The 72,089-nt window shown below is 31.8% G+C and overlaps 1 protein-coding gene and 1 long non-coding RNA gene across 5 annotated transcripts; both read left to right on the top strand.

Moving 5' to 3' along the window:
• Nucleotides 1-11,694: 11,694 nt before the first annotated feature.
• LOC134699490 (uncharacterized) lies at nt 11,695-17,798 on the top strand. The gene is made up of 4 exons (XR_010103614.1): nt 11,695-11,965; nt 12,420-12,891; nt 16,497-16,958; nt 17,566-17,798. It is a non-coding gene; the product is annotated as an uncharacterized LOC134699490 (long non-coding RNA).
• Nucleotides 17,799-38,238: 20,440 nt separating this feature from the next.
• Nucleotides 38,239-50,155, top strand: LOC134699489 (uncharacterized). 4 transcript variants are annotated; one of them, XM_063561095.1, is made up of 3 exons: nt 38,239-38,367; nt 43,004-43,473; nt 47,650-50,155. In XM_063561095.1, the coding sequence occupies exons 2-3, from the start codon at nt 43,020-43,022 to the stop codon at nt 47,847-47,849; spliced, it is 654 nt and encodes a 217-aa protein (XP_063417165.1). In that variant the 5' UTR covers nt 38,239-38,367; nt 43,004-43,019; the 3' UTR covers nt 47,850-50,155. The 4 variants fall into 4 exon arrangements, with proteins under 4 accessions (XP_063417165.1, XP_063417163.1, XP_063417164.1 ...); XM_063561093.1 differs by lacking the exon at nt 38,239-38,367 and adding an exon at nt 41,065-41,156; XM_063561094.1 differs by lacking the exon at nt 38,239-38,367 and adding an exon at nt 41,141-41,225.
• Nucleotides 50,156-72,089: the final 21,934 nt, after the last annotated feature.

The raw sequence follows: 72,089 nt of genomic DNA, 5'->3' as shown, positions 1-72,089 counted from the left end.
ATTTATCAAATGAGAAGTGATTTGAGAGGATTACATCGTGGTGTTTTATTAAAATCTGTTTTAATCTCAAATGATGTTGTCACGGACACAAAAACTCTCGTTTCTATTTCCGCACTTAACACTGTTTTATCTAGTATTTCAGAGACCCTTCTTTTCAGATCAATTTGAACATCGATTTACCTTGTGTCGAAAGGTAATCCGTACCTGATAAAGATGATTTATCAAATGAAAATTTATCAAATATATTTGAGCTATTTTGATACATATTAAGCATTTTTTGTTTACCAGTCGAATCTGGCTCTTTTTTCTGGATTTTTTTGCGTCTGTGTGTCGATATTAAGTACCTTGTTTATAGCTAGAACTATATTTCTCGATATATAAGTACTGTTTTATTGTTTCTACTACATTCTATTGTAGTTATGAATTTTACCTGCATTTGACGGCAGTTGGAAATAAAATTATTGATTTATTTGATTCAAAATGAATAAGTCGGGGTAAACTGGATATATAGGTGAAGAAAAGACAAACAATTAATTTCACAAAATACTGCATAAAAAAACTAAATACTGGGTAACAGCCACGAAACTTCTGGTGAACTCAAACACCGCCTAATTGTTATGGTGGAATGGTATCCTTGATACCTTATGGAAGCAACGTCTATTTTTTATGAGTTAGCAAACTTCCTAACTATATGGAGAAACCTGGTGCAGTTGTTAGCGCATTGGACTACTAACACAAAGGTTCCTGGTTCGTACCGAGGAGAACATTTCATGACTTGATATTTCGGCTCTCCTTGACATCATTTGCGACTATGGTCTTGAGATACGATGATAGTCCGTCGGAAGGGGATGATAAATGGCTGACCCGTGTTAAGAGAGAGTCATTATTTTAAATTACGTACTCAAATCAAGAGCTAGGATGTAGGCAATTACGATAATTTTCTACTCGAATCACATAAATTTGCATATTTCAAATTGTTTACAACAAAATTCATGTATCTTCATTGAATTCCCAACAGCGCAGACGACCATAAAATATTGTAATCATCAAAATTGTAAAATGAATTCAAATTCTTAAAACACGCGAGGTATGTCGTAATGTCGTTCAGACGTTCTAACTATTGTTCATGAAACTGTTAAGATCAGCAAATTATGTAAATTTTCCCTAGCCACCTCCAGGGGTTGGACATAAAATATGACATTTTCTGTAGATTCTTATGACGACATGTAATAATGACACAAAATAATATTAATAACGACCTAACACGACTATTTACAATCTACAGGAAATGTAAAATTCGTTTCGTCTTCCTTTCGTAGATAAAATTACCAAAAAAAATATTTGTATTGCTCGGGGTCGTTTAGTTTGTCTTTCGTCCTTGAGAGTATTACAGACCATTTTCAATGCTTATGAACGGGATGCGCTATTGATAGAATTCTATGAAATGTGTTCTATGTACAAAAAAACGTGCATGTTTATTGAAATACTCAGTTTATTTTTGAAAAATATGGTTTTATAACTTCCAGAAAAGATAATCGATATCCATAAATATAAGAAAAATTATGAAATTATAAATGATAAAAGGAAAAGGAAAAGGGAAGTAGCTAAACCTACCCTTACCAACCAAATCACAACTGATTAGATCTCCGCTAATGCTTAGGACTAGGGCATGTCTTAGGATGGTTCTAGGACACGTCTAAGTCCTTAGTCAGGTTAACGAAAGTCTCCTAAAATTAGATATGTCCTAAATTTGGTCCTAAAGTTAGGATATACAAATAGGTGTCTTAGGATAGTCCTAATGTTACAATGTCCTTAAACGTGATAAAAACAACAAATACGACATAAACTCATTACTAAAAATACTAATACAATAGTAAACTATTATACTGTTATTAAAATTGAATTAATAAATCATTTTTTTTCAATATTTGTTAAAGATTCAATTGTATTACATTAAATTTTTTCGTGCTGTTTATTTTGAAGTCTAAAAAAATCATTATAAGCAACTTTTTTTCGACTAACCAAAACGGTGCAATATTATGGGAAAAAGTTGACTTCTTTTTTTAACTAATCCCGATTTGATACATGTAATGAAATCGAGTGGACCTATGTACAAAACTAGTTTATGTACTAAAAGTGAAGCTCGAATATCGCCTTTAACAAAGTTTTGTGACTTTTGTTCTCGTATTAAATTAATCTATATGTTTTATCATATTTAATCGGCGTTTTGCATTTGCGCCGATCTGCATTTCATTTGCGCCGATTTTTTCTTTCATTTGCGCCGATTTTTTTTTTTTCGTTTGCGCCGATTTTTTAACAGGTAAATAACAGGTAAATAACAGGTGAAATGATATAAGAAGATGTGGTATGAGTGCCAATGAGACAACTCTCCATCCCAGTAATGTTATTTTATTATTCATTAAAGACCTCTTCCGTTAGCCAGTTGTACATATGATTTGAATTGTCAATCATAACATGTATATGTAACTGTTGTCTCCTGCTTTTAATCAAGAAGTAAAAACCTAAGATAAAAGCATTTTGTTTATACTAAAATGACGAATTAAAAATATATGTACAGCATTCAAATCCATAATATTTTTTTTAATATTTAATGATGTATTTATTGGTATTACGTTAAAACTTCAACTTTTATCTAGACATATCTTAGGACATATTCTAGGATACTTTCATTGACACGGCCCCCTGAATTTTAATCAGATTGTTACCGACCGACCCTTGTGTCTAACAAAAATATTGTATAAAAAAATAAACAAATGAACGTACACCTGTAGAAAGACAATCTTGAACATAATTTGCTTATGTATGTTATAATTTCTATGTCAAAAGTAAACTACGGGAAAATACTAAACATAAGCCAATATTTTCCTTTATGGTGTAATTATTATTTATATGGCCTTTGATATGGCAATTGAGAAGAAAATTGCAGCTTAAGAATAATAACGCCCCTCTTATCGTATTTCAAAACGGGATTAAACGGTTCATAATTTTATTTATGACTGTCTTTGAGGTTATAAAGGTTCTAATGAAATCGGGGCGACACAACAAGCCGTGCGTTTGTGATACGTTGATTGAATAATCTCAATATATGCTGGTATGTCTGCAGTAATAATTTTCGTTCCTTTCTCAAATAGAACTCAAATCCTTTCGTGATTAATGTTAAGCTTCTACGTGTATTTCCGAATCTGTTCTACAGTTTAGTTCTTTTCCCATCCGTTTCTACAGTGTAGTTTTTCCCATCCGTTTTACAGTTTAGTTCATTTTCCCATCAGTTCTTCGTGCAGTTAAGCATTTTCCACACCCGTTTTATTTAGTTCTTTTTCTTATCCGTTCTATATTCTAGTTCTTCTTCCTAATCGTCCTTCAGTTTATACTTTTCTTCACCCGGTCTACAGTTTTATCTAGTTCTTTTTCTTATCCGTTCTACAGCTTAGTCCTTTTTCCATCCGTTCTACAGCTGATTTGTTTACCATCCGTTCTAGTTTTAATCAAGGATTTGTCTAACTATACAAATCCTTGTTTTAATCGCTGAAAATAAGGCTTCTCTCGAGTAGAGCCCAATGATTGCATGCAAATGTCGGATCGGTCTCTGTTGTAAATATAAAAAGAAGATGCTATTGGTCACTGTTCGATCTTCAACACTGCGCAAAGCCCATACCACATAGTCAGCTATTAGAGGACCCGGAATGACAATGTAAAACAATGCAAACGAGAAATCTAACGGACTTATTTATGTACAAAAAATGAACGAAAAACAAATATGTAACACAAAACCACTGAATTACAGGCTCCTGACTTGGGGCAGGCACATACATACATAGTGTGGCGGGGTTAAACATGTAATCGGGATACCAACCCTCCCCCAACCCGGGACAGTGGTATAAAAGAAAAAGTATGTAAGAATACATATATGAATGATTATTACTATATGTGGGATCATTATGATTATTGTTCTTATTATAATTTGAATTATTAGAAATGGTACACATTGTAATAGAGAAGGAACTGTAATGAAATTATTGTCAACATGTTATTCAGTGCTGAGGGTCTACTATAACTGCAAAGTAATTAGAAAATGTACAAGTAGTGTTAACTTGTAAATGTTTATATCAAGGGCATTGTTTTAACAAATATGATATAATTTAGAGATTTTGTTGTATTAAAACATGCATACTACTTCTTCTTCCCGAATATCCGAAAAAAATATTTTCGGTTAAAAACGTCCTTAATTTCTCGTGTTAACAAATTCGGGGGGAAAAATATCCAATCACAGTTTTGAGCGCGTATTTAGAAACGTTGAATCCAATATATTTAGAAATACCCCATAAGTATCGTTAGAATCTTAGAATAAATACACAACCTTGATACAGTCAATTTTGAAGGCTTTTATTAATTAAAAATACATTTGAAGTAATCTTTTTCATTCCATTAACAGAATCAAATATTTTGGTAAGCGAGGATTACTACCAATAAAATCCATGTCACCGATTGCAATGTAAACACAATGAAATAAATATTTTAATCCAATAAAACTTTTATTAGATGGCCCGGATTAGACCATTACATAATTGGCACACAATGGTAATCCAGCCAAGCTTTTCAGACTATTTATTAACTTTTAATGAAACCAATTTTCTTAACAAAAGACTTATTTATTTATTACTTAAGTCACGTATTTACATATTAAGACACAAACATGTAAGATTTTCTCTGGAGCATATATTTGCCCCTTTACTTTTGTTAATGGGGCCTTTGATCTCATAAGTAAATTTATAGCAGGGGATTTTTATAAAAATGTGAACAAAGGGAATAAAGGCTTTTTTCCTTTCAATATTTATCGCGTTTCTTTGCAGGAATTTGTAACTTGTAACAGGTTTTTGGACCTTAAGGTCAGTTCCAATTTCTACTGTTGACGCTCTTATTTTCAAAATGGCTTTGAGTACTATTGTACACCGACATTTTTCAACATGTTATTATTTCATTGAAACTCAAAAAAATGTAAGCCATTTTTAATTACATTTTAAGGAAAACTTACAATAAATGTGGCCAACTGAAAAGGTGTTATCAGAGGAGGAGGATGACATGAGGTTTTCTCCCCATGAACATTTATTTTCATTCTTTCGCTTTTTCAAGAAATGGTTATTTTTGCTTTTAGAGAATGCATGCTGTGTAACTTCTATATTCATGTTTCAAGCATAAGCACATCGAGCTGTAGGCCAACCGAATTTGCAGTTTGTTGATCAGAGTGTTTTCTGAGAAAAGACTATATTTACAAGTTCCAATTACAGGTCATTTAATTTATTAAAGAACAAATCCCCACCATCATAAATCTCCCTACCCATCTCCAACAGTAAAAATGTTCGTCCTTTGAAAGAAGAAGTGTTGTAGGCACGCACACAAGTCGTAGTATTTGCATCGTTGCAGAGCTATAAGAAGCTATACCTTATATGATGTAATGTTGTTATAACTCGTTATATTCTGATTTTCAAATCGTCATCGAAATTTTCATGATTTATGTGGAAATAAAAAATACAAGTTGGGATTTGAAGAGTTATTCATGATATTTATGTATTTGCTTTTGAAATTCGATTTTCATTTTAAGAACTGAACTATGCACGCGATCAATGTTTTTATAATACTAAAAACAAAATGAAAATAAGCATTTAATTAATATAGTTTATCTTTATTCTTCCATGTTTTGTTTTAACGTTGGCATAAGTCCTTAATGCTCCTTTGAAGTATAAACTTTTTAAATATCACGGCCAGTGAGAATTAAGAAATCGCGGAATAAGACTTGTAATGTAATTCTAAAAATATACTTTTTTCTGCAAAGCTTTATATTAACTAAAACTCAAGAAATCAACATTTATTTTCCCTTTTTATGATTCATACTGAGGAATCCTTAGTTTAATCCTACCTATGACAACATAACACCTTTTCTCGCGAGATTACGAACAAGATAAACATAAAGACAAATGTAAATCTGTAATCCATGTATTACCCCAGGCAAGTATCAACATTTCATCCGGGTAATCTCCCTTTATCATTGAGTAAAGTTAATAAACTGGACACGACGTGATAATGGAAAGTTTGACAGTTTGATTGGCATTATTAACAGCCAGATGGTTTGTCAGTCATGCCAGAATCTTCACAGTAACCAGTGATGGACCCAGCCTGAATTTTCAAAAAGCGAGGGATGGGGAAATTAAAAAAATAAGGGGGAACGTGTACTCTCCATCACCAACCAATTCAGAACCACATACATTTTTACATCTAAATAAGATAGAGTCTACTGTCAGGTCGGCTCCCTTCTATTTGTTGTTGTCGTTAGTTGCCTTTTTATGTGGCTACATGGTTAAATGCATGAATTTTTTTAACATGTTAATTTGTTAAACTTCTAAAGGTGCATGATTTTTGGGGTCATCTTTTTTTCCAGATCCTGGATCCGCATCTCAAGACTGTTTAGACCCTTTTTTACGAGTGTGTATGGTAAATTGATTCTGAGGAATTTTAGAGATTAATTTCCTTGTCCGTCTTGTTCAGTTCATCTTAGAAATGATTGAACACTTCCGAAAATATGGAGTAATTCAGTATGTTGTCATTTGGATAACCATCTTATAATAGATTTATTTATTATGATATCTTGTGTCAAATGCATTACTCTTATGTATCTTGTTTTAATAATTATAATTGATTACTTCGTAGCAATGTCCTTGCCCTCGTTGGCCCATTGATCCGTAAAACATAAGAAGACACCGATTCGGGATTTTCCTTTTTGAATTATTCTCGGAACTCAGTATTTTGAGAGGCGGATTTAGAGGGGGCAGGGGGGCTGGGTCCCCCCTTTTTGGGAAAAAAATTGGTTGCTTATATAGAGAATCACTGAAGCGTGACTGGAGCGGGCCCCCTCTTAGGTCAGTCAGTGGGCCCCCACTTATGAAAAATTATAGATCCGCCATTGATTTTTGTGATTTAACTTTCATTGAGCCTCATGGCCACTGAAACCATACAAAGTTGGAAATATTTGTGATTTGATGTATAAATGTAATGTTTTGTACTTCCTTAGTTTGTCTTTGAAACAATATTTTTTTCTACAGAAACGTCAATTCGTTTGAAAGATTAAGGGAGCAAATTACGGCCTACAAATAATTGCATCAGTTTCTATTCTGGTAAGGACTTTCCATTTTAGTTTGTATTAATTTATTTTTTTATTTTATCTAAATTAAATGACAGTACAGTTATAATCATATGTTAACAAGAACGTAATTTTCCGTGTCGTATTGTCTAGCACCTGCAAAATAAAAACATTGACACTAACGTATCAGTATAATCTGTCATTTAAACCATCAAAATAATGACATATCACATCACTCCAATTACGTTAGGTGACTGTTCAATGAAAGCTAACTAGGGATGGATATATGTCTCATTAGCAATCACAATCGTTTTTTTGGCGGCAAAAATGATGCTGAAAAAGTTACATGACGAAAGGGCACTGAGTAATGAAAACGAAAGCATTAATTGCCAAAGATGGGGAGGTATTAATCTCGAAAACTATACAGAATAAGAATAAGAATATTTAGTATTCCAATTAAGGACCCTTGGTGGGCAGCATAACATGTATACATAAATCAAAACATCATGATTTGTAACAGAAAAACATTTTTTATAAACTAGAATGAAACATTAAACATGTTTGCTCATTTACTTGTACCTTTTTTTAATTTTCAGTAAACGAAATGAAAAAGTGTATGTATAATTCAATTTGTTTCTGATTCTAGCATAGCAAATATATTCCCTGAGATCTCCTATTACAAGGGGTGCAAGGAACAAAACAAACTTTAAGTTTAGTACAATATGATGTTGTTGTTGATGGTGTTTTTTTAATCAAGGAGGTTCTATTTTGGGCGGTTTGCAAGTCCTCGTAAGTCTTAAATGGTCTCTATGTTAGGATGTGAATTTTAATTTTTCTATTCTGGACTCTTTGTGCTATTCATTTTCCCTCGCCGAATATTATCTTATCTTTAATTTACTATCACAGTATGTCTTATGAAGTATTGTTTAGACCATTATTCTCAATAGCGTAAAGTGTCTTATTTTATTTACACCGAAATTGTGATATCTTATATGCCTATTATATAGGAAGAACGTCCTTGAATCAGGGATATTTAAATGTATTTCTATAAGATAATAGGTCTCTGTTTTCTTTGCACATCTTCATGATCTTAAGCAGGGGTTTATTATAAAGGCGGATGTAACGGAACAATTCAGGATTTCCGGGATTATGTGAAATTATTCCGAATTTCGATGCTTTGTTCATTGTCATAAGGACCGCTTTGTTTAGAATAAATAGATTAACACCAAAAGGATTTTCACTATTTCATTCTTAAGACAGTAAATGTATACATTTAAACAAAAACCATATTAATCTTATAGGATCTAAGGAACTAAATTTAGAGTTTCTCCTTTAATAATATAAATCATTTTCAATGTTTGTGAGTTTAATATTTGTGCATGCAAGACTTAGAGTAACTGAAATCCCCTTGTACTACGCTACACTCAAAGTCTATGAACAAAGTGTAGTAGTCAGCCTAGGAAGAGATGGAAAAGGAGTTATGGCCTATACCACATACTATTTTAAGTCAAGAAGCGTATTTGTGTATTTTAACGGTTTTATTTTTAGTTACTTGTTTATGTTATATGCACAGAATTCTTAATAACAGCAAGTTCACAATTAAAAAATGGTGTAACAGTTAACAGCAATCTATATCTATGATTGACGTGTCACAGCATCAATAGGGGGTCTCATTGGGGGGTTCCGATCCCGGATCCCGCTTACTGTTTTGTCAGATTCCCGTATCCCGCTTACACTATGTACGTGAGCAATTCTCATTTTTTTTTCATTTCCCGGGTCCCGCAAGACCTCATTTCCCATTTTCACGCCGCAATAATTTGACTTTCACGTGTCACGCGTCACGCTTACAAAAAATCGGCAATCCCGCGTCATGCTTAGACCCCAATGAGACCCACTCAATAATGACCCATCATAACCGTTGAAATTTGTCCCTCTTAAATATTTAGTTTTAAATTATGTAATGAGATTTTTTCTTTCCTTCCATTTCTTTTCATTTATCGATTGATTGATTGATTGATTGATTGATTGATTGATTGATTGATTGATTGATTGATTGATTGATTGATTGATGGATTTTTAACGTCCAGTGGAAAATAGTTCATGAATGTTAGAGACGAAAAACAATTAATTATTGATACAAAACTATAATAAAAATTGACTGGGACGATTGGCGGAAACTGCAGTTTGTCTTACGCCACCTAGGCGCTAAATCGCGGTGACTAATTTTCTATTGAGCATCATAAACATTTAAACTATTAATATAAAACTTTATATGATTTCCTTTCCAAATTTTATGATATGGGATCTCAATTACAGAGGTTTTCTAATTTGGAAACGGAACAAGATATGTCCCAGTTTCGCATAAAAAGTAAAAGTACGAATATTCATATAAGCTCTTGGTCTTAAAACTCGCTAAATAATAATATTCAACTTTTCAACACATTAAAAAAAATACATTTCTCTTCGCATTCAAGAATAGAGGTATGTGCATTTTCTGTCACTCTGTCAAACTTGCGCAAATGGAATTTGTGGAATGAATCAGTCCCCTGGATATAATTTTCTGTATGGTGGGAAAATTTCGTATTTATTACATGTGTTGTTCTAACAATAAAACTTCATAGACATCTCAAATAGTTTCTATAGATAAACAAATATCCTTACTGCCCCTCATATCAATGAAAATTAATCCTTTCTTTGTTTATTTTCTTACTTAAACGCTCAATTAATTGTCTATCATTGGCATTCTTCACCGTATCTCTAATTGACGCGACCCGTATTATGATTAATATTAATTAATGATAAAATTAATTAGGTTAGATTGAACGACACTATCAGGCGTCATGCTTATCAGTAATTAGTGGCTGGCATTTGACGGGACATGTTTTATGCAACAGATTAACGATCATCTGTTGGTAAATAATCAGAAATGAAAAGGAAAATATAAGAAATAATAAGTTGGCTTATTTGCTTTCTTTCTTAAAAACAAAGTGCGGTCTGTTCTGGTAAATTTTTTAAAGAATATTGAATATCTTTTTCTCGATTGTATTATTTAGAAAAGAAAAAAGGTATAGAATTTAAAATAGCACGTATCAACATATATCTAGACAAAAAAATACAGGTCCTTTCTAAAAGAATATGGAGATTCTTCATTTTAAGATGTATATATAGACACGTTCAAAATCGGATCCAAGGGGGAGTTGAGATGTTGGAACTCAATTTTTTTTACGATCAATGCTTTGTTGGAACATCATCCTTTTCATCCTGGGCTGGATCCACCCGGCCGACCGACGTAGCTGCGTCTTGTGGTAATACACGTGAGTTTGTTTGGTGACTCGTGCTTTTCAATGTACTTTTAGCATTTTAACCCGTCAGGGGTTCATGTTTTTGCAATAAAGTTAATTTTATATACAAGCAATACATTGTGTTCATATCAATAATTCCCTCTCACCTCCAAATTCTTGTTTTTATTATCCATGCATTTCATCTATAATTAAAAATGAGTTATCGGTCTTACACATTTGAAATGTTTGCCACTGGATGCTTGGCGTACTTCACGATTCATCTCACGTTATGCAATTTCAATGTGTGTTAAAAAAAAAAATTGTATTCGGTGATATTAAATCAGAGACTTATTTTCAGATGAAATTAAATATGTAGCTAAAAATCCGGGTGCTGCGAGTGTAACGACTTAGAATTACGTACGGCCTTTCAGGGACCTGGGTTTATCCCAGATATTGTGTAGGACTCGTGTTAATTACTCTTAATATATTTTAATGTAGTGTCTCGTGCAGTTGTATGATTTTAAGGTTTTTTTTATTCTGCCCATCGTGCTTAATTTTCGGCTTCATTACACTTTTATTAATGACTGTTTAACTGCGGTGGTTACTGAAGCCCCTTTTCTTAATTTACACAAAATAGTAAGGAATTTGTGTAATCATTGGCGGATCCAAGGGGGGGTCCGGGGGTTGGAACCCCCCTTTTTTTGGCCGATCAATCCATTTAAATCGGGACATATAGCTGGAACCCCCACCCCTTTTTTGTTCTAGGTTGGGACTCCACTTTTAAATTGCTGGATCCGCCCCTGGTAATACAGAATTCATTTGAATTATGATAAAATTTGTACATGCCATATCATTAAAATGCCATTATATCTATACTCCACTAACAAAAATTAATTTCAATTTATCTACATGTGTACACTATCAATTAAGTTCTTATCGGTACATCAGTCTGACAAAATTGTAAGCTACCTGATGAGACCTGACTTTGATGTTAAATAAATTGACACAACAAAAAATTTCCTTCTAGAGGCTACACTCAAAATTTTATCTCTCTCAAGTATCAAAAATCAACATTATTGAAGACTTGTTAGATAAACTTGTCATAACATGGTTGCCAGCTGTTCTATCTCGCACGTGAATATGTACCGTCTGCTTCAACCCGATGGCGAAATGAAATAACTTTTTAAATATTAATTTACTCGTCATTCGAGTCTAACAAGTAAAATCGAAGATTTTATTTTGATAACGTTTAATGCACCAGCGGATATATTTTCCTTTGTAGACTTTATCAATGAAAACAACCTGAGAAAAAACTTGAATGACAATCAATAACTAATTCTGATTGGTCGTTATTTTTAAAGAGGCGGGGTTTTACGGTACTTGTATCCAGGCAGTAAATAAGGATTTGAACAAGAATAAACTTGTCAGTTTGAACGTGAACAAATGTATAACATGTCCCAAGAAATATAATAAAAACGGAAAATTGGATCATTATTTCATCAGTTGATAGTTTGGATTATATCGAGCAACAGTAAGTTTTTAACATTTTTATACTTACCTGTGTCGTTAATTACTTATTTTTACCTTGAAACTGGGAACAGTATATCTAATATATATATGTTCCTTCTTGAATCATACAAAAAATGAATAATCTATAATTAGACATGATTTAATTTTCCGACAGTTTCGTTTGAAATACGTATTTTTTATAGAGAATATATCTTACAGCAAATGATTATATTCACTCTTTCTTTATATGTTTTGCAAAGATGAAAAATATCTTGCATGAAAATGCATTTGTTAAAGAGGGGGTAGTTAAAGTGTCGCAAGATTTTACGTAAAATAATCTTGATGACTTTTACATGCGATCTCTACTGATCCTGGCAGTTTATAATCAGCTGTCACCAAGACAGATGTAATTGAATTAGCGTTATTTGGTAATTAACCAATTAATTATTTTGACACCTGTTTTAATTACTTTTCAGGTAAACATAACATATAGACGGATATATTTCATTCATTTGGATAAATACAACATGAAGTTGAAAGCTATCTCTGCAATTGTGGTTACATTATTTGCATGTGCTTGTGCACGACCATCTTGCAGTTTCAACCAATATTACAGCGTCAATGAAGCACAGTGCAATAAATGTACGGCATGCCCGATTAACAATATAATACTTGAACCTTGTGGAAAATATACAGACACCCAATGCGGACGTTGGAAAGACTGGACATTCAACTTCAAACAGAAATCCAACATAGAACTAAAGTCTACCGAATCCAAAGTCGAAGAAAGCAACAAAAGTACGGAAAGCTTTGATAGCCACCACTGGTTTACCATAGCAATGGTTCTTTTAGGAATACTTTGTTTTCTGTGTGTCTGCTTTGCTGGTTACGTCATTGTTGCCTGTTTTGTTTGGAAAAGAAAAGACAAAGAAATAATATACAACCCAGGTATGAGAAAGTAACAATTATGAAAAATTAAAGTATGAAAAATTGACGGGCTAAAACAGCGCTAGCTGGGCAGATCAATTTGAAATGAATGTATGTTGTTAAAATAATAGAACGTCATCATTTTTTAACAAATTTAAAGAGCCGTTGACGGACTCATACCGTTTTAGAACTTTTTATGTCAAATATTAAAATTCACACATCTTTTGCTGTCTGATAATTTTTCTTTTATCTTTATTTGACGTCTTATACTCAATTCTCATGATTCTCAACATCACTTGCTTGTACAGTATAGTACTAAGGGAATGTATCAACATTTCAAAGATATTATGTTTGAAAAAAGATTGACTGTCATGCTACTATGTACATGTTCTAAACCCTTTGTGACTATCGAATTATCTAGTTATTTTCTGGATGAATTCTTCAACTATTTTCCTTTGTTTTACACCTAGACTGAGAAACCTTGTGTTTGAGACGATATATACAAATCAATTGTATTATCTTCCTTTTAAAACTACAATATGATATGCTTTCTTTGTCCGTTGTACTCAGTTTCCAAAACCTTCAATATGATATGCTATCTTTGTCCGTTTTTACTTTTCTTTCAACCATTTTATTTCAACCAAAACACAGTTATCCATTGTAGTTACATTGTGTCTTTTGTTTAAATTTTTATAATTGTCATATTTCTCACAAGTCTTTTTTGTTCTGCATAATAATGATCTTTATCATAAACGGTTCTCCTGTTTCAGGCATTCTTTTGTTTAAAACTTAAACTGAAGTTTGACTACACGTTACCGTAACGTATCTGTGGTGTGAAGTATTCTAAAGAATAAATGTGTAACATTCGCCACTGGACGTTAATCGTCCAATACTAAGTTGCAAGAACCGACAATCTTATAATGCACTATACCATTTTGCAGCATCTACGTGCTTTCGACGAACACTTGCCTCTTATATATATATATATAGTCCTCCTGCGTGGGTTATTACTTCTGAATTTGAGGATTTTTTTCACATTTTGTTTGATGTTTAACATTTGATGCTTTCTGCATTGCCCACCAAGATAGGAAGCGTGTTTTAAAGTTGTGCCTTAGGAAACATAGGAGGATATTTTGATGGAAGATTTTTTTTTATTTCTCTTATTTTCTATTTTGAAAATACTGGGACTGAGACTTGCCATATGTTTATAGATACCCTACAAAGATGTCAATTGAAATTTCATCGTGAATGTTTGAGACATGTCAGGACTAGGCAGGGAAACCCTTATCTTAGAATGTTAATTCATAAAGGCCTCATCTTATTTCTTTAAAGTTTCAAGTTTATGTATATTTTACCTACATTTTGTATATCCACCCAATGATTTTGCAAAATTAAACCATTACGTTTTCTACCTACATACTTACGTATATAGATAAAACTCTTATGTAAAGCTATACCTACAAAATAGATACATAATACTATAGAAATTTATTCATTCTTATGCAATTTGAATATCATTTTCAACTTAAGAGGTTTCATAAAAATTCATAAGGTATATATCACTTTGTAATTAAACGCTTGAAAAGTGCCGAATAATAATGTTGTTTTTCAGTATAATTTTCTTCGAAAAGCTATGTTTTACTTATAAGGAAGAATTAAAACTTTTTTACTATATACAAGTTCCTTGTTCAGATACAAAGTCAAATATTATATTTGTCTAATCAATGACCTAGAGAAGGTCATATACATTGTATATAAGAGTTCTGTATATATATATATGCGAACAATTGTCATCTTCATCTTTTAATTTTGAATTTAGAGAGAGTTGACTGGTATATACCCCCCTTTTCTATTGTCCTCTTAACCCCCGCCATTCAATTTGAAAATTGTAAATTCCCAGCAGCATTATTAAACATCCAATTCAATATTTATGACTGTGGAAAAACTCTTAAAAATATGACGGGATGCTCATTTGAAAAGTTATTTTTGTGAGGATCTGTTCTGGAGAGAAATTGGTTTTCTTTGACAGAAAAGGCAAAGCTTAATATTTTCTAAGGCGAATATCAAAGGAAACATTGTTGATCTTGTATCCAATCCGATTTCAATATTTTCTTAAATTTTTAACAATCAATGTTGAAATATGTGGAATTTCTTTATAAATATTTTTAAATGACTCTTTTATTTATAATTTTACAACTTTATGAATGTACCTTTTATTTCCATTCACAATAGTAAAACAAATCAATTTATATTCGGCATACCTTTGCAAGTTGTAACACAAAGGGGCTTTATATTGTCCCTGCTCATACTCACAAAAGATTAAAAACACTTATAGGTAAGAATTTAAAAAGAAGTTATCAAAATTATACATGCAATTAAACCTCCATAAGAAAATAACATATAGAAATTCTTTTCCTCAAACTATGCATGTGCATGACCAGTAAATTGTCAAAAGAAAAGGTAAATTGACACTTGAGAGCTTTGCATATATAATTCAAGATATATGTAAACCACGATATTATCAATGCACGAACGATATTTTCTCACGTTCGCTGTAAGTACATGCATGATTTAAGTGCACAATTTAAAAAAAATCTTTATTATTTTGTAAAAATGACAGTTTTTGCCTTTTTTAATTGAATGTTGTTTGAAACGAGGACGTGAGAATTTTCACACGAAAACTCATTTGTAAAGCAAATTTGTCCTACTAGATTTGTCAATATTGGTCAAACGTGCTAATTTTCCGTGTTAGACCAGTGTCGAGTTTTTGAAATAGCCACAAGGAATGGATGAAAGTTGACCTATGTTAAGTAGATATGGTGTGAACTCCAACAGATTTTGTGCCATTGTTAATTTTTTTTTTTAAGAAAATGACCAAAATTGATTACTGGTTTTAAATGTAAATTACCTTTCGAAGTATACAAATTTACATAAATTATCGACACTCTCGGACCGGCTGTTAGCGCTATTAGCGGGTTCTTCAAATTAGCCTTTGTCCAGCAAGCGTAAAATGAGAACGAGGCAGGTGACCACTTGAGTTTTTCATCTGAAGACATTAAACTCGCCCCTTCTATTTTTGTTTTGATGAGTGAGGTTTATTTTAGGTATTGAAGAATAAATTGTCACTTAAAATTTCCCTTTACGTTTACAATAAGACAGTCCCGACTGAATGAAACCATTTAAGATTGAAAGTAGATTGTCTGATTACCATTTAGCAGTGAAAATAAAAGTTGTTCTTTTCCCGTAAAACCAGATTAAAAATCAGATTAAGTCTTCAGCTGCTCTTGAATCGAGATCATACAACTAAAATAATCTATAAAAATGCACGTTCCTTTACAATTGGGTGAATGTTTATTTTCTTTTTATTGTTATTGTGGGTCAATTTTATATTTGTGGAGAAAAAAACTTGGCACAATTATATAGTTTGCAGACATTGAAAATACTTAAGTTCACAAGACCATTTTAGTTTTTAATCGTCTTTCATATGTACACCAAGTTTAAAGATACGATAGACAATTGAAATAAGGAGATGTATATTCCGACAAAAAAATGAAAATCTGTCCGCCCTATTCGCAACAGCTACTTTCAGACTCGTAAACTTAATCATCGCTCTCTTTATTTTTTAGTGTATGTAGACAGACCGCAACCAGAAGAACCACGATATGTAGAAATGGTGACATCTTCACGTGACAGACTAAAACAGCACGTTCCGTCCCGTATTGATACCGGAAGCTGGTCAACATTCCAAAGCACTTCCGCCTTGCCTCTTCTTCAGTCTCAAAACTCTGAAAATATATATGTGAACTGTATGGATTATCCTACGACTAAAAGTAAAGATACACATGATTATGTTTATTTGGAATCGAACTGAAAAATAGAATCAAACTCGTGCCTTATCTGTGATATAATAACTTAAACTATGGTACGTGCATTCGTGCACGTTCTAAGAAACTTTCTAGTCAGAAAAAAAATGGATTTTGGGAAAGAAAAAAGAATATACATTCCTTTAAAGCCAGTATAAAAAGGAAAAGAAGAAGAAAAACAGCAAACTGTACAGAACGTTTGACAACCTTTCTCTGCATGATAAGGTAAGGAGTTGAATAATTAGCCAATGTCACCTTTTTTCATAAGATGTGGTACGAGTGCCAATAAGATAACTCTTCATCCTAGTCACAATTTGTAAAACATGTAAAAGTAAACCATTATGTTTCATTTGCATGTTGGTATTTTATGAAATCAGCACCGATTTGTCAAATTCAATGAGGAACCATACAATTCAATTCTTTGCATCTACAAAACGGTATGAACATGTGTAACCCGAGTAATTCACCCTCCCCATAATCGATCTCTCCTTCTCAATGAAGTAATCGTATAGATCAGCGGAAAAAACGTGCGACTCAATATCATTCAAGTTGTAAACGAAGGTGAAACCAATTCTTTCACATTTGCATTTACAATTTATGAGAGTTTGCAGTTATTACAAGCATTGCAATCTATTTTTAACTTTTTACTAAAGGAACCTAAATTTTATGTTCAATACGCTAGAGGCCAAATTACTTAATATATCAAATATATGTTCATAAGATTAAAACAAGAAATGTAACTTAAAGGTGCATTTTATGCAAAACATCTATAATATAACAATGTCGGATTTTTTTTGCAATTTCTTATGATTTAATTATTTTATGATTTCAGGATTTTTGAAGTGGAGAAGGAAATGTGCATAACAAGAATATTTTGACTACGTAACCATGAAGTGCCGAATATATACTCAGGAAAAACACACATTGACATTATGGAAATTCTCTCTCATGTCAGATCTATTTCCTTATTTATTTAATATTGACATAATGATATTATTTTATAGTAATTTATTTGTATTTATTTGTTGTTTATTTTGTTGTAAATCAATAAAATTATGAAATGATGTTTTTATTTTCAAATAACTTCGACTATACCCACGTGACTATACCGGTTTGATGGGATGTCCTTCCTTTCTTCCTTTCTATTTTCTTAATTTTTTATGTCCTCTCTGCTACATTAAGTTAACCTTTGTCCGTCTGTCCGTACATATCAAAATTGGTTCCCGTTTTCTTGCCTCAACCAATTTTTATAACACCTATAGGCAATGTTTTTTACCACAAAAAACGGATCGAGTTTGAATTTGGACAGCGTCATTTTTACTGTTCTAGAGTTGCTGCAACACGCCCCTTTATAAATGGAAAACATGCTAAAGTTTTGTTTTCGTTTTCTAACCTAAGTTAGCGTCAACCAAATGTTATTAAACTTAAGTACAATGCTTATTACTAAAAACTCAGATCAATATTACTTACAAGTTCTTGAGTTATATCCCTGTAAAATGTTTTATCTAAGTGGGGGCATTATCTGTGTCCAATGGACACATTCACCATTTATAAGGGCATATATTTTCTCTATAGTCTATAAATGTTGCCTGATATTATCTCTATTTTAAAATGTTAGTACCATATTATTCTCTTTTATGAAATCTTGTATACCATGCCGTATATAGGAGGTGGCAATTAGATTTACTTTTGTCCGTCCGTACATTTTTACAAAAAAACATTGTGTCCGTCCGTACATTTTTACAACAAACATTGTGCCCGTCCGTACATTTTTACAACAGACACAGATCTAGTTTGAATTTTGGTGGCAGTGGCGGATCCAGGGGGAGGGTTCCGGGGGTTGGAACCCCCCTTTTTTTGGACGATCGATGCATTTGAATGGGGACATATAGTTGGACCCCCCCCTTTTGTCCTGGGTTGGACCCCCCTTTTTAAAAAACTGGATCCGCCCCTGTGTGGTGTTGCTGTTCTAGTGTTACGCACCTTTACAAATTAAAAAATGCTGAATTTTTCGTTCCCGCTTTTGCTTTAGGTAGCCTTCAATTAATGTCATGAAACTTAAAGACGACGCTTTTTACCACAAAATACAAAATAAGTTTGAATTTAGGTTAATGGTAGTGTCACTTCTACTGTTCTAAAGTTTATTATGTTCCTTTACAAATGGAAAAAATGCTGAATTTTTCGTTTCCGTGTTCTTGCTAAAGTTTGCCTCAACCATGCACAAATGTCATGACACTTATACACAATAGTTTTAACCACAAAACTGAGATCAAGTACACATTTGTGTGTTGCCACTGGTACTGTTCTTCAGATATTGCAATGTCTCTTTTTAACTTATATGATATGCAAGCCGCATCTGTGTCCCATGGGAACAGTCCCCATTTATTGTAAAGCTATATACAGCCGCAAATGAGACTGGTGTTACCTTTAAACAATGGAAATTGTATCAGAAGTACAGATAACAATACAGTAACTATAAACCAAAAATAGTCTCATTTTGTCGTAATATTTTACTTCTCTAAATAGAATTTGATATGCAACAGCTTTCGGTCACATATATTCAACAAACGTTAAGACGACCAAACCATGTGTGCACACAGGCACTGAATTAATCGTGGGTCTAAGAAGATTCACAGAAACGTTAGATATATAATACTTTACTACAAGAAAAGTTTACCAGCAAAAACTGAAATCCTAGTCGGGAAACGAGAAGGAAAAAAATCCCACAATGACGAATTACCCAAACCAAGAAATCATGAAATGTACATCGTTCATTATCGTACATACCTTGAGGCCATACCTGTAATAAATCCATTAGTAGTCGGCAGAAATCAAAAGTTTATCTTCGACACAACGATAATGGCCTCGTTTATGTTATTTACACCAGTTTCCGTCATTGTTGTGACAGTTAGTAAATATAACCACACAAGTTTATATTGACATTGTGTAATTTGGGGACAAAACAATTAGAAGGAAGGAGGGATTGTTAGTGAATTGTCATTAAATTGGAAAGTTTGACCAGTTATTGCTTTGTTTTTTGAAAATGTCATCTACAAATGTATCTTAAAAAATAGATATCTGTCATTATACACCCATATCTTATATCAATGTACTGTATACTTGTTTCATGGACTTTTGGTACAACACTGCGCCAAAGGTAGACGGTATACTCACTGTATTATGTAACTCATGTACAATTGACCGTCATTATGCTTTGGAATACAGTGAAATAGAAATCAAAACAACACCAATTGTTTTATTGAATATTCTCTATTGCCTGTTATTCACTTATATCAGAGAAATGGAACAGAAAAAAACTCAACACATCTGATTTAAGCTTATATTTTTATCCTTGGCATTGGAGGTGAGATGTATAAAAAAGTAAAATCACAAAAATACCGAACGCCGGAAAAATTTCGAAACGGAAAGTCTATTATCAAATTGCAAAATAAAAAGCTCAAACACATCTAACAAATGGATAACAACTGTCATATCCCTAACTTGGTACAGGCACTTTCTTTAATCTGTAGGAAATGGTAAATTAAAACAAAAAACAAATTAAAAATCTATGAATTTAAAAATCTAACACAAAATTTCAATGAGCAAAATGTTTTTTTTTTTGTTTTGTCCTAAAGGTTGAACAATGGTTAATAAAAATGTCAAAAAGGAAATGTTTAAAACACAAACATAAAAGTCATCTTTTTTAAAAAGCAAAATCACGTTCTTAAGTTTGCTAAATGATTTTAACACACCTGTCTATGTATAGAACTGTCTTCGAAAGAACTTCTTTTTAAACAGCTTTACACATTCGCAACTTTCTTTCAAAGTGTCATGCCCTGTCCGAAAATTAAATAAAAAGCAAAAAATTCTTTTGGGTAAAAGTTTTAAATAAAAATGTTATAATCAAAAGGACCATGGGAAATACAAACAAACGACAGCATTTTTGTTGTTATTAAAATGTCTATCTTTAACAAATTTCTGCCAAAAAGATTAATAGCAAAAGTAATTTAGTCACGCCAAATTTCAAAAAGTTTGTTTTCATAAATATTTGAACAATAAATTATCTTTTATATGCATTTGAATTGCTAAATATCCTGTCACACCGGTGAAATATTAACAAATAGCGTATAATTAATGACCGCATATGATTTAAGTAGCTTTTTATGCTTTCCACATTGAAGATTTGTTTGCTTAATTGGGAAGTCATTTCGACAGGTGCGCAAAAAGACGGTAATGAATATGGTTTAACAAGTAGTCAGACTTAATCTGTTTCTGGATAAAATACAGGGGCGGATCCAGCCATTTAAAAAAGGAGGGTTCCAAACACAGGATAAAAGGTGTGGGATCCAACTTTATGTCCCTTATTCGAATACATTGATCGGCCTAAAAAAGGGGAGTCCAACTATATGTCCCACTTCAAATGCATTGATCGGCCAAAAAAGAAGGGTTCACATCCTCGGGCCCCTCCCCTGGATCCGCTACTGAAATGTAAGATATTGAATCTGATCGATTACAGGGGCAACCATAAATACGGCACATGAAGAAAAAAATACATAACTACATACACATCCTACCCTTTCACAGACAGACAGTCGGACTTCAAATAGTGTACAACGTCCAGCGTTAATCATTTCGTGCATGTTCGATCATTTTGAAACGGGGAAAGGGGGGGGGGGGGGGGGGCTTTTTCGGGTAAATTACCTCAAAGCTTCAGATAAAACATTATAAAAGCTTAATATCTTAAAACATATAATGGCATCATGCACTTAGTGTTAATTGGGTGTCCGTGATTAAGATATTTCAACTCAAATAAATATTAGAATAATATATCACACGTTAGTTTTGTCCAAAAAAATAAATTAAGAAAGAAGTTTCAAGGTTAGAGAGAAAATGCTCTCATAATCTTGAATCATATTTTATCACTTTCAGACAAAATGCCAACGAGTTATCTTTTAACATCTTTATCAACCAAAACTTATCAAAGAATGTTATCTCCGATGAATATGACTGATTTCGACTGCTTCACATTTCCCATATTTCAAAAAGAACGTTGATGAAATCTCGATATAAAAACAGTTTATCCAAATGCTGCAGATATAAAATTGATTAAGATAAACAAACACCTGCCGCTGATAAGACTTATTAAGCTTGAGTGGAACTAGGGCAGAGTACTGCAAGTTATATTTTGGGTTATCAGACATATCTACACAAGCACGTGCTTTGGACGTCATTTTTGCTTGTTTTTCGCCTCCGTTACTAAAGATCGCAATGATAAGAACGCGCCTTGAAAATTAAATTTTGTTCACGTACTTGAAACACCATACTTTTGGGAAATTAGAAAGAGATGGGTTTCTATCTTCTCTGTTGGAGGCAACTCTTTTATGTAGCAAGGGTTTACTCGATTAGTAGAATTATCTTATCTCGTAAGAAGATCGTTTTACAAAAAAAAATGATAAATTTCTATCTTATCAGAAAGAAAAATATACAAAACCTAGCGCATTCATTTTTCTTATCACTGATCATAAATGCTTTAACGATCATGATGAATTAAGTGTTTTGATACACTTTGTGATTATTTGTTCAAAAGCATGCTCTCATCTTTCACACAAATAAACACTTACTGATATATAAAGTACTAAAGTTCCTAGCAAGTATTCTAATTGTGGGTTGTTTTTAGGGGGGTCTGTTTTTGTGTTGTGCTTCTTTCTTTTTCCTTGTGGGATATAAATTTGCAAACGAATTGGTTGAATTCTCGGTAATCTGAATCTATGATGGAGAGAGAACAAGGCTTTCAATTTAAGGTTATTTGTGGGGGAGGGGGCAAAAATAGAAAGTCCAAACACATTTGTTTATAGTAATGCACCGTTGGCGAGACGTTTTAGTGTAAATGGGAAGAAAATGCTAGTTTTCAAAGAAGACCTAACATCACATTTTTATTGAGTATATATACACTTGTTTACTATTGTTGTTGACCTATCAGATTATTTTGTTTGTTTGTTCTTTTTGGTTTGCTGTAGCATTGGTGTTAAAAAAAATCCGAATTGTGGTTCACATTCATTAGCTACAGTGGCGGATCCAGTCATTTTATAAGGGGTTGTGGTGTCCCAACCCAGAGTAAAAGGGGGGTCCAACTATATGCTCCCATTTAAATGCATTAATCTTCCAAACAAAAGGGGGGTTCCAACCCTCGGATCCCCCCTTGAGCTATATACTATACAGTTTACTACTCTTTTATTTTTCAAAATTGTCTTTCTAATGGATCTTCACTGCCATTGTTTTCAAATATACATGTATCCCCCCCCCCCCCCATTATGTATACTTAGTCACATAAATGAACTTCTCTGGTCAACATAAACCTTCAGCAAAGTACAATTCAGTTTTATAAACAAACAAGCATGTCAAGAAGGTCCACAGACAGGTCATGTCAGGTTTTTGAAGGAAAAAAAGGTCGAAAAAGATTTTTCATTAATTTATCTATTGACTAACAAGCACATGTTTCAACCTGTCAAAGATGAAATACATTTATCCTACAATCTATGTCTTAAACATGCAGAGTTAAACACCTCTCAATTGAAATTTGAATATCAAGTTGTGCTCAACTCTATAATTACAATTTTTAAAGTTTTATTTGCTGGGCGTTCTCAATGTTTAAAAAGATAACCCCTGCTTCGTGGACTATTGAACTATGTAGGTTTTAGTTTTAATTTTGAATTCACATAAGATCTGAAACGTTTATTTAAACTCTTTCTTTTTGTCTACAAACGTAGAAAAAGATGTTTCACAATAAAAAGGAAATACAGACCACCTAACTGTTACAAACTTGCTGATGAACAAGTGAGATAAAACAATTATCAGCCATGCACTTTTTCACACAATTTGACGTAATAATACTGGCGGAAGGCGATAAAATCAAACTACTTCATCCATGTAATGTCTTATTACAGTATAGGGGTGATCAGAAGACTTAGAGGATCAAAGCGAATACAAAAAGTTCTTACTAACAGCATTGTTTTTGTCTACACATTTTTAAAGTTAAAACGTCATCTTATTTTCCTGTACATGTTTCTTTTTGCATGGGGGATGTGGGGTAATGATTAATCAATATTTTTTCTACATAATGGGGAGGGGGCTCTTTGTCGGCCTTTAGGTCAAAATTGTCTTCACTATATATAGATGCATGTTCAAGTTTTGTAAAGAAAAAGCACCATTTCTTATTACCATATATCTATCTGTACAAATATATAATTGTTCCGGACCATATGAGTATTTGGACAATACAAGTATGCTTCTTCACGATATGCGTTCTACTGTATATACTGAAATAACCTCCTTGGTTATAGTGACTTGTGCCGATTTTAGTTCCTTCTATATTCGAGAAAAACTTTAGCAGTCAAACCTGGGTAAACTAGTCCCTGAATAAATCTTGTGTCGGTTTCACAAACAAAAAAACTTGCGACTAAGATTGGCCTTAAGTCATGAACAAATCAGAATACTTACGATCAATCTTAGTCGTAAGTTTTTTTTAGTGAAATCGACACCGAGTTCCTGTCCATTACAAAAATCTACCATAACAGGGGTGATCAAGCAATTTTGAAGGGGGTCCAACCTAGAATAAAGGTGTGGGGAGGGTCCAACCATATGTCCCCATTTAAAAGCATTGATCGTAAAAAAGGGGACAAAAGCAAAAGAGAAAAATGGTAGAAAATTGATAAATACAGAAATGAGGGATTTCATCCAGACGGCTATTGATTTTAATTTTAAAAAAATTGAAATTTTAAATTAAAAAAAGTAAACCAAGTCTTTAGAAAAATACTACCAGCTTGGTGTGTATACATAGATCCATTTAGGTGACCACAAATTGGCCGTTAAATCGAGAGAATAGGTGTTATTTAACACTTACAATCAAGAAAAGAAATACTTTGCGGACTATAGGCCTATGTCATGTTATATTTATTCTTTTAGCGTTTTTTTTGTTGATATCAATAATTTGCCACTCACATGTTTAAATGAGAATAATGATTCGGTTTGATAAACATATAAGAACTTTCTGCGTGTATGAGGCGATTTGTATTAGAGAACGACCAATCAACTTCAAGAGGGGGTAGGGGTATGGTTTTTTCCTTTAAAAATATTTTAATCCCCAATTTTTAGTTAAGCAGATAACAAAAAAATATTCTAAATGCATATGTTCTCTGTAGCTTGTAGTGTTAATTATTTTTTTTAATTATTTAATTGATTCAACGTCGAAAAACTAAAACAAAACGAAGTAATTATATAAATGAATATATGTGTGTATTTTTATAAAAGGGAAGAAAACGCACCGATAAATTACCTAAATGAAGTATTTTAAGTATTTTCCCGGATGAAACCTAAAATCCATTTCATAAATCTTCCACAAATATCAATTACTTTTATCCCTTTGTCCAATTTCAATAAAAGTTCTTTTTTTCAATACCGCTATTTCCATTGATCAGTATATTCTAATCTTTATCAACACTTAAAATTATCGACTGAGGGTCAATTCCGAATATTCAACGGGACTTTGTACGGTTCTTTGTTACGGTACTTCATTATCCACCACCTGTCTCTATTGTTTTGGTCAACAGATGTACCGTAATGCAGACGACAGCTGTCGCGTTTGCGGCGCGTGCTAACACCCAAAAGGTAAAAAGGCCGCGTGTTTACCTTTGTCCCGAATCAAAATAATTCCTTCACAAAGGAATTACCCTTTAACCCTACTATTATTCAAATGAGATGAATGCATCCATAAAGACGAAAATAAATTAATATACATGAGAGTTTCAATAAAGAACTGAATATTTTCTCGCGAGTGCGGGAATTTCTCTTTGATGTTTTTTCTTCGTGTCCTCACCTGCGCGCGTGGCTACATAGTTTTCACGTTCATCCCAGCTATAAACATCCGTCGCGTTGTCTCAGCGAGCCTCTTTCAACTTTTTTACAAATGTTGAAAAGATTTAATCGTGTGATAATCTAACAAATCGCTAAACGAAAATCCCTATTGAAAAGATAATAATGAAAAATGACCTAAATCATTTATATCAATATTTTGAACGAATGCCGTCTGCGTTACCGTTAGGGTTACGGGCAAGTTCATACTGAAATACGTTCTGATACTTCATTATTAAATAAAAGAAAAGGGGGCTTGCGGGCTGTATTTATTTTTTGTTAAAATATTGCATGATCAAAAAGTATTCACGTATAACATTATATTATATATTTTAATATTAATAATTAAGTTTTACTTTATGTGGATATTTTAAAGTGCATGTCAAGAAAGAATAAATAAGCACCAGCCCCTGGTTTCCAGCAAAGCAATCTCTAAGGTCGCATTGCAGCACATATCCCTATTCAAAATTATTATTCTTTATTATTAGAGGGGGACCTCTTCATTTCTATAAAAAAAATAATAACTTTCGACACTAGTTTTCTATAAAGCAGGGTTTTTTAATAACCATTCCTCTATTCTACATATTTTAATTTCTTTATTCTTTTTCCATAAATATTTTATCTAAAACATGCTTGTATCCAGAAACGATGACTATTTTTACTCAGTGTTGTATTTATTTTGCTCGTATTTTCAAATTGAACCAATCCATTTGTTAACTTCCATTCAGAAACATTTTTCTAACACGAAATTTAGAGGAAGAAAATATTTATTAGTAAGTTCTCCATCTCTCCGCCTCTCCGAAAAACGCATCGTCGGTAATTTATTGATAATAATTATTTGAAGGCATTTACCTAACTCTATGTAAAAACCTAACACCATATTCATGTATTGTTGACCTTTCTCACTGAATTCTTACAATTTCATCGGTATGGTTTATATAAGTGAAAGATGCTTGTTTTCATTTTTTTTTACCGATTACACTGTTCCGCCCCTAACATGTTTAGATATCAAAATTATATCACTTATTCAATATTTTCCCACAATAACACCATGGGAATTTGTCGGTAAATTCTTTTTGAAATATTTTATAAAAAGTAATATGTTTTTAATGCTTTATTACTAGTAAAGGCTAATGGCGTTCAATCCATGCAGTTAACGTATAAAAGTAAATAATAGATTAATACTTTCAAATGTTTAGTTATATCAAATTTAAATTTTACTTTAATCCTGAACCGTTACATGAAATTATAAAATTATTCGAAAATTATAATGGATTGAATTTTGAATGTTCAATTTTATGTTTGACCCGAATAAATAAAAACATAAAACTTAAATTTAAATATCGAGGAACGTTATAGCAGCAAAAATGCGATGAAAAGTTTAACTCAGTGGAAAAGAAGAATTATGACTTTTTTTTTAAATTATCTTAGATATTCGACTAAGTATTACTTAATCCACAAAGAAAAAAATGTCTGGTATACAATTCGAATTGTACAGTTTCTTCAATTGACTGCAATGAAACTTTATATACAGTGCACCCGACAGTTACTATGAAAGGGCGCACGTGGGAAGGCGGAAATGCATATTAAATTTGGTAGAGTGACAGAAAAGTTGATAGATTGATTGCATGGTTAATTGACTGACGCGGGGATTGATTGCCGGGTTGGAGAGGTTTACTGACCGCCTGATTGATTGATTGATTGATTGATGGTAACATTTGATCGATAATGTTGTTGATTGATTAACTGATTTATAAACATCGTTTCCGCCACTAGGTTAATTATAAATTCATGTCAGAAAAGAGATCGAGACTAAACTAACGATGGAAAGTATCAAGGGAGTTTCGTTATCTGACGATATTTACAGCGGATTCCTTTGAGCATGTAGCCAAAGGTAATATCTTTGATAAGCTTGCTTGTTAGCTGAACCGTGAAGTCATTATTCGGTCAGGCAAACTACCCTTCTTTCAAAGTACCACAGACAGATAGATTTTCTATTGGACTAGTCTATTCTTAAAGTAGGGAAGTTTACCTAACCTAACAATGATTTCATGGTTCAGCCTAAAAAGCAAGCTAATCAAAGATACTATATATATACCTTTGGCTACACACTCAATGGAATCCGCTGTAAATCAAAACAATCAGTTGTGGTGATTGTTAGACCCAAATCATTTTCAATCTCTCTGAAAACACAGAAATTATGCAGAACTATAGCCGATAATTTTGCGTTTTGGGTTTTGTTAATTGTTGAAGGCCGTAAAGTGACCTATAGCTGTCTTAACTTCTGTGTCGTTTGGTCTCTTAAAAAGAGCAATCTCACGAGCTATCAAACCACATCTTGTTATTTTTATAAAGACACACGTTAAAAATCAGGTTCAGTGTGTTATTTTGTACAAAAAGGGGTTCATGATTCATACACATAAACATGTTTTTGTCCTTACAAGCATGTGCAAATTGCCACTAGTCATAACACATTATTCCTTTAAAAATTATGATTCTAGGAGAAGATTTGAAATACACTTGGTTTATGTTGAATACTTAATTCTCTATAGTTGTGGTACGGTATTTTGTGTATTTTCCGAAAATGAAGAGATGATTCTCGTCTAACAATGAAAGGAGTTTACTAAGAAAAAGATGGAAAATGCGTTAATTCGTTAAGATACAAACCACTGACAAAAAAATAATTTTGAGTCCAGCTGAAGCGTATAAAAGGATTTTCTTATCCCTGGCATAGATTACCTTAGCCGTATTTGGCACAACTTTTTAAAATTTTGGATCCTCAATGCTCTTCAACTTTGTAATTGTTTGGCTTTATAAATATTTTGATATGAGCGTCACTGATGAATCTGATTTAAACGAAACGCGCGTCTGGCGTACTAAATTGTAATCCTGGTACCTTTGATAACTATTTACACCACTGGGTCGATGGCAATACTGGTGGACGTTTCGTTCCCGAGGGTATCACCAGTCCAGTAGTCAACACTTAATTCGGTGTTACATGAATATCAATAATGTGGTCATTTTTAAATTTCCTGTTTACAAAAATTTGATTTTTCGAAAAACTAAGGATTTTCTTATCGCAGGCATAGATTACCTTAGCCGTATTTGGCAAAACTTTTTGGAATTTTGGATCATCAATGCTCTTCAACTTTGCAATTGTTTGGCTTTATAAATATTTTGATATGAGCGTCATTGATGAGTCTTATGTAGACGAAACGCGCGTCTGGCGTACTTAATTGTAATCCTGGTACCTTTGATAACTATTATGTACAATTTTAAGTTTTGAGAATCATTGCAAAGAATTTAGAGAAAATACCAGTACTTGAATTAAGAGGCCCCGAAATGACAAGTGTAAATCGAGAAAACTAGCGGCTTGATTTATGTAAAACAGATACTAGTAGTAGATGAAAATATATGATATACAGCAACCACTGAATTGCAAGCTCCAGCATTGAGAAAGCATTTATAGAAAGGGGCGGGTTTAAACGAGTTTGAAGGCAGCAACCCTCTCATTATATAGCTTGCAAAGACAGCGAAGCAGACATTACAACAGAAGAACAATCTATATAAAAAAGTATAGTTGAAAAAAGATTATATCGATACAAAGCAGATATACATCTAACAAAAATACTGACCGGCTTTAGTCTAAACGCCGTACAGAAGTCCTGGTCATCTTTATCACCCTCACGGAAATCGTCAGCTTGCTTTAAATATTATGGCTATGACCTTGGGTAAGCGGGCGTATATATATCCTCATATTCGAAAACCTTATAACTGACAATTTCTAACAAAACGACCATTTAACGTCAAGGTGGGAGGGTTTATGTCTTTTTTCCAAATTTGACGAAAAAAATATTGTGGTAAAGCAGATGAAAAAATAAAAACATTTTCTGAATTTAGATATAAACTTCATCTTGTAGTGTTAAATTTGGAGAGAAAAAGATTGATATAGCGTCGAAAAACTAAAAAAAAAATATTTCTGACTGAGAGAAAGAACACGCCCCCCCCTATTATTAATAAGGTAAACTGTTGCTTTCTTTAAAGCTATTTGTTTGGTTTTGGTTTTTTTTTATCTTTTGCGTTTAACGCTTTTTTACTCATTATTGACCACTTCATGGATATAATATATAGATACAAATACAGCAATAAAACGCGTTTTCTTTTGCAATGCTCTCCCCCAGGGATGGACATTGCTGACAGTAAAAAAAAATGATGAACATGACAATATAAAGATTTTAAAATAACGCGAGATTTTAAAATAACGCGAAATACACAAATCTCCCTAAGTGATGGGGACTGAAGCGTTGGTGATCTTATTTTCGTTCCCATTCTGCATATATACTCTATAACAAATAAAATGACAAATAGATATATTAAGCTGAAATGGACTTGAAGAGCTTATAAATTTCGTCTCCTGTTCTCAAATTCAAAATGAAATTCTTTTATTTCATTTTATAGAAAGAAATTAAATTGACATAAATGACCATCATCTACATTTTTCAAAAATACAATTTTCATATTTTCTAGTGAGAATGAAATTAAAATGAAATTAAAATGAAAGGTCGCTATCATTTGTACACTTCAGAAACAGATCCGACAATAAACTCCTAATAAATGCCATCTTTTCATTATTTCTAAAATATTGTGAACAATTAAACAAGCAGTTGTTACCTCGAATTCATAAAAACTCCAAATAAAATGGAATAAATTACTCTTTTAATGGACAGAAATCTGTAGATCGAAAGATATAACTTTACAGGACCAACCGTCTAAAACATAAAACTTCTCGTTTTAATACTACCATCAAACCTTATTAAATCCATATTCTATCGATTGTATTATGCTCAAATGAATCAAAAATTTGTCTTTTTTATTTCCCGCGGGAAATTGCACCTGCCGAGTTCTCGTTCACCTGCTTGGGGTAAAGCATACGCGCACATCAAATAAACCGCGATTGGAATCAAATATGGATACTGCATTTGTCACCTGTCACCAAACGCCGTTCGGAGACATTTCTTCTATTTCTGGGGACATTTTGCCGTTTTAAGAAATCATAACATATTTGCCATATGTCGATTTCAGTAATCGATTAAGATTAAAGATCAATAAGTTAATTACAAGGAACGAGATCTTAAATGAAGTGACGGGATTTTGTTTAAATGACTCTCTGGAATCCGATCTAACTTGAAGAGTATCGATACTATATTAAGATGTTATAAGAAATGCAAATTTTTTGACTTTACAAATTTTTGTTTACTTTTAATATTTGTATTGAATAATTGCAATGGATAAATGTGTACAAACAGTTCTATTATTTGTTTCATAGATACATTTGTGATAGTGCACAACTTATCAGCTTACAACATTTGGGGAAATAAAGAAATGAATTTAAAAATTGGGAAAAATGAAATGAGACTCAACATTTCAATTAAATTACATATATATTTAGCGTAAAATGACAAGAAGTTATAATAATTGGAAGATGAAGAAATGCGATTAATCTATAATTAAAGTAAAATTACAACCAAAAACAGGCGAAAATTATTTTAAAAAGTACAATCGGTAAAAGTTAACTTGAGGTCCCTGTGTCTAACCTGTGATTGCAGCTGTCACTGGTGTAATGTATAAAGATAGTTCATCTATTAGTAAAATATAGGAATCGAAAACTTTTCCTATATGGATGCTATTGATTGATCTTGAAGATTAGCATCCGTCCAAGTTTCATAACAATCTATGAATGTTTACATATTTCATATCATGACAAAGATTTTAACCCATTCTGCATGTTTACATTTATATCTGCAAAATATTAGAGAAATACTGAATATGAAATAAAAAATATTTCTAATAGATGTTGTCGTTTAAATTCTATCCTAATTTCATAAAAATCTATGACAGTTTCACAAAGTAATGGATGTCTTAACCGCAGATTAAACTAAAATGTTAAAGAAGCTGACCACAACCGACGACAGTATCTAGGGTCGTTATGTCTCGATATTGCTCGACAGAAAAAAAACGACAGACAAAACTAAACAAACTCCCGTGAGCAGATACGATTTTCAAGTTAAGAATTTCAGGAGTAAGTGTTATCGATCTTTTTTTCAAATACTGATATGGAATGCTGACCCAATAAGGGGCGCAACAACGCTTTATTATATACAGTATTAACAAAAGCACTTCTCGTTAAAAAAAAACTTGTTATTGTCATAAATTTTGGTCCCGCTTTTAAAAATTGTATCATGGAACTGGATATTAACAATTTCAATTTAAGCTCTCGTCATTGCCTCGACTATAAACAAATGAAGTAAAATATAACGATTAATCGTGTTTCAGTCAAATCAGATATATAGCAATCCTCTTGCTCTTTTGGTGTACTCGAACAGGCCTTTATTGAACAACCGATTATTCATGTTTCAATGAAATAAGTTAAAGCAACCCTCTTGCCCCTTTCGTCATCTCGAACAGGCCTTATTTGAACAATATTTTCATGGTTTTTTTTTATTTCTTTGCGGCGAAAAAAATCTTCAACACCCTGTCTTGGGCAAGATTTTTAAAATTTTTACTATGCTAGGATAATTATTTCGAAACTCTTACCCAAGAAACTCAAGACGAAACATTACATGCATGGACTATGCACAAACCAGCCCCTGAGTTATATGGATAGAAATAAATGTCTTTAAAGGTGTTTTTTTAAATTCACTGGGGATCACACTCTCAAATCACAGGTCATTAATAATAAAACATTTGCCCTCACAACTTAAAATCTTTGCACCTGCTAAAACACTCTCGGACTATTTATCTGGTATATATAGTATGCAAATTAGCTAAATCCAATACACAGTTAAAAATGAATACCTACTTAGGGAAAAAGAATAACAATAGGTCTTCCACATCACTTCAAGATTTGTGGTTTTTAATCAAATTCATGGGGACAACCTATACTTAGTTTGACATGTTCCGGACCGTAATTGGTATACGGACTGAAAAAAGACACACAAATTAGCCACGTAAAGGTTTGTATTGAATTTCTCTCAATTTATAACCTTTGAAACCAATATGTTATTAATTTCTTTTAGCTTTTTATCAATGTCCAGCTTAACAATTATAATGATGTGTAAATAGCGGGGTTTAGAAGATTTTAAAACCCCTAAAATATTGTGAACAATTGCACTTCTACGCACGGTCATTTTTGCTAATGAAAAACTAGGCGTTCCCTCATTAAGCTTTGCGACCCCGAGGACATTAAAATTTAAATAAAGTTTAAATTTGAAATAAATCCGTGTGACAATTCATACTTATTCTATTTTATTTCTTCTCCTGAATTTCTGAAAAACGATTCCTACCACTACTTATTCAAATTTATGCTTTTCTTTAATTTCATGAAATGTATACGCTATTGTAATGTGTATACTTAAAACTGAATAAAACACCTCTCCGTGAGAAATATACAACATTTAGTATGTCCACCTGTGTTGATACGAATTGAAGCTTTTTTCAACATTAATGGGATATTCCCACATTCAAAACCTTTGAAAACTTGATAACTAAAATTAGAAGTATATATGAAAATACAAAGAGTAATTAAACCGTTGAGAGGAATCATACTGCGTCCTTCTATATGGCCATATCCGTGATCGTACTGAGTGTCAATATAAAGGTATATACGATACCCACTTTAATGCACCCGATACTCATTTTGAAAATTAATGTCGTTTCTGATATACTCGGGACCTAAGTATTGAAAATCGAAAATATAAAACGGTCCGAAACCAGGAAAATGCACGATGGAGACCCATTCCTAAAATTAAATAAGTTTTCATAATTTCAAAACAGCAAATTAAACTGTAAAGCAATTTATAAAACGTTAGGACATAACCTCCAAAAGCAATCCAAACATAACATTATTGTTATGTAGTTCTGTTGAATCCGATTCGAGGTCGGGCTATTTCAAGTTATTAGGATGTAAGGTCGGACCCGTATACAGGTTTAACTTTAGTTGTTGAAGTAAGATGCGAGACATTTGTAATGACTTTACATGTCTTGTTAGAACCGGGATAACCAGTCCAAGTCAAAATCATATCATAATACGAGCCCACAAAAACGTGGTAGACGTATACAAATCTACCGTCTATCTATGGATATGTTTTGAAATTTTTAAATGTTATCACTCAATTCAAGCCTGTCACAACTGTTTTTCGCCGTTTTATCAAATATAACATATTTACATTAGATATATCGCTTCCTTTTAAACATATAAATATAATGTATTTCTTCCTTAATAATGATAAAATATTCTTTGTGTAGGTATAAGTATGTAAACATTTTATCAATTCGAGTTTCCTTGTTCCCTGAAGATTTTCAAATTTCCGTGAAATTGGTCCTTCTACGTATTCAAATCAACATTTTACGAGTTAGATAAAACATAATACTTAATACTACAGGCTTCGAGAAGACTGTATCACACCTATCAGTTTTACCATAAGGTTATTCCAAATAGTTTCCAGAGATTAAGGGCAATAACTCATATAAGAAGTCAGCCATGTTGACATAGTAGCAGATCTTGTCTTGGTTGTCTATTTAGCAGTTCATATATGATTTTTTTCAATTTAAAGCTTCTGCCAAAAAAAAAACCATTCCAAAATTGGATGAAGTGTGTCTTTCTACGGCAACTGCTATAAAGGTGAACAGATGATGTTTGCCATGTCTTACTTATTTGTTGAAATTGTCCTGCTGATTATTGCTTCTTTAAATTTCTCTCCATCAACTATAGCTTACGCAAAAATAACATTCAAGGCAATAACTTCAATAATGAGTCAACTGACAGATTTAGCAATATAGCCTTAATCGTATAGAAGGGTTATTTTCGTGCAACGTGTTTTGCAATTTTTATTTCACGTGCAGCCGTGATAAAGGTTCGTTATTCACCGTGGGTCGTGCAATATTGGTAAAAAGATCAACTTTAATTGATCCTTCATCCTATAAAATTGCAATTTTATTTCGCGTTCTTCCGTGCAGATACCCCCCTTTGTTTACGCCCTTCGTATAGGTCTCACCTGTCAGTCGTTTTTTGTTAATGGGGATCTTTCAAGGACAATAACTCCTACAAGGAGTCAAATGTTAATAAGTTGTAGATCTTGTCCTGCTTATTATTTTCCTGTCAGTTTTCATCAATTCACTTTACTCTTATAAGGAGTCAACTGCATGTAGGCCATGATAACTTATTTGATTATTTTGGCAGGAACTGTTCCCTTTATCTACTAGTATTGTAGTTTTGAAGATAATAGCCAAAATCACTAAAATAACGAAAAGCGTCTTTTCAGTGCCAAAACTCCTGTAAAGAACTGTCTGACAATTTGATTTAAATAAATTGTATGTTAATGCAGTCAAAAGTACTTACCATTTGAACATTCTGCTATAACTTTTACCGAAAAACACATTTTATAAAAAGTTCAACATATTCATGCATGTATATAGAAAATAAAATAGAAGAAAATGGGTAATGAATCCCAATGAGATAACTATCCACTAAAATCCGTTGGAATGAAGTGGAAGTAAGCAATTATAGGCAACCGTACGGCCTTCTACCATGAGGAAACACTATACCGTATATAGTCGGCTAAGGAAGGCCCTGTTAATTCTTGTTCAAAATGATTATGAAATATGTATGTCTTATACTTGAAGTACAAATGTCATCAATATCGGACCTCAAATAGGTTTATGACAATATGTTAAAAAAGCTTGTTATATGAAAAGAGAAACGCTATGTTTACCTTAGATGTGGATTTTGAAGTTTTGAATATTTCCGTCTCATATTTTTCTATCTTAAGATAATGGACAATATTTGCATTATTAACCCTGTGTTTTATTTTTAGCTTTGGGGGCCAGGTTGAGTGACAGGCTGAGGCAGGACAGGCAGACACTTTTAGAACTATAGTTACCCTGAGGATAATTGTGGTTAACTCTGGTTCCATTTGGATAATTAGTTTCTGAGGAGAAGATTTTATGAACAATAATGGAACACGGACGACGAACGGCGACGGACGCCTGGTGGTGGTAATAGTTTACACTTGTCATTTTTGCAAGGTGAGCTGAAATTGGCTGAATGGTTGTTGCTAAATGTCCGGTGGTAAATTGTTCATGCACCAAGAAAGAACTGATTTTCGCAATACTGTACAAAAGGAAGTATGGGTTTTTCCTATTTCTCCTTTGTATAGCAAAATGTATGTTCAGTACATTTCTGTAATTGATTTTGCAAATTATGTATAAATATTCAATAAAACCGCTAAATCCCTTATTAATAATTCTTTTCCACGGTATCTTCTAATACTTTTGAAACCCATTATGTTTGTTCTATTCTATCTAAAAAAAAATCGTTTTTCTCTTTAAATCCCCCCCCCCCCCCCCAAAAAAAAAGATTTAAACTCGTGACCGCATGATATACTGTATATTATAGTTTGAGTCTAAGGAAGTCTTCTTTTTTATTGTGTTGTTTGTTTCAAATAAATTTATCGTGTATAGATCAAGAGAGATAACTCTTATGAATATATATCTAAATGGGTAAATCCGAAAATATCATTAACAATGCCAGCAAAATTTCATCAAATTAGGTTTTCACTCTTAACCGACATTGAAGCTTTAGTGGCTAATACAAAAATCATTTCAATATTAGTCAATAAAAAAAATCGTGAAAAAGTAGAAAACAATGTGGACCAATTAAACTATAATCATTTTTAAAAACACCAAGAACTCAAAAATTTAAAAAACACCAAGAACCAAAAATCGTGAAAAAGTAGAAAAAAATCGAGGACTTATATGAATATTTAATTGCAACCAAACAAATTATTAAAATATAAATAAACGAGTAAATAGATTGAAATTTAATGATGGGTAAACTTTGAAAGTGACAATAAAATAAAGTCTGAAATATAGTCCAGAAGTAAGTCAGTGTCCTCTTTCTTTTTTTTTTTTTTTTTCTCTCAATAATTTTTGTTTTGCCAAAGAGGGGGAGGGAAAATATAGTTTCATCCATTATTCCCTATGCCAGACTCCTTTGCTGCTCTCTCTCTCTCTCTCTCTCTCTCTCTCTCTCTCTACGCGTGAATATATGAACGATATTCTTCATAATTGTCTCTAAACTTGTTTGATGAAAATAATCGATTTTTTGGGGGGACCACGAGATAAATTTGTTAGTCACATGTTGAAGTTTTGAAAAACCACGTTTGACCAATTGTGAGTACGTAAAAATGTGGGGTTACGCAAATATAAAAATAACCGCTAAAGATAAGTTCAGATATTTTTATTCCAATTAAAGGGTCCATGAAGAGCAAAGTAATTTATTAATGATTTTTATGATTGTTACAATGATGTTGACATAATTCATAAATATAATATAACTATTTCAATTCTTAGATGTTAAACCACATAAAAAATGCATAACAATATATATCTATTATTAACAGGCAAATATTCTCAACGTCTTAAATAAAACAAAATATATTAGCTAAAGCGAATCAGAAGGTAATATAAAATGAACATCACTAATTAATTAATTAATGATTCAGATATCACCCCCCCCCCCCCCCCTTTCTATAATATATAGAAAAAAATGAAAATATTTATCTCAAACCATTGTCCATCCTGAAATCATCGAAAATATAAATTGAATGAGATCGTCTTGATTAGTACTGAACACGCATTGAAATAAGATTTTCATAATTTGATAAAAGGAAGGATGTACCGTTTAGACGATTACTTAGAATTTCATCAGTTTTAAATAATAATTCTAAAAGATCGCCGAACTATATCATTTATTTAGAAACTATTTATAGAAATGGCGCAAGTGTTTGAGCAAACACACCCACGAAACTTCACTCTCCTCGTTTAAAACCACGGTAAGTTTAAACATCTTTTCAACAATAATTTCCGTTATCTAATCCGAACAATTGCCTCTTTAACCACAAGAAATTAAATCGATAGTTACAATGCAAATGGATTACTGGAAAAAGAGAGGATGTGGCCTTAAATTTACACGAGGCATTTTTGAAAAAATGGAGTGAAATTAGAAAAATATAATACATTACTTAAAATAATTTTAAAATCTATTAATTTTGAATACAAAATTATTGAAACAACAATTAAGTTTTCTTTTCGTCAAAATAAGAAAGTAATAATACCAAAAATGGGAATGAAGTAAAGATTACGATAATAACACAGAAAGGCAACTGCACATAGGCGCGAGTAAGGAAGATATAAATTAATAAGATTTCCTCGAACAAAAATAAACCTAAAAGGACTTTTTTCTTTTATCAATTATTCTTTACATTGCAAATTTTGAAATGTTCTCAGAAGAGTACACCTATCCCCTACTCAAAATTGAAACAATAAAAGTTAAGGGCGAACATCTCACATCTGTAAGGCTGGTCAAATTTCAAAGTATTTCCAAAGCGAAACATAAAATGGGTCTTTTTAAATAATTACACCCCACTTTTTCCGATAAATTGACAGTTTTTTACTCAATTTGAGAATTACCTCGTGTTGTTATCTGTTACATAATGTTAGGCTTCAATTGACCTTGAAGCATTCTTCTGATGTAATCCCGCCCACTGAAAATGACTATCTGCTGACTCAAGAACGGAAGAGAGAAACGGTTCTTGATTTTCATTGAAGTGTGTTATAATTTCATTCAAAACAGACAGCGATCGTCTGGAAATGAACATTCTTTATTTAGGTATGTCGCAAGGTCAAACTTTAGGAAAAAAATGGTACCCCATTTCTACTTTTTAGTAGACTAGCTGAAATAAAGATAAGTTTAGTATGTTTACTAATTCTTATTTTACAGCTTATTTAATATAAATCAAATTCAACAAATTTTTTAATATCAATTATTTTTAATATTTCAATTTTAAAATTAATCTTTCAATTATTTTTTTTTTTTTTTTTTTTTTTATTTCAACTAGAGCACCAACATTATATTTAGAATTATAATAAGAGACCTTTTTTCTTTAAAAAGGAAAACAAGAGTTCATTAATTACACCCTAAAATCCACCCTAACAAAACGCACATTGATAAAGGTAGGTATAAACGTAAGAGTAAATGATGAAACTTTTTTTAACCAGTGGCGGGTCCAAGAGGCATAGTCCGCCCTTTGATCTCACCAAAATACAATTTATATCATACTTTTGAAGTTTTAAAAGATTTTATGGCATATAATCGTCCAATTTCCCCCATCTCTCCTCGTAAGGGGGTCTATAATCCGTGCTATGCAATTATGCCCCCCCCCCCCCAATAAAAATCTTCGATCCTATCCTGCGAACTTTACCTGATAACTAAACTCCTTGTATTTCTTTGAATATTGCATGCAAACTATGTATCATATGATGTATTACATGCCGTCTATTTTTCTAATCCAGCCGAAACTATTTTTCTGCAATTTTCGAAAAAAAAAACGCTTAACATTTGCAAACTTTGAAGTTATATGGATATATATATAAAGTTATAATAAGGATTTCGTTGTACCCCGAAACGATAAAAACGCTTTCAGAAATACTATGATATACTTTAAAATGATCCTATATTGGGTTGATCAGCGTCCGAATGTGCTAAAGAATTTTTTGTTTCCTCATTTATGTACTTCTATAAAATATTAATTCAAGATCATTCTTATTCAAGTAGTTACTAGTGCTATTGCATAAATATTAATCTAGCACCAAGAATTAGTATTTTAATTCCATAGTGATTTTCAATGAAATAAATTGCTTTCAATGTCACTTGGCAAAAGGGAATTAACTCAAATAATCTTCGTATATTCAAATTGAGGTTAATTCCCTTATATAAGAAACCAATATTCAACAGACTGAAATAACATCTTAGACAAGTGGAATTAGTTGCTCCCCGGACTCCTCTGTACACCGTCCCTTATCATCAGTTTACTTGCTTAGCGGCAAGGGACTTGGAAATATATTTATTAATCTTTCAGTCATGATGCCGCAGGTAAAAACATTTATGAATCGAAACGATGCGGACTGCATAAAAATTAATTTTAAAAATAAAATAATTATGAATGAAAAAGTTTAAAACATTTATTCATTGACAATTTTTATTAAGAAGTAAGGATACATAAATAATACATAAAACATGCAATTAAACTAACATGTAAATAACCATAATCTGTAATGTTATAAGTTGAAAGCATGGAACAGCTTGTGACAAAATGCAAATAAAAAAATATGCATGTCTTTGTCCGATTATTTATTACTTTTCATTACACTGCAGCTGTGCTCTCAAATGCACATATGCCACGTGATTGATACAAAGCAAATCAGTCCACCCACACAGTACCATTGACCGTCTTGAGGTGTGGTACTATATGTCCTTTCTTTTCTATTATGCATAATTTTACAACAATCAACCATTGTCCTATATTTAATACAACAAGAATGTGTCCATAGTACACGGATGCCCCACTCACACTGATTATTTTTTTAAGTTTTGTGGAATGAATATGTAATTAGGGTAAAAACTCTAATTTAGCATTAAAATTAGAAAGATCATATCATAGTGAACATGTGTATTTAGTTTCAAATTGATCGACTTCAACTTTATCTAAAATTACCTTGACCAAAAACTTTAAGCTGGACGGAAAAACAAACGGACGGACGGACGCACAGACCAGAAATCATAATTCCCCTCAGTCGTAGGTAGGGAATAATAAGAAGATGACAGTTGGACAACTGTTCACAACAGAACAAAAAACACACTGAACTTAGTTGTATTCAGCCAGTTCGTAGATGGCATATTGAACAATCCACAAAACTTAATTTCATGCGGCAATAAACTACTGCAACTCTAAGTCCCTATAGATAACTTTGCAGGTTGTATAGTTTATTGTTTATTTATTCTTGTACTGAAAGATAATAACACTAAATGTCGCGCGTCCGAAGCTGTTATCGGGATTTACATTCATTGTGAAAATGCATGAAATATTTGCAACTGGTCGTATGGAAAGAACAATCAATCAATCAATGTAAAGTTCAATAACGTAACTTGGTGTTTTGTGTTTATTTATTTCTACCATAAATAAATTAGAAAATAATATTTTCATTATGATTATTGTTATTATTAATATTATTATCATGGTAATTATTATAACAGCCAGGCCCACCCACATAAAACTAAAAATAAACCGTGGAAAACACCTTTTATATTTAGATCTTGTGCAATAAGTAGAAAAGGATGTTGCAACAGCTATTTATCTTTAGTGAAACGTTTACCTGCGTTTTACCTGGATAAGAAAAATTTGCAACCCAAACGATTTAAAAATCTCAAAATTTGTAATTTATTTACGCTCGACTGGATATTTTATGAATGGGAAGCACATGGTATTGAAATTTCCAACATTTGATTGGTTTAAAGTTCAAAAGGAGGCGGAGACTTACATTTCTAATTTCGAAGCTGACTCATTCAATTTAACTGAACAGAAAGAATGTTGCTTTAAAGCTGGATTTTATTTCATTGTGGTAAGTCTACATATTTCCCACGGTTAAAATTGTTAGTGTTAGTTTAAGAGTATATTATTTTCTCGAAAGGTAAGCATGTCTTGTCAGTTTAGTTAAAATTTGAATCAGTATATTAAAAGTTTGTATCTACGATTTTGAAATGAAGTACAATTTGAAATATTTTAAAGGGCATTTTGAAAGTTTAAATAAGATTATAGGATTAAAGTTCGATAAATAAACATTTTATCAATTTAAGAAATTTAAACGGAGACAATTGTCACTTTTTCACATTCCAAAGACGCGATCTCGCGTTGTAACGTATGTAAAATAAAATACGGTTTCTAAATGCCTCGTGTATTTGCTTAGATACAAATAAAAATTGTCATTTTTCTTGCTTCCCTCTTTAAGTTTGTTATATCATACCATGTTTTTTATAAAACATTACATAAAATTATTAAAACAAAAACATGCATTCCAATTGTGTTAAATTGCACGCTGTAGTAACACGTTTATGATTTACATTACCACGAAATGCACAAAAAACTCCGGAAATATGCATGCATGCAATGGACATGTAATAAGTTAATAACTTGATTATACTGAAATATGACAATTGGTAAAGTCAAACCATTTATGATGCGTGAAATTAATAAATTAGAAACTTAATTGTCCCGAAGAGTAGTAAATGTCAAATTGAATTACAAATTACATGTTTAAAACATGGCATTTTAACTTTAAAGAGAATCGGTCTGCAGTTTTTATGACAAAAGTTGAGTCATTTCAATAAAAAGTGAAGTAAAACGTTTCACTTTTCATTATTAAAAATTGCAATTCGATAATTAAATTTATTGGATAGCATAATTAGCTAGCAAATGAGATTTAGAATTATATGTAATTTGTATGGTGTCGAAATATATAAATATACGACAATTTGAATTCATGGATGTTTTCATTACTTTTTTTTATTGCCATTCGTACCTCATCAAATCGGGGAAATATAATATAATTTCCGTATGATATTCTGGTGAGTAGTTCCTTCTTGTTGTCTTTATTTGTTTATTATTTCAAAACTTAAAGGAAAATTTCTAACAAAATAATTGATAGGTTAATTTTGTTTTAAAGGAAAAGCGTTCCGTAATAAATTATAACCGGGGCCAAAATAAATAATAGGTTTGTTTGCCCAAACGCTACCTACCCAGAAAAAAGCTGCCTACTCAAATTCTTTAATTGTCCTGATTTGAAGAAGTGTTTTTTTAATCAAATAGGCATGAAGACTAATAAACATCCGATACTTCAAATTCTTTTTTCGAAAAAAAAAAAGAAAATGCCTACCTACCTACCCACCGTCTTAACCTTTAGGGGTAGGGTTTGGGCAAACCAAAATATTTTTAAGTGTGGCCCGGTTCATTTCGTTTTGAAGGAAATCGTTGTAAAAATACTGTTAATTATTTGGTAATTGAATAGAATATTTTTAGTAGATTATTGAAAGTTTCAATTATATTCTCGGATTAGTGTCTATGAGTATATTATTGGAACTATTCATTCATGTAGAGTTTCAGTTTTAAAAGATGTTCTGGTAATACAGATCATTGTCCTTGTATGGATTACATAATGCATAACACATTTGTCCAACACTTCATATACGTATATTATCCACTCCCACATATATGCACGTGTAATTGTCGAACACGTGGTAAAGATGATATTTTGATTATTTGCAATTATGTGCATTAAATGCATTCTTTTCTGTTATCATCTTTTAGCATACATGTAGATAAATGTTACACGTGCATAACACGTGTTGACCTTAGAAATCACCACAATTAAACTAATTAATGAAACTGACGAGCTTATTTTATCTTTTTCAGAATTAAATATATCAATATGTATTCGACAGTAGTTATATTTGTAAGTTTAAGCAGTTGTTTACTGGCAGAAGATATCCCTTTTTGTGAAGATGGATTTTATTACAACCGAGGCGAAGTCGAGTGTGTTCAATGTTCTGAATGTGAAGGAGCTAATCTTATTATCCGAGCCCCTTGTGGTGGTGACCAGAACACTATCTGTGGACCATTTGTTGAGTTTGACCAATTCCATCAAAGTCCCATTGATAATGTAAAGCCAAACCAGACATATGAATGGTTTGACAAGACAATAGAGGATAATCAGCATACGAACTTTCCAACAACAGTGGATCAGGATTACAAATGGTACAACCTTGCTATGGCGCTTCTGGGAGTACTGTCATTTATTTCACTTGCTGTTGGGATATACATTATAGCTGTGTGTTTTGTTTGCAAGAGGCGAAGGCGAGAGAAGGAAATCATCTGTGACCCAGGTAAGAATTCATGTGCTCTACGTGTATACATGTTTAAATATATTATATCCCTTATTCGACATGAAAAACAACAATCAAAATTTCTATCTTGTATTTCGTTATGAATGGAATTGGACTTTTGTATCCATTAACATCCATTTGATGTCCTTTGATGTTGTATTTACGGTTGTATACCATTGCCCCCAAACTCTTAGCATGCATGATGTATAATAACTATTTCCACTAAAATGTTGATACATGTACATATGTATTACTAGATAAACACTTGTACAAGTACAAAATCAACTTGGCAGTCGAAATGAAAAACGATTAATACTAGTAATCAACTTGCCACACAATTCCTCGTTGTGACAATTTGCTGCTGAATAGAATCTTATCTATATATCATAAAATATCTTATTTTAAAACAAATTATGTAAATGACTATGAGAAAACAAATGAAATTAATAATACGTGGACAAATAGTTTGTAAATTAAGATAGCGGTTTGCTCTTTTAAAATTTAATGTGCGTTTTAAAGGGAGCTGATAATCTCTATTAATATATATATGTCGAGATCCCTAACAAGTCAATTTATTTTAATGTTTTTTAACTTAAAAAAATTATACGATATAAATTGTTTTCAATTTATTTTAAACTTAGTTATATTAGTTACACGTGCATACATATGTAAGTAATTCGAGATAAGGTGCAAAATAAATTACTGTATGTTCGTGAGCCAAGTGAATTTCTTCTTGAGGACATCGACCTTTTCAGACCTCGGCACATTCCACATAGTTGGTAATTATGATGAACTTCGTTTAATAAAACTTGACCTTGGGTGACCTTGGGTTTTTCGTTTCAATGCTATGGCACAACATTATCAGTTTTGTACACTCGTGGAATGCAATTAATGTAATGATACAGTTATGTAAACGTATTTGGAGCATCTGTTTGAAACTTGTCCAAGTATATAAATTCTTTTGTTTCAGTTAAAAATAGCAGCTTGCTAAGTTTTTCCAAAGCAAAATAATCTATGTCCAATACTTCAAAATATATTCGATATATACTAGTACTACATGTTCTAAAGCACTAGTGGCCAAAGGCACACGAGTTTCGGCAAAGAGCAATATGAGTTTACGCTTCATCTGACAGTTCGGCAATAAGTTGCACATTCTTGTTGTATCGGTTTTGCTACCTTTGTACCTATATTGTTCATACCTAAAAATGCAAACATACCATAATTGTTTTTTCACATACGTTTGAAAAATGAAACGTTACAAAACTGAAGATGGCACGGTAGACTCTAAGATAAGTTTGAGAGCTTAACCATAGACAACAATGGAGCTAACTCATCTCATTTAGAAGGTAGAGAAAAGGATATTTTTTAACGAAAAATAAATTAATGTAACTTGGCAAAAAAAATAGTAGAATGGCAAAAAATATATTGTTTTGGCGAGAAAGAAAAAAAATGACACAGGGGAAACCCTGGTGGCACCCATATACTGAAGGGAAAGAAAGAGCAAAACAACTGCCTTCCTTCACGTTTAACACATATATTCAAATTCAAAACTTTATTGTCGTGTAAACAATTTGTAACAAAATCATGAGCAAAACAAAAACAATGCATTAAAATTATAGGACGAGAAGCAACCATGTATAATTAAACATATTTATAATGTAATAGCTTCACTTCCTTGATCTTTGACATATCCTCGAGTTGTTTATAGTTCAAGTAAACGACTCTTGGTCATAAAAAGTAAATTTAAGGCCTAATTATTGACACCTATGAATTGTTTTGAAAATGTTTTATATCAAGAGATACTTTATTTGAAAAGCACTTTACGCCCATATGGACCAATGGCTTAAAACATTATACATAATATACAATGTTATGTTGTTTATTGCTATGGTTCGTTCATTTGAGAAATAAATTTCCAAAATTTGCATAAAATACATTTCGAAATTTAGTAGGCTTTCGATCTATTAGAGTATTTATGCATTTGTCTTTTTTCATGTAACTGAATAAATATAAATGTTGAAAAATACGTGCTGGTATTAAAGGAGAAAATCTTACATAAGTTTCCATTCTATACAGCGTTTAAAAATACCATTTGAATTGTCTGATTACGGAATCAACCTATATGTTTTCATAGGACATGATTCTCTGCTCATATTACAGTTTCACTTTTTTATGTAAACCTTAAAATAAAGATCGAAACAAAACTTGAACCTACCCGACAGTTGCTAAAACCAAAATCGTTACCCGATAATTCATCGACGAACGGACACACGGACCGATAGACATGTGAGTGTACGAAATTTTCAAAATAGATATTAAACGAGTATCTCATTTGTTGGATCGATAAGGATTGAACACAATTTCGTATCAAACAGTAGAACCCCGTACCCATTGACGAATTTGTTTCGCCTTTTATGAGATACATTTAAAATATCTTTCAATGGTACTTTTATACGCATAGTACAGTGTTGTTTTATTCTCATTTTGAAGGTAAGAATGGATAGAATTATTTTCTGGTTAGTTTTGATTTGGTGTTTTATGGGGGTATTGATCCAATTCGTGACTACTATTATTATGTTGTAGTAGTCTCTACCCTATCCACTGTAATTGGATGTGTTTTAAATTTTATACCAAAGAAATATCCATTTATATAAATAATAACTTTTAAAAGCAGTGACACTACTTCTTCTGTATGGTAACTTCATGTTTTCCTGAAGTTTATTCAAAATCAATTTTTTTTTTAGAATTCAAATTTGCCCAAATTTAATCTCCATTTCTTCCCGTTGAATAACCTTCATGATAAACTCGAGTAAGAGAATATTGTGTTTCAACCAGATGAAAAATTTGATTTACTGCTGTAAAATCGTTGAATTTGTCCGCTCCCACACATTTTTGACGAAAAAAAGAATATAGTTTCATTCTTTTAGACACGAACACACCCATTTAGTCTTTACTATTTCTTCTTAATTATCTCATTTTTCTACACAGTTAGATAAATTTTAGCAATTATTGCGGAAATTTCTAACCGGAAGATAGAAATACAAGCCTCGTTTAAAGGTATGGGTTTCGGTCTGTCTGAACTCCCACAAAGAAACCATTCATCAGGTCAAGTAACGGGTCACGACCAACCGATCTGAAAGAATGTTGAAGTATATGAATGGTTCATTCATAAAAACAGCTGCATGCATTGTCTCCACTTACTTACAACATGTTGCATTAATTCGTTTCGTCTGATAGGAAATATTATAACTATTGGCACATGTTTCATAATCCATATTTTCACCATCCTTAAAGTAACAATACACGGTCACAGAAGTACAAACTGATATTCAACATATATATCTTTTGATCAGAACGAAATGACATATGCATATCGACTATTGATTGATAGTTTTAAGGTTATTTAAAGCTTGTATGCATATATTTGAGATGACATTTTTATGCGTTATTTTTTAGCGTGTATGCATATAATATTTGAGCTGTCAAGAGTTATTGAAAAGTCCCACCTTATTTGGTAGGATTGTTTCAATTTAGGTGTTTTTTTTCGATTCTTTAAGACGAATGACTTGGGGGAAAGCCCTTAAAGAACACCCTAAAAAATCGTTCTAGATATGCTTATTTTCCAGGAGATTAAGCTAATAGCTATCATTGGATATATTTCTTTCAGAAATATCATTTTCTACGAGGTTGGATGTGATTCGAATGCATTTTTCATAGGTTTTCAGTTGATAAAATTTAAGCCAAAAATTCAACCGTTCAACTTGGAATTGGTGTGCCTTTAACGAAAACTTCATTTCTAAATAAAGAGATATTGAAAACCTTTATTTTGCGAGAGGGGCTTCAAGTTCTAGGTCGTCGACTGACTTAATATTTTAAATGTCACCAATGATTCAGAAAACTATAAAAATTTGCATACATGATTTACATTTGATTTACTATGCATTTGTTATTATTTATGAATAATAATTAACACGGTTGTTTACATAGTTCAAATGAAATAGTCTTCATAACTGGGGGTGACGTCTAACGACCAGCACACTTATATAACTAAACATGCCTGGTATACCAATATATATATGAAATTCTTCGCGTAACTTAATAATGCAGTTAGAAAAACTTGAGATTGAGTAAACCTTAACTTTGCCGGTACATTTAAAATTCTCGTTTTTCTTTCAGAAATATGCACGTCAGCGGGAGCCAACCAAAGGTCCAGACTGGTGCAGTCCTCGACTGTTCCCTCCAGGGACCGTCTCAAGACACATCGGAACACGTACACGCTGGATGAGGACTACGATGCTGATAACAGTAATCAGACAGTTTCATCGACATCATCACATTATGTGTACTTCAAAACAGCTGATCCACCGAATGTTTGAAACATACTTTTCATATAAATATATAAATATATAACTGAAAGTTTGAATGATATATCTTTCATGCGCGGGTTTTTCCTGCAACCATGGAACTAAGCTTGACAACGCTTTGATAAGAAAAATCCACACCGAGAATTGGCTGGTTTCAACATAATCCGAGTATGCTGCTTATAAATTGCATTGCTTGTTATTGATTTGAACAAATAAGTCATGAACATTTATTAATGCCAAGTTTTTTTTTTACATCAGCTGTACTGTTGTAAACATGATTTTTTTGTACTTTGCATAGAATTCTGTACAATTTTTCCGTCGTTTGTATAATGGTACGTTCTGATGCGTTTCGATTTAATACCGAGTTTGTACCCCTAGTTACGTTTATACATTGAAGAAATAAGCCATTATTTTCTGATCGCCATGGGTGGACTTTTTGCAGATAATGGCAAGCATGGCATTAAAATAGATTATAATACAACCACCGGAAGTGAAATGAATAATACAAGAGAGTCATGAACTTTATCCCTTTTAACTCATTTTATCATTGTGAAAGGTGAAAATTTTCTCGATGGGTTTAACTTGTTCATTAAAATGCATTTTCACTTAAGGGGCGGGACGAGAAACGCGTCGGACACCAAAGCGTAACAATGGTTTATTGGAAAATTGACCAGTGTGCCAAAACAACACCGTGACCCGTTTTCCCAGGGTCAGCAATTTATCATAAAAACATATGAAAAGGCTGCTATAGTTTTGTTTTCATAGAACGGATATGGGTCCTTAACACGCACTGTATACATTCAATTCCTGTCCGGAATAAATTCATTGTTAGTCCGAAACACAATCTTACAAATCAGATGTGCAGTGAATGGCGGGACTCGAGCAAAAGATTTAATTCAATGATGACCTCAATTGTATATTAGCCCAACAAAAGTTTGACCCTTTTTGTTGAGTTCAGATCATTCAAATCTTTGTTCATTCATAAAATTTAAATCGATTTTATTAGAAAATGTGATGCATCTTTATTTTGCATGTTTTTAACACATCTCATGTTATCCCCTATTAAAAGTCTGAACATTTCCACATTAAACTTGCTCGTATGTCAGAAACATTTACATTAAGCCTTATCGGAAAAATCTTTTCTATTATTTAAGATTGTTCATTTATTTTTATTTTTATTGATGGTAAAATGAACAGGTAGTTCAAATGATCCAAACTAATTTAAAGTTCGTTTTTTAACATTTTAAGTAGTTTTGCAAATATTTGAAAGGTGTGCTATATTTGTTTATTTGTTTTATCTTTTGTTACATAAAATTGAATGTCAAGTTAAATTTTCATTGATGTGAAATGTCATTTGAATGACGTTCTTTGAAGCTGAAAAAATGACATAGAATGAATAATTCCAGATGTTAGTATTTGTTTTAGCCCTGTTAGTGTTCATTTGAAGTCGTAAATTATACGAGTTTAGTCGAATGACATTATGCATCTTCATAAGTTATCCATACTCCCACGTGTGAACATCATATTCACCACATAACTTTACTTTTTTCTCCCATTAATCAAAGACATTAGACAAAATGTGTTCGTAGTAGTTTAACAGTGTTCTAAATGTAACCACAGAAAGTGTTCTAAAAAAAGTTAGATACAAGTATTTTATCCGGTCATATATCCCTAAAATATGTGGCATAAAAAAATCTAAGACTTGCACGAAAATCTCTTGTTTTCAAAAGCGTTTTAATCAGAAACAATTTTTCCCCGACACATTGTGTGCGACATTTGTAATTAAGTTGTGTTCCATGTACTTCAGAATATACTCGTATCTTTATTTAATTCTTGATTTTTATTTAATTTCTGATAGATTAAATATTTGAAAAAATGTGTAATACTTTCAATTGGCTCTCACCGAGGACTTGTTCAAAGCTGATATATTTTTCATACTGTATCTATCAATTTATTTGTCCATAACTATAACTATTGTAAAATGATTTTTTTCGACTTCTAGCTTCCTATGTCATGTATGTTCATTTCTTTTTTTTTAGTTATTTTATTTACTATAGAAATGTTGGGAGCCAACATATTAGTTGAGTTGTTGTATTTTTACTTTTTCAAAACCTTCTGTCCTATGTGTTCATTGATATTCTGTCCGTCTTTAAAGTGTTCAAGGTGAAAGTCAAACGACCTTGGAAAGGTCACGACCTATTGATTTTTCATTGTTACTTGTTATGATCTGTGATATAAATGTAAGAATATGTTCTTGTACATAAACTATCAAATATGTTTTTTTTTATAATTTATTGAAATTAAAATTTGAAAATATTTTTTTGAGTTATAACTGTCATTTTATATTACCGCCTACACCTCGTTTATTCATACAGGATATTATATAACTTCTTATCTTTGTCATATTTATAACAAATAGAAAACATTTCAATCAATTTAGTTTATTCTAAAAATGGAACCAGGTAAAATCATTTCTCTTCCGATCATAGTTGTTGAGTCCTTCATATTTCCTTTCGATTTGTTTGATGATTTCCAAATGTCTGATATAGACAATTTTTCCATATCTAACCATACTGACTTATATTGATTTTAACATGCTAAGATGGTATTTATATTAGTCTAATCTGAGACTACTAGTGTTATAGTAGTCTCAGGTGTATACACTTTCGCCATATTGGACTTAGTCAAAACATCCGCTATTGTCGTAATTTTACTTTGATTGAAACCATTAGTAACTCTAGTATAAATCTTCCCCTCAATGCGATAACTATTTGAAAGTATTCCAACCCGTATTATAAAGATGACGGTTAAGAAAAAATAGAAAAAAGAAAAGAAAAAAATGGTTTCCGGATGATAACTTTACTTATACCTTTGAAAGGTATAGAAAAAGCGAAGAAGCTTGTTGATTTAAGGGTCAATATTTTTAAGGTCAATATATATCACTAATTATAAGACTATAAAGTGTTTGCAAAAATGTTTCGATGTACTAGTAATAGCTGCTGTATTCCTTGCTTGAAAGGGAAGAATTCAATCCATTCTAGGGTCAACAGTCACTATTACTTAAAAAAAGAATAAATGAAAATCTATAGAAATAAGCATATTTGGTATATTTGCCAATGAGACTTCGCTCCACCAGAGACCAGATGACATAAAAGTAAACAAAGTATATGTTACCGTACCAATAAGCATAACCTGTATAAAATCATCTTTAAAAGACTCCGAAATGTAGAACATTTATTTATACACACGTACACATTATAATATTGAGAATTAAAATGGGGGAATGTGTGTCAAAGAGACAAAAAAAAAACTAAGTGCCGGAACGGCCTTCGGCCGACAATGGGTCTTCCTCACATCGACAAAATCCAGCACCGGAGGTAGGCTTCAAAGGTCCCATAAACAATGTATTATACATTGTGGAGACAGGCTTCAAATGGCCCATAAATAATGTATTAAACATAGTGAAGGCAGGCTTCAAAGGACCCATAAACAATGTATTATACAAAGTGGAGGCAGGCTTCAGATGGCCCCTAAACAATATATTATACATAGTGGAGGCAGGCTTCAGATGGCCCATAAACAATGTGTTATACGTAGTGGAGGCAGGCTTCAGGTGGCCCCTAAACAATGTATTATACATAGTGGAGGTAGGCTTCAGATGGCCCATAAACAATGTATTATACGTAGTGGAGGTAGGCTTCAGATGGCCCTAAACAATGTATTATACATAGTGGAGGCAGGCTTCAGATGGCCCTTAAACAATGTATTATACATAGTGCAAAATAAGAAATAATAGTACATATTTATATGTGTTTATCCCTCCAAGTATATGCCAAAGTATTTTGAACCTTTGGAATTAAAAGGTTGTATTTCAATAATATGCAGTTTGAGGACCTTCATGCATGCAGTCAGCTTTTTGCTTCTTCATTTTTACACTGAAATGATAAATCAGTCTTCAATCAATAGAAGTGGGTGTTATATTATATATACAAATAAACAAGTAATGAAATAAGAGACTGCGTGCCGAATATTTAACTAGCTTCTCTTATATATACAAGATGACACTTACAACCCAAGATATTTCTATGATGAAATGAAACAGCTATGCTGTAACATACATTCTTTCTGGTTTTAACAACTCATCTAGCTAGGAAGCCTTGCATCTAAATCTAAAAGGTCACAGTTGACTCGACTAGTGAAAGCATCATTTCCATATAATATAGCTGGTCGAGGGCAATGGAAAACATCGCAAGGGGGGGGGGGGGGGGGGGGGTAGATATCGCATAAACAAGGATTCAAATCCTGCTCAGGAAAGGACAAAATTGCCTTCCCAAATTTGCAGATCTAACATTATTGTGATAAATCTGACGAAATAGACCGTCAAATCTAAAATTGTCACATATATTTAGACGCATATGTATTTGTGTCTTATTATCCGAGTCCTCGTCATATAGAATTTGGACCAAACATCATTTTTGACGTTAAATCTTTTTTGTAGACACCCGACCTTAGGGCTTCTAATATGGCCTTGTACAGCCCGTTTCGTTTAATTTCACACGTGATAAAGTATTCTTCATGCAATAATAAATGGGTTTTGTATTATGTACAAATAACCACAATGTAAAAGGAGACAATCTGTATACCTTCCACATTAACAAAACAAATTAACTCGGTTGAAAGTCCTGACCTCGTTCAAGCAAGCGATCACATGAATACTTGAATATGTAGATATATAAAGAAAAATCGGTGTTTGTTGCCAGAGGTGCGATTCAGATGCAAGGCTTTCTAATTATATATAAAATGTCTTGTTAAAATTAGAAAGAATGTTTTCTGTAACTGTTTAACATTTGAACAAAGGGCGCCCACGCGAAATATTTCATCATTGCTAACTTCACAATATATATAGAGGATGTAGGGTGTATGTAAAGAAGACGATAATCTAACGAGAGAGAAAAACGAAAGCCTACATACATACAGTCTTCGAAAAACCATACAGATCTTTATGCAATATATTGAGATTTAAATCGTCCTAAATCTAGATAATTTTTGAACAAATTAAAACAAAAACGTGGATACAGTCTAAGATCTAAGCCCAAGAATTTGCATCAAAATGATGTTGAATAAAAATTGAACTTATCTCCTACGCCACTTAGAAAACACCATATTTTCAAATTAAACTGTCACATCAATTATATTATGTTAGTTCACAGATACCACATGGGTTCTCTCTCAATCTAAAGATGACAATTTTTGCAAGATGGGATCATAATACACAATACCAATAAAGAACTGGGTTTTTTTTCATTATATGTGAGTTTGATTTTTTTACAAAATTGATTTTTTTCAATAAATTGCAAGAATAGAAAATTTTAAAAACTATAAATAAAAATAATTAGTTTTCAAATAGATCTTGAAAGTCAGGATAAACAACATCAAAGAATATTTCAAAAATATTAAAAAAAAAAAAAAAAGAAAAAAAAAGGGGGGATCAACCCTACAGGTCCCTGTGCAGAGTATTCAACTTTGAAAGTTTAACACTTTTTTGTTTAAAACATCTGTTTGTTAAGTAATACTATCGGTTGCCTTATCAGTGTGAAATGACAGATTTATAGCCCTTCTTTACCCTTTTATAATTGAGAGAAGATATGAAATTTTTACTTTTTTGTGCATGGATGTATGACTGGATACAATCTTATATCTTTATGTTTCTAAAACGTGTTGACCAACTTGAAAGTTTAAGACTATCAAGAACACTATACACAGAATAAGGGTATGGAAGAGTTTTACCAATAGATAATAAAAGGGTGAAATATGGAAAATTGCGAAAATTTAGAAATTTTCTGAATTGTCTTTTCGTCTCTGTGAAGTATCCGTCTCGTTGACAATTATACTTTTCATTTAGTATGGTGGTTCTTATAGCTCTAACGCTTTAACTATATATCCTATATCTTGTATGACTGTATTAATTGATTTATCTAGTCGGACATAACTATGATTAGTTCCATCATATTCAAAGCTTTCTTTCATCAGCTCATCGTAGGCCTTCTTCCTATCGCAATTCAGGTTTATATTTTTTAAGCATGCTCCTAATAAATCTTTACAACCTTGTTTGGTCTTCTGTAAATTTTCCCAGTACATGAACTTAGATTGTAGAACATTTTCGTAATCAAGTGAGGAGTCATTGTTTTCCTGCCAATGATGCTCAAATAGGCAAATTTTCATCCACTCTACTTCTGAAAATTCATGCTTTTGATTTGTTTTCAGTGTATACAGATCATTTTCTTTTATGTCTATTTGTAAAAGACATGGTTCAAAATGTTTCAAAAAGTTGCTCTTGGAAATTTCTTTATAAAGGGTGAAAGTTGACTTATCTGAATTCACTTCATTTGGAACAAGTAGTTTTTCAATAATTTCATCAAATGTTGTTCTGCAGACTTTATAATTTTCATAATTGTCACTGATGAAACGTATTAGAGATTCAAAGGGAATAAACAAACATCCATTATCTTCAATTATTGCATTTTTGGTTTTCAATTGCCTCTTTATGTTGAATTTTTTCACATCAGAGTCACCGTCTTTTCTGTTTTTTGTCAGGAACTGAATTAAGTTGTCAAATTCTATCAAAAGTTTCTTTTCAGATGAAATGAATACAAGTTCTCTCAATATGGCAACATTGGTCATTATTTAAATCATGAGTACCTACAAAATTAAATATCTTTTTGTTATTTGTGTTGATGGGTTGGTGTCTAATTTTCCTTCACCCATATTTTTTCAGACGAGAATGGGAATATTGGTCAACTCCAGTGGATGTTAATTTCAAATGCGGGTTTCAACAATACAATTGAAGAATATGTCTTTTTCGTTACTGCTTGATCTTGTTGGATAGCTGACATTGAAATTAACCCTACATTTATTTATTTTCAAAATCAGATCCCTATAATGATCGCTTTGTGTTTTATAAAGTAGGAAATATACTTTGACCTTTAATTATTCACTTTTTAGATATTGTGATTTGAATGGAGAAACTCATTAACACTCATACCACATCTTCTTATTTCTATAGATTTTATCCGCCAATGTGACTGTGAAAAATAGAAATACGGGCGCTCTCAGACTTCAATGGCTTAAATTTTTTCAAAGTAAATAAAACCAATACCACGCTCTCTGTACGTTGAGAACTCTTGTAATAACTCTATGAGGGGTCTTTTGGGGACTGTTGAACTTGCAATGACAAATTTATGTCCCCCCCCCCAATATAAGCTCATTTTCAAGTGGCAGTCATACTCTTCCCTGTTGTTATTCTGAAAGGCATACATTACAGGACCTACCATTTATTATTTAACTAATCTCATCCTGAACATGCATGAACTATTTGCCACTGGACATTAAACAACCAACAGTCAATCAATCAATATATATATCTTAAACAAATCCCAATACAATTATTTGTGCAGTTTTTGTTGTGGTTTTCTATGGATTAATTAAGCAATGTAACAAACAGATTTTTCTTTCTGGAGAAAATTATCCTACATATCCTAAATAATTATTAATATATATATATATATATGATCATTTTTTTCACTTACCAATATAATATTGCATTTTCTTCTTCAAAACTGTTTCTTCTTTTTTCTCTTTGTTTTTATTTTCAACAGGAAATTGATCTTTTGCGAATCATGTGTACAATTACATGCTTCTTATCATGATATGACCAGTTACATATGGTGGTAATCATTATTAACTTTGACAGTTATTATATTACATACTAAGTGGATTATCAGCAGGAGAGATAGCAAGTTTCTCAATTTGAGCTGATTTTTTCCCTTAGTCGCTAAACTATATAATGAGATGCATTTCTGGTACAGTCAGAAACTCACAGACATTGTTTAATTTCCAGTTTTACGTAGAATGTATAACTCCTTTAAATTCGAAAATCAAATAGCTTGAATGTTGATAATTTTTACAGGATACTTTAGATATTTGATTTTCAAACTTAGTTAAATCTTAATTAAGGCTAAATTACTTAATATATCGTATTAATTGTTACCATCGAGTATCGTTTAGTTTTGATTTCATTTTATGTAAAATTGAGTTCTCCAATAAAACTTAAAAATAAATATCGAATTTGATGGATTACTTATAAGATTATTTTGCATTGTTCTCTCCGGTAAAACATTATATTTTACACAAATAACTGATTTTTTAAAAAAGATTTTTTATCTTTCCTATCATTCATCAAAAATCTAAACATTCCACGATTTGCTCTACTTATTAAAAACATAAATCTTTCTTTTTTTCACAAGAATTTTAATTGCTCTCAAAAGGAAGCCACCCTATTATCTAAAAATGAGATTTCTGGGTGCAGTTCACTGACGCACCTGTCCTAGTCAACTAAAAATCTTTTCTTATCCCTTTTTAACAAAAAAATCTTTTGCAACATTGAACAATGCCGCAAAGGGTCTTAATCCGGAAGAGGGTCCGACAATGCTTCCTGGATTACTATGTCATTGTAATGTTATGGGGAGAAAATCCCTTCATTTTTCCTTCATTCTTTTGATGTGCGTTGATTAAATTATTTCATTCTCTTTATTCAAAACTACCGATTTTAGTCGGATTATACCAAATGTTTGTCTTTGGGCTGTCAAAATATTTGAAAGAAAATTTTTATTCAAAAATTTTGGATTTAAAAAGTTACTATTTAATGATTGAATAATCGGATGAGATGACATTTTTATTATTTAAAAGTATTAGTAAAAATGTATTTATTGTTGCAAAATTTAATGCTTAAAGCTACAAAATTTTAATAGTTAAGATAACAATGAGAAATTAGAATATTTTATTTCTTACGCTGTAGGATATTACGAAATGTTTGATAAAAATTCAATTTGAAAAAGTTTCATATCTTGTATGCGTTCGTTGAAGGTGGGGGTTATTTGTCCTTTTGGAAAGAATGATATATGCACTGACAAATTGGGGAAAAAATTTTAATATCTTGTATGCATTCGTTGAAGGTTGGGATTATTTGTCCTTTTGGAAAGAATGATATATGTGCACTGACAAATTTGAAAAAAACCTTTAATATCTTGTATGCATTCGTTAAAAGTATTTATTGTCCTATGGACAGAATATAAATTATATGCACTGGCACATGCATGTTGTTTACTTTACGCAGGTTTGGGAGGTGTTTGGATTTGATTCGTTACTTAGAAAATTGTGATATTGATCTTTCAATTATTTGTTTTCACATGACATATATATGGGCAAAATATGCAAATGATAAAGTCATTTTTATAACGTTACCGGATACATTTTTCTTGTTCAATGTCAAAATAGCAAATTTTAAAACGAAAATGGCATTGTTCACAAGATACTCAATTGGGAAAATAGATGGTAATACTTATTTAAATAATTTAATTCTATATTGGTTGATAAAAATTAAAAGCTTCTAAATGACCAACATTCGAAATTTTAGTATCTGCAATTAGAGCTCACACAAGAACAAGCAAGCAAACTTTATATTTCTTTTTTTTTTAATTAAGCTAAAATTGTGGACCCCTTTCAGCTGACCCAGAATAATTGGACCTTACTGCGATTTTAGAGGACGGAGTTGGGAGTTTGTTTACAAGCGCGACTTTCCTCCGCTTCAATCAAGTCCTATTTCCTCGTGTTTATCTAATTATGTACACATTATATACTTTTGCCATTTTGTAGAAAAATTAAAATTCCAAAAGTGTGACTAGTTTATGTACAAATGAACAAATACTTTGAATAAACAACGATTATTTTATTACCTCAACTAATTTTTCTTTTTAAACGATAACTTGTAATTTTACCCATGTCAATCATTAAACCTAAATATAAATTTTATAGAGACAATTATTTTAACTGAATAAAAACCAATTCAGAGTGGAAAGATAATGTTAAAGATGACATGCTTAAACTTAGAATAATACTAAACCCCACATCTCACAGTCAAATTAAAAATACAATTTCCTTTATAAAACAGTCATTAGAACTGAGGATGGGAGACCCAAAAAAGTAATTTGATCTAATACATTTTATATTCTTATATTGTATTGTGTATTTTTTTATTTTTTTATATATGTTATGTTTGTCACAGATCGTGTTTTTTGATTTATATGGCAATAAAATTATTTGATTTGATTATTTGATATATTGATAAAATCTATAGTCTTATACAATAATCCATATGTATGTATGTATTAAATTTAAATTTAAGCCAATTTTACACAAGAGCATACGACAGTGATACACGCCTGCGCCAATTTGGTTATTTCACAAAAAAAGGAAGAGAAAAACGGATCTGTTCGATATGAATAACTTTTCATATTTATATAAAAATTTGTAAGAAATATTTGACTTTAAGGAAGTTATTAAATTATGTATTTTACTAAATTTAAAAAATGAATAGATTATAAATATAAACAAATGCATTGAACTGTCTTTTGAAGAATTTGAATGATTAAAAGGTGGACATGCTAGGTGTCAAAATATAGAGATTTTATTTGTTTATATAGAAAAAAGAGATAATCACAACAAAAAGGGGTTTGGGGATTAAATGAACAGGAATAACTTATCATTTTTGACATGTTTCAAAATGCATGGTATATACATGTAACATTTTCTTACATATGTTGCCATAACTTTATATTATCTTAAATCAAAAGTGTCACCCATAAAGAAATTAAAAAAAAAAATATAAAGAAGTTGTATAAGTATTTTATGCCTAATATGATTCTAATGAGTTTTGATGAGCTACACAGGCAATTCTAAGGGTTAGTGTTAGTGTTCGAGGAGATTAATTTATGGTGTTTGACCTCAGACAAGGTTAGTACATCAGTAATCTCAGGTTCATATAACCGACCGCGCAAGACCCTCGTGGGTAGTTAATGTCGTTCAAAATCCCCTTCGTCGACGTTAATCATACGCATACTTTTATATAATCTTATATGATAAGGTGTGAATGCAAACTACAGCATTGGCTACTACAGAATTGGTTGGCATATTAGTCATGTAAACTATTATTTATTATTTATAATGACATATGAAATTTGCGGCAGTTTTATACCCATTGAAGTATAATACATACTTTTCCTAGGGAATGCAGAGCCCCTCCAATCAATACCTCCCCTATCCCGTAAAACGAAGAATTATTAGTTAATGTATATTTAGTTGCGATTTTAAAAAGGAAATTAAAATGTTGCGTGCACATTTTTTCCGTTTCCCAAATATCTAAAATTTTCTATAAATTGCTTTGACCTTCCACCCTTGCAAAAATGCAAATGATTTAAAATTACACGGTGGTCTATTCTTTTTGTCGTGATGTAGAAAAAAGAGACAAAAAAGTTAATTATTTTTCTGTGATTTGCAAACATCAACTATTTTAAATTATGCTAACGCCTGTACTTCGCCTTTGTACATTGGTAATGACCTTTGAAACTCTTGAGCTAAATTAATCCTTCCTCAATTTAACTAGACGGCCATTTGCATTTTAACTAAATTTTGCAGTAATGAGCGAGACACAGATCACAATGCCATGATTCACTATGCTTAGTCCACCATTAACAATTGACAAACGTTTCATTTTCTGACAAACACATTACTGTTTAAAAGAGAATTATATTATATATAATTTAAATTCGATTTACTAGATTCTCACCCTTTTTCTTAATGAGTTACTTTTTAGAAGAGAAATTTAAATTCAATTTACTAGATTCTCAATGTAAATAAACTCATCATAGATTCCAGGACTAAATTTAGTATATACGCCAGACGCGTGTTTCGTCTACAAAGACTCATCAGTGACGCTCGAATCCAAAAAAGTTTGAAAAAAAGAAGTCCAAATTAAGTACGAAGTTGAAGAGCATTGAGGACCAAAAGTCCTAAAAGTTTTGCCAAATACAGCTAAGGTAAACTATGCCTGCGGTAGAAAAGCCTTAGTAAGCAGTTTTATACACATTTTGATTTTTTTTCAAATAATGGATGTTTTTTACAATCTCTTTTCTCCACATTTTACAAAAATAACAGAAATCCCAAGAAATTTACAAACAGAAAGTCTGTAATCAAGTGAAAAAATCAAAAGATCAAACACATGAAAGGATAGATTACAACTGTCATATTCCTGACTTAGTACAGTACATTTTCTTATGTAATTGTAACAACTAATATAAACTTTTTTAATTTACTCAATTCCTAATTTAACTTATAGTGGACCTTGAAATCGATTCGCATGCGTCATTTGTAGTGTAGAATTTGTTTCTAATAAATTATACTTTTATTCTATTCATCTGAAAAAGAACAACATTTGACATACTAGGTATGCAGATAGATTGTTGGTCTTTTTGATTGACGACCCCAAACAAATTATTTCTTTTGAAATCGCATTGATACATAAAGGATGAAGATGGTATGACTTAAAATAGTCTTATAATATGTGGATTTTCAAATAAATTAGCCTCAAGCACCGCTGAAGAGTCATTTATTGTCAAAATTCCCATCTAGCGCGTAACATTTTTTTTTACCGTTAATGCTTTTGTCAAGGTTGATTTCAATTTGCTTAGTAATTTCAGAAACAGTTATTTTTTGTAAAACAGATGAGGTGACTACAAATGATGGATATAACATTTCCTCACACCTATGGTTCAGAAACCCTAAGATATAAACGTTTTAAGGACATACCAACAAGAAATAATAACATATATTTATATATATACACGTGTATGGCTTCTTTTGATCGTTTAGCCATTGTTATATTCCTATAGTTTGTTTCTCTATGTGTTGCATTTTAAAACCAGGTTCAATCCACAATTTTCTACTTTAGACAATGCCTGTACCAAGTCAGGAATATGACAGTTGTTATCCATTCGTTTGATGTGTTTGGACTTTTGATTTTGGACTTTCCTTTTTGAATTTTCCTCGGAGTTCAGTATTTTTGTGTTTTTACGTTTTAGTGTTTCTATGGTGTCGTTGTTCTATTACATTTGATGTGTTTCCCTCAGTTTTAGTTTGTAGCCCAGATTTGTTTGTTTTTTCAATTGAATTATGAATTTCGAACAGCGGTATACTACTGTTGCCTTTATTTATGATGTTTTGATACTATCTTTAGGTTGTTCCATTCTTTTGCTAAACGATATAAAAATGCAAAAAAGTTTATATTTTTTCTGGTGATTTACAAATATTAATCACTTTGAGATGGTTAAAATGGTAATGCTAATGGCTCAACTTGCCCTCTGAAAAGGTCGAGGTTAATTGATCCCTTTGAAAGTTAATTTTCCGCTGGCCGGTCATTTGCATTTCATTTGAATTTAGCAGTAGATTTCAAACCACAAATATTAAAATCTCACATTTCAATGTGCTCAGTCTACCATCAACTATTGCAAAACGTTATTACCCTATACTTCTTCAAAGAGATATATATTACAAATACCTTAAATTAAATTTACTACAATTTAGCTTCCATACAATTTGATTTGTTTCATTAACTTTAACAAAATTTTAAAAAATAATGTTATTATGGAGTTTTTCTAAGTTATTCTGCTAACACAAAGTGCAAAATAGAAAGGTTACAAGATAGATGTAAATAAACTCATCATAGATACCAAAGTGTTTTAAAGTGATTCTATAACCAAAACACAGGTGGTCTTTTTCTTTTGTCCAAAGGTATATAAAAGATACAAATAGTCAATTATTTTCTCTGTGACTTACAAGTAGTAACTTTTACAAAATATGCTAATGATTGTTCATCAATTCGATCTATTTAACTTCTAATGATCTTTGAAAAGGTAAAGCTAAATTGACCCTTTTTTGAAGTAAATTTCACACTGGCCAGTCATTTGCATTTTAAGTTATTTTTTCAGTAATGAACAAACTTCAAAAGCACAAATATCCTAATGTCCTTAGTCGATTTCGAAAATTTTGATTTTGCTATAACAGTACTATTTGTAAAGAGAAATATATCAAAAATTGAAAATAAATGAATTTCTAATATATCACAAATTGAATTTTTCAAATGAAATTATTCATACCAAATTGAATGTACATTATACTACAGCTTACACGAAATTATTTTTTTTCATTCCTCGGACAAAGTTCAAAATGTTTCTGAGGCGCCCGTTTGACTGTGCAGGCTGTACAAGTACCCAGCCATGTCCGATCAGAATGCCGAAGACGTCAAAATCAGAAACCCCGTGTTCAGATAGTTCCACGCTATTTACAGGTTTAGAACCAGTGTTACAACACTTCAAGAGGTCCGTAAGTGTCCTGTTCCAAGATTTATACCCTCATTTTTCAGTGACAGTCTAAATTTCACTTATATACATCCCGGACGGTTCTATTACAGGACCTACAAAAGAGCATACCAACATATTGTACTTATTGATATGATATATATGCCTGAGATAATTACAAAAGGATGTTAATCAACCAACCATCAATTCCAACCGTTATAAGAAAGAACAACTTAATGTTGAAATGTATGGATGAAGGTTAGTGCCATCCTCCACCAAAATGAGATGCAACAATTTCCTAGCACACAACATTTGTTGCTGCTTGGCATATTCTTCATCAGAAATGATTGTATCAAACCATGTCTGAAAGGTACTACACGACTAAACTGCTCCTTTGTATCACTCTCTACATGCATATCAGTTTCTTCTTTTATCAAATGGCAATTTCGATTGTCCACAGACAAATAGTAAATAACTTTTTATCTAACTTACAAGTATCGTATCAGGGTTTTTTTAAATATGCTAACGGCTATTTGTCACCTCTTTCTATTTTACTGGTAAGTCCCGTTGAAAAGGCAGAGCTAATTAACCTCTTTAAATTTATTTTACGCATGTCAGTTGTTTGCAATTGAAGTTTATGTTGCAGTAATGATCTAACATCAAAACCAAAAATACTATAATGTCACCATTTGCAAATGCTAAGTCTATACAATTAACGATTTAAAAAAATATTTGCTATTAAACATTTCTTTGAAAAAAACAAGAAAAATATTACAAATTGTAAATATACCAAATAATTTCTATTTACTAAATTGCATATATAGGCGGTCGTATACATGACTTTTTTCTCATGAAGACCGCACCAAATTGAATCTTTATATTGCAGCTTGGACCAACCATACCTATAATGTTATATTTGTTTTGTCTATTTCTTATACAAAACTTAATAGGAAGATTTCACTTGATATCTATGCTTATAACCAGTTGCAAATATCAACGTCTCATATATTTGACATCCATACTCCTGTTATAACTTGTGACTAAAAAGTGACAAAATACTTCTCGCTTATACATATCCCCAACATCTGATACAACAAAAATGCATGCATGAAGGATAATACAAAAACAACAAACAGAAACCAAATGATATACTTTTGCACAAATTGTGTTTATGCATCAGTGTTATGCATGGAAGAATTTTTATCAGGAATGTCCGTGAAACAAACGTTTCGAAGTAAAAACTATAAAACATGCAAAATGGTATTCAATCATTAAAACTATGACGTTAAAAAAATTGTATTTTTAAACGAACTGCACATGAATACGGACTTCTATATCACCAAATTGAATGCAGGTGTTTTTTCTTTTGTCCAACGATTCAGAAAAAGACACAAATACTAAGTAGTCAATTATTTTCTCAGTGACTTAAAAGTATTAACTATATTTCAAAATATGCTAATGACTGTTCGTCACTTCGATCTATTGAACTGGTACAGTCCAACATCCATGCACAAGAAAGTGAAAATTTCATATCTTCTCTCAATTATAAAATGGTTAAGTAGTGATATAAACACAAAATTGTTAACTTTAAAAGTTTAGGAAAAATGCACAGGCACTTGTGGGGTTGACCCTCCCCCTTTTTTCTTAATTTTTGGTGTTTAATTAACTTTTTTTGGAAATGTTCTTGATGTTGTTTATCCTGACTTTTAAGATTAATTTGAAAACCCAATTATTTTTAAATATGTTTTTTTTTTAATATTTTAATCTTGCAATTTATTGAAAAAATTAAATTTTGTAAAAAAATCAAAATCACATATATATAAGAAAAAAAAGATACATTTCTTGATTGGTATTGTGTATTTATTTTAATCTCTTCTTGCAATTGTCACCTATAAATTGAGAAAGAAGCCATGTGGCATCTGTGAACTAACATAATATAATTGATGTGACAGTTTAATTTAAAAATATTGTGTTTTGTAAGTGGTGCAGGAGATAAGTTCACTTTTTATTCAACATCATTTTGATGCAAATTCTTGGGCTTAGTTTGAAGACTGGGTAATGATATTCGAAAAGGTAAAGCTAAATTTACCCTTTTTGAAGTTAATTTTATGCTGGCCAATTATTTGCATATTAAGTTAATTTCACAGCAATGAATGAACTTCAAATGCAAACATATAATAATATCACCATTAAATCCCTAAGTCCGATCCACCATCAGCGATTTAAAAAAATGATTTTCCTATACATATTAGTACTGAATGTACGTAAAATAATAGCTTGAACAAAGCTGTGCAATAATATTTTGATATTTTTTTCTCTTTCTAAATTCCTCAGAAAAAGTTCAAAACATGCCTGTCGAATGGATATCTGTATTTACGTGAACTGCAAATATCAATCCCGTTGTTAATAAAATGGAATTTGATGCGACTGTCATACAAGTGAATGGTTTAGCTACCTATTTAACCAGGTTCAATCCACCCTTTTCCACATAAGAAAATATATGCACCAAGTCAGGAGTATGACAGTTTTGATTTATTCGCTTGATGTGTTTGAGCTTTTGATTTTGCCATTTAATTAAGGACTTTCTTTTTTTTTATTTTCCACGGAGTTCAGTATTTTTGTGAGTTTTCTTCATACTATGTCATTGTAACATCTCTTGTTGTAGATTTGTTTCCAGTAAAAAAAAAATGTAACAAACTGCCTCCTGTCGATAACACCTCTCATATGCTTTACACGGACGAAAATTAAATATTGTAATGTATGGTCGGATGTCATTGCATTGCCCCCTTTATCCCTACACACCTTCCGATAAACTAGATAAACCAACCTATCGGTTTCCTTGCACAAAACGTGTTTTTCTCATTGTATAATCTTTATCAGGATGCTGAGGCCTGCCCTCGGTGGCTGAGTGGTCTAACTAGCTACTTCTGTAATCACTAGCTATAGTCAACACTGAGATTGTGAGTTCAGACCCCGCTTATGCAGATTCACTGGACTCAGTCTTAATTGACTAGGATAGTCAGTTTTCCTACCGAAGTTCGATTGTTTTTCTCCGGACACTTCGGCATCCTCCACCAATAAAAACTGGTCATCACGAAAAAGCCCAAAAGCAGTGCATGAAAATGGTGCTAAAACACAAAAATATATCATCAGGATGTTCATGCCAAAAAAGTTTTTAAAAGAAGAAAATATTACAGCTTAATAGGGATCCACACCGATAAAAACATGCTCCTTTAGATTGATGCATATTGATTTATATTACATAATTAAATGCAGGTGGTCTTTGCCTTTTGTCCAAACTTATAGAAAAAGACACAAATAGTTTTTTTTCTCTCTATAACTTACAGGTATTAACTTGTTTAGAATATGCTGATGACGTTTCCTCACATCGATCTACTTAAGATACTGATCTTAGAAAAACTGAGATAAATTTACCCTTTTCGAAGTTCATTTTGTAATAATGAAACAACTTCAAAACCAAAAATATCATAATGACTTATAGTCGCCGTCACGTAAAATTGGCACCATGATTTTTGTCATAATTTTCCTAAATATCGACCGCGTTTACTCGAGATCATGTTTTCATTTTTTAAAATCCAATCCAAATATATACTACTGTCCTACCTTTTATTGTGTTTGCACTGTATAATCCTGACCTTAAAAAAAACCAAGATTATTTTGTATGGTGGAATCCGACATTGTTATTACCGGAAGTGTTGCCGTGGAGTCCACGTGCTCTCAATTTTCTTGTTTCTCTCGGAGCTGTTCGTCATCTTTATGTAAAAAGCGCGGGAAATCGTATCATCAATGACAATAATATTGCCGAAGAGTAACGAATGTTATGTAGTAAGGGATCCTCATAGAAACCAAGATGGCGGTTTTACAATGAAAACAATCTTGAAAAATGTGAAGGTCAGGATTATACAGTGCAAACACAATAAAAGGTAGGACAGTAGTATATATTTGGATTGGATTTTTATTCCGCTAATTGAAAAACATGATCTCGAGTAAATGCGGTCGATATTTAAGAAAATTTTGACAAAAATCATGGTGCCAATTTTACGTGACTGCGACTATATACAAGTATTAACTTTTTTTAAATGTGCTAATGACTGTTCGGCACCTCAATCTATCTAACTGGAAATGATCTTTGTGAAAATGAAATCTAAATTGACAGTTTTTAAAGTTTATTTTACACTGACCAGTTGATTGTATTTTTAAAAGTCAATTTGTAATGCACAAACTTCAAGGCACAAATGATTTCAAAACTTTCAGTTTGCTATCAAATATTCCATTTGAATGAGAAATGAATAACAAATCGAAAATAAATGATTTTGTTTTTTTTTAATTTACTTTATTAAAAAAAGGGTAAAACCACACAAATTTGAATGTTTAGTTTATAATAGCATTGGAATAGATATGCAAATTAATATCTGGAATATTTTACCCTTTCTTCATTCCTCAGACAAAGTTTGAAATATAGCTGTCTTCTTGCAAATAAAGAATCTATATATAATTTTCTTTTTTTTCTTTTGATATACCCTTTGTGAATGCTTTGCTTTAGTTTTTATGTTTGCGTTTAGTGCTTATGCACGTGTATAATATAGTATTTAATAGTGCAGCCTAAATGTGCATGAAATGTATGTTCTATGTCTTTTATGTTTTAATATTTGTATTGTGTATGATTGTTATGTAAATGTATGCATTTGTCGGTTATAAAAGCTCAGAGAGAGCTTATGTTTATTTGTTATGTGACATGCCGACTATAAATAAAGCTTTGAATTGAATTGAATTGAATTAAAATTGAATTGAACATTGTGTCCAGGGTTAAGTTAAATACAATAGATACAATCAAATGCCCCTCGTTTACACGAACCTCTCATAACCAATAAATGTTACCAGGAATGTTCTTGCCAAAAGAGTCTGAAAGGGATCAAGATGTGCCCATTTTGATCGTTCTGTACATACATGCGGGTTCTATTACAAAAACACAGGTGGTCTTTTTCTTTTGTCCAAAGGTATAGAAAAAGACACAAATAGTAAATTATTTTCTCAGTGACTTACAAGTAGTAACTCTTTTGGCATATGTTAATGACTGTTCGTCCCTTTGGTATATTTAGCTGGTAATGATCTTTGAAAAGGCTAAGCTAAATTGACCCTTTTTGAAGTTAATTTTACACTGGCCAGTCATTTGCATTTTGAGATAATTTTACAGTAATGAACAAACTTCAAAAGCACAAGTATAATAATATCAACATTCACAATGATCAGTCTATCATTAACGATTTTAAAAACTTTCGTTTTGCTATCATAAATTACTTTTTAAACGAGAAATATATTACAAATTGGAAATAAATGAGTTTCAATTTACTATATTTTAAATAAAGGCGGTAATAGAAATTGATATTTTGTTTTGCAAGGCCACACTTCATTGAATGTTACTATAGCGTGAACAAAGTTATGCGGATTATGTTTTGAATATTTCTTTTATTTTTAGATTGCAAATACATGTATATATATATGTATCCCGTTTACATTTGTACATTGTTTTTCTTTTTTTATGGCTTTGTTTCTATGTGTAATTGAAAAAAATAAAATGTATGTCGCTTACATGCACTTATACCAACCTCTTTTCTTTCGTCCCTCTTTTAGAATATTCGTCACCCCGATCTGGTAATAATCTTTGCTAAACTTTCTACTTTTCATGTAAATTTTGCAGTAACGAACAAACATTAGAACCACAATTATCATAAATTCGCCATTCCCTATGCTTAGTCTATAGCTACAACAACGTATTTCAAAAACTTTAATTTTGCAATAAAACATTACTTTTTAAACATAATGACAAATAGAAAAAATAAATGAATTCAAATTTAGTATAGATCTTTGATATAGGCGGTCATAGACATTGATATACCGAAGAAAACTAGAAATACTTAAATATATATATATATATATTTGGTGTCACGATATCACAGTAGCATGGGTTCGAATCCCGGCGAGGGAAGAACCAAAAATTTGCGAAAGCAAATTTACAGATCTAACATTGTTGGGTTGATGTTTAGACGAGTTGTATATATATATATATATATATATGTATACAACTCTTCTATATATATACAACTCGTCTAAACATCAACCCAACAATGTTAGATCTAACATTGTTGGGTTGATGTTTAGACGAGTTGTATATATATAGAAGAGTTGATCTAACATTGTTGGGTTGATGTTTAGACGAGTTGTATATATATAGAAGAGTTGTATACATATATATATATATATATATATACAACTCGTCTAAACATCAACCCAACAATGTTAGATCTGTAAATTTGCTTTCGCAAATTTTTGGTTCTTCCCTCGCCGGGATTCGAACCCATGCTACTGTGATATCGTGACACCAAATCGCCTGCACTGCAGCCGTCCCGCTAGACCACACGACCACCTGGGCTCTCAATAAAAGAGCTTTCGGTGGCCATATGTTACCTTTCCACGTCAGTTTTAATCTAGCGGCGTACTACAGTACATGATATATAAGGCATGAAGATTTTATTGTTACAGATCAGCTAAATTATCTATAGTAAAGGATCCTACAAATTAATGTAAGATACAGTCACAGAATGACTATATATATATATATATATACAACTCTTCTAAACATCAACCCAACAATGTTAGATCTGTATATATACATACAACTCGTCTAAACATCAACCCAACAATGTTAGATCTGTAAATTTGCTTTCGCAAATTTTTGGTTCTTCCCTCGCCGGGATTCGAACCCATGCTACTGTGATATCGTGACACCAAATCGCCTGCACTGCAGCCGTCCCGCTAGACCACACGACCACCTGAATCAGATCAGCTAAATTATCTATAGTAAAGGATCCTACAAATTAATGTAAGATACAGTCACAGAAAATAATTATATTCATAAGTACGTCTGAGTCAGTGACAACCCTACAACAGATGTATCCATCGGATCGCCATCAATGATGGTGATACATGGCTGTGTACATAATGTATATACAACTCGTCTAAACATCAACCCAACAATGTTAGATCTGTAAATTTGCTTTTCGTATATATATGTGGGTGCAGGCTGGTGCATCCCTTTTTCTACCACAAAATGAGACGTACAGATTTTCTTGCACCCAACATGTGTTTTTGAATGGAATAATCATCTACAGGAAAGATCATGCAAACATCGTTTAAAAAGAAACAAATATATTTAAGTTTGAAACTGATCAACCTTTCGTTCCTTTTCATCGCTCTGTACATGCATAACGGTTTCTTTTACCAAATCAGTTACAGGTGGTCTTTTTCTTTTATCAAAGCTACAGAAAAATATACACATAGTAAATTATTTTCTCTGTGACTAACAAGTGGTAATTATTTAAAAATATGCTAATGATTGTTCGTCACTTCGATCTATTTGAAGGTTATTAGAAGTATTGATCTTTGAATGACAGAGCTAACTTGATTCTTTGTGAAGTTAATTTTACACTTTGTCAGTCATAAATTTTGTATTATGAACAAACTGCCAAACCACAAACATTATAATATTCACTATGAATATGCCACCATTAACGTTTTCAAAAACTTTAATTTTCCTATACCTGTATATGCCAGTACTTTTTTAAAAGAGAAATATAAAACAAATTGAAAAAAAATGAATTTCAATTTATTATAGATTTCAAATGAAGGCGGCAATGGAAATTCACCAAGGCCACAACAACTATAATTTCAATTATACTGTAGCTTAAACAGAATTCTTCAGATTATGTTATAAATATGTTTCCTTTTTTTCAGTCATCTCATAGTCAATAAATTAAAAAAAAACACATATAAATATCTCTCGGTTATCCGTTCCTCGTCAAACCTCTATACTGAAGAAAACAAAATATTGGAATGAATGGCAGAAAGCTAGTGGACGCCTCCCCTTCAATGATATGTGTTTTCACATGGGATATTCTTCATCAGAAATGATAGTACCGAAAAAGTTTAAAAGAAAAAATATTGAAGTTCGTAAGGTGCTTAAACTGACACGTAAACTTGTGATCCTTCTAATCGTACTGTACATGCATTATGGTTTATTACATAAAATTCGAGTGGTCCTTTTTCCTTTAATCCAAAAGTACAGAAAAAATATTTTCTCTGTGACTTACAGGTAGTAACTATTCCAAAATATAAACAATGTATTAACGACTGTTCGTAAATTCGATCAATCTACAGATAATGAGCTAAATTGGCCCTTTTCAATGTAAATTTTACGCTGGCTAGTTATTTGCATTTGAAGTTGATTTTGCAGTAATGAACAAACTTCAAAACCCACAAATATCACAATGTCACCATTCACTATCTAAGTCTTTATCATAAAAGATTTCAAAGACTTATGTTTTGATATCAAACTTTATTCTATGTAAACGAGAAATATATTACAAATTGAAAATAAATGAATTTCAATTTAGTATAGTTCGCAACTATAAGCAGTTATAAACATTGATTGTTTTCCCTATACTGAAGAAAACTATAAATAATAAAATATATGGGTGGTGCACCCCTTTTTCTACCACAACATGTGACGTAACGATTTCCTTGCACCCAACATGTGTTTTTTTTTAATTGAATTATAATCATTTCCAGGAACAATCATGCAAAAATCGTTCACAAGGGTAAAATGTTTGAAACTGATAACCTGCGCTTCATTTAATCGCTCTGTATACATGCATATTAGTTTCTATTACCAAATCAAATGCAGGTGGTCTGTTTGTCGTTTGTCCAAAGGTATAGAAAAAGACTCAAAAGTAGACTCTGTTCTCTGTGATTTTACAAGTATCAAATATTTTTAAATATGCTAATGACTATTTGTCACTTAATCGATCTATTGACAGGTACTGAAATGTGAATGGCAGAGCTAGATTGACGCTTTTAGAAGTTAATGTTACGCTTGCCAGTTGTTTGCAATTGAAGTTCATTTTGCAATACTGAACAAAACTTCAAAACCACAAACATTGTTAAGTTGCCATTCACTTTGCTTTATATAGGTCTACCACAAACTATTTAATAAACTTAAATTTTACTAAATTACATTACTCTTCAAACGAGAAGTATATTACCAAATTAAATGAAATTCGATCTACTGTATTTCAAATATAACCTTGAATATTTTTTTTCTACGACAGAGGTTCAGCCAGTTGAATGTTCGTTATATATAGTTATCAAAGGTACCAGGTTTATAATTTAGTACGCCAGACGCGCGTTTCGTCTACATAAGACTCATCAGTGACGCTCATATCAGTCTATATAAGACTCATCAGTGACGCTTAAATTAAAATATGTATAAAGCCAAGCAAGTACAAAGTTGAAGAGTATTAAGGATTCAAAATAAGTTATATACCTGAAAATCACAATCAGCGATACAACTTGAAGGTTCTACCATAGATGTTTGTATCAAATCTATTGTTCTACATACCATCTTAAATCGCTGTCTTTTAATTTCTTTTAGACGAAAAAATTGAGCTCCTTTAAGTGAAATTGTTAGATATATATCATGTATATGTAATAAATTTTATGTTTAAAATATCTAATAAGTAGATTCATTTGATTAAAATTGAAAAATCTCTAATTAAGCATATCAAAATGTTATCGATGTATATGAGTATAAATTACAAGTCAATGAAAATAGAATAATAAAACAATTCAAATACATATATTATGCAGAAATATTAATTCCCAGTTTGCAAAAGATAGATATATATATACAGTATATGTACATTGTCGGAAAGTATAAACTTTATTTGAACAGGAAGAAAAGGGAATCACCCACGGACACCTAATATATCCGGCAGTAACACGCAAATATACTAAAAAGGGAGCTCCATATGCTCGTGTGGGATGACAGCATGGTTGGTGTGTTTTCTGCACGTTTATGAACCATAAGGGTAGTCAGAAGGTCCCCTGTCACAAGGCAAACTTTCTCCCCATATTCATTATTACTTTACCC

Source organism: Mytilus trossulus, unplaced genomic scaffold, assembly GCF_036588685.1.
Source record: "Mytilus trossulus isolate FHL-02 unplaced genomic scaffold, PNRI_Mtr1.1.1.hap1 h1tg000070l__unscaffolded, whole genome shotgun sequence".
Taxonomy (NCBI): domain Eukaryota; kingdom Metazoa; phylum Mollusca; class Bivalvia; order Mytilida; family Mytilidae; genus Mytilus; species Mytilus trossulus.
This window is presented reverse-complemented; position numbering and strand designations above follow the sequence as displayed.

Bases quoted from the DNA above. Each gene is read 5' to 3' on its own strand.
- LOC134699489 (XM_063561095.1), top strand. From the start codon at position 43,020: ATGTATTCGACAGTAGTTATATTTGTAAGTTTAAGCAGTTGTTTACTG. The intron at 43,474-47,649 runs GTAAGAATTCAT...TTTTTCTTTCAG, and splicing joins GGAAATCATCTGTGACCCAG to AAATATGCACGTCAGCGGGA.